This window comes from Triturus cristatus, chromosome 6 (genome assembly GCF_964204655.1).
Source record: "Triturus cristatus chromosome 6, aTriCri1.1, whole genome shotgun sequence".
Taxonomy (NCBI): Eukaryota; Metazoa; Chordata; class Amphibia; order Caudata; family Salamandridae; genus Triturus; species Triturus cristatus.
The window spans coordinates 1,113,762,367-1,113,834,455 of record NC_140589.1 but is presented as its reverse complement, the minus strand read 5'-3'; positions in this window follow the sequence as shown (position 1 = coordinate 1,113,834,455).

Sequence of the window (72,089 nt, the reverse complement as noted above, 5' to 3'; positions counted from 1 at the left end):
GGCGCTGACGCAGCGTTGTCCAGCAGGAAGGGCCACCAACCCGCCAGGGGGCCCAGACTCGTAGGCAGCGAGGGGTCTGACGCACCTCCGGCGGCGAAGCAGCCAAAGCACAGGTACAACTTCGGGGGAGGGGGGGTGATACCATCCAATTCCACCCCAATCAGCGCGGTCAATCCAAGATGGGGGGGCGACTCACCCCCCACGCCACTCAGGGAGACCCCTCCGGCCATCAGCACAGTCAGACCATCAAGCACAGGACCCGTCCTTCGTCGCCTCCTTCTTACAGGCCGCCTCCCAGCTCCAAGCTCCAGAGATCGCCGCGACTGCAAGGGACAGGCCGGGGGCCTACCCACCTCGCGGTCGGCACCGGGATCGCGTAGTGCCGGATCCCGGCCGCCGCCACCACCACGCAGCAGCCTTTGTCCTGGCGAAACTTGCGGTGCCTCTTTCTCAGTCCCCGAGAGTCTCGCGGCTCCCAAACTTCGGTCGGAGCCGCGGGGGGACAGCCGCTACCTGGACCTCTGGTAGCGGTCCGGCAGGCGATCGGTTACAGAGGATAATTGTAGGATATTTAGGCCAGGCAGCAGGAGCCTCACTCGAGTGCGGCCATACTGCGTGCGCGCCCTCTAGCGCCCCCTCCTCACTTATAACTCTGAATCAGATAACATCAAACGGATTCTAGCACACAATTGGAACACACTCAAAAATGATGGGAGTATAGGTCACACCATCAAAGACAGACCCAGTATCACCTATAGAAGGGGGAGAAACCTCAGAGATCTCCTTGTACACAGCGACATTACTCAGACACAGGACACAAGTATTCAGAATCTTAAAGGTTTCTACCCGTGCGGGCACTGCAAAGCTTGCTCGGCTAGCACTTTCCGTAAAGAATATACCAGTGGTCCTAATCGGAGAGAAATCACACAATTTCTTACTTGCAGTACTACATTTGTAATATACGCCATTGAATGTCCGTGTGGGCTATATTACATTGGGAGCACCACTCTGATGGCTAAAAAGAGAATTTTAGAACACAAACGAGCCATTACTAACAAGGACCCGAAATACCCAGTGGCTCGCCATTTTCAAGACAGACACTTTTCCAACTCCTCGCTACTTAAATATTTCATTTTTGAACAGATCCGGATGGATCATAGAGGAGGTAACAGAGCACTTAGACTTAGGCAAAAAGAGTCTAAGTACATTATAGATCTACAGACTAGAGCTCCTGGTGGTATGAATCAGGACGAGGAACTTTCGATACATCTCAAAACTGAATAATCTTCTCTTATATTATGTAACTCTGTTTTCTCCCTAGATTCGTTCTCTTGTTTTTAACATAATAGACTTTCATTTATCATCTAACGACATTTTATCATGTTATGTAGTAGGTACCCTCCTCCATCCATGTTGTGAGTGCATTTGAAACTTGATTCAATAACTTTTCTTTTGAATTATAACTTTATTTATTTTGTTTCTTTTGCAGGAGAGAAGGAAGGCACCTAACCACTACACAGGTTGCCCAACCTTTTCTTCGATTTCACTTTTTTGCATCACTCGCTGGGATATTTGATGACTCTGGTGTACAAGTTGGTATCACGGACAGGTTGTATTGACTATGTGTTTGGAAGGCAGCAAGTATTTCTTTTGTGTATTTCTAAGTGGGAGGTTCCTCTGGATTGCTGATTTGGTACTGTACTGACCTGTCCTACCACCATGGAGCGATTGATCAGTTATAGTCACTGACTAGGGGATGATATGTACCAGGCAAAGTAGATTCTGAATTTACAGTAACTTAAACCAATATCCCCTGTTCGTTTCACAATAACTAATGAATGTACATTTATTCACTGCATACTTATGCTTTTACAATGTGCTGGTTTTGGTCATTCACTGTTACCATCTAGCTGAGAGATGTCACGTTCTAGCTTTTACCTACGCTTTTCTACACTCCCGTTTTAAGAAGGGAGACCATTAAACCGGAAGTGCACTATGCCTGTATGTTCCCTTATCTCCTGGCTTTCATGATGGTTTCTCATATCCTATTGTTTCAGTGGTCACTAGATTTCACTTATTTTGAATTAGTCTCAGTATGAGGATTTTATATAAGTAACAAGATTTATATCTCCGAGAGCCACATGCATCTGATTCATGTTTTACCATTTACCATTTACGTACCGTTTTGGGACTCTCAACATGGCCACCACTGTATTTTGCATGTAATGTCCTTCCTTTATGTCTTTGACGATGACGCGATGTCCGTGATTACTTAGTGTGTGTTTTCGAGTCATTGCACCATTCACGTGAGCAAGGCTGTGGATACAGTTGAAACGCGTCGTGTAAATAAACTTAGTCACATCATATCTAAGAGAGCGTGGTTTTTGGACTGAGAGCGCACGTATTTGGGACTTTTGCACAGAGGATTGCCAGCACGCTCCGCTGGCGTGTACGCCACCTTCCACGGGTGCCAGCTGTCCGAAAGGGGCTTTTTCTTTGAGGATATATATATATATATATATATATATATATATATATTCACTGAAAAAACCATAGGTTTCACACATGTTATAGTTAGCTGTACATTTCACTCGTAAAAAACCAATGAAATTCCCCCGTTATAGTTAGTGCAGGCAACTATAACTCACGCGACCGCAATCCTCTGCTGATGCTAATACTGTATTTAGACACTTATTTGCCCATGTCTTCTTCCATAAAATTTTAGCTATACATATATTACAAATATTTTTTTTTCATAAAGACACATATGTCATCAGCAGAAGATTGCTGCGCGCACCGCGTGCCCACGTTATGCGGGATGGGCCATGTACGCACGATGCGCTTCGCGCACCGTGCGCACATGGGGGACATATTATGCGCATCGTTGTGAAATGTATTCTTTATTATTTTCATAACTGTGATATGCCATGCACCATTGCACACAGGGTGGAAAGAGTGTGGATAATTTTTTTTTTAAAACATTTTTTTACCGTACGCGTACGGTAAGCGTAATTGGCGATTTCTCGAAAAAAAAAAAAAAATTTTTTTGGGATTTGGGGGTTGTTTGGGGACCCGTATATCAATGCTGGGTGGTTATGATCTCAATATACTGCCCCTTTAGACATTTTTTGGCTTCATTTTTGCTGCCCCACTCAGAGTGCGAGAGAGAAAATGGCGGCCGCCGCTTCCTGGTTTCGGCCGATTCGAATGTTTACTAAGATCTAAGAGCCAATCAGAATCGCGCTCGCGCACGTCACCGTACGCGTACGGTAAGCGCACCGTAAGCGCACCGTAAGCTGGCTCAGATATATATATTGATTTAAAGGCTATTTTCTCAGAATCTACTGAACAGATTTACACCAAACCTACAAAAGGCACTTCCTTGACCTGAGGACTACCTCTCTGCCAAATTTCATTTAATTCTGTTCAGCCGTTCGGGCTGTAGCTCTGTCTAAAGGTCCTATGGAAAAATGCATGGGAAAAACGCGTTTTGGGACCCCCCTTTTATCTCAGCCCCCGCTTGACGAATCCCCCCGAGACTTTCAGGGTAGGAGCGGAGCTCAACGCCCCACCTATTTTGAAAATTTCGCGAGGATTCGTTGACCGGCGCCAAAGGTATTCAAAATAGAATGTTGGGGATTTCCTATGGTAAGAGGGTCCTAACTATAACTACCTACTGGCGACCGCCTAGATATATATATATATACATATATATATATATATATATATATATATATATATATATATATATATATATATATATATATATATATATATATATATATATATATATATATATATATATATATATATATATATATCCTACTGGCGGTCGCCAGTAGGTAGTTATAGTTAGGACCACGTTTCCATAGGAAATCCGCAACATTCTATTTTGAATAACTTTGGCGCCGGTCGACGAATCCTCGCGAATTTTACAAAATAGGTGGGGCGCTACGCTCCGCTCCTACCCTGAAAGTCTCGGGGGGATTCGTCAAGTGGGGGCTGAGATAAAAGGGGGGTCCCAAAACGCGTTTTTCCCATGCACTTTTCCATAGGACCTTTAGACAGGGCTACAGCCCGAACGGCTGAACAGAATTTAATGAAATTTGGCAGAGAGGTAGTCCCCAGGTCAAGGAAGTGCCTTTTGTAGGTTTGGTGTAAATCTGTTCAGTAGAATCTGAGAAAATAGCCTTTAAATCAATATATATATCTGTGGCAGCTTACGGTGCGCTTACCGTGCGCTTACCGTGCGCGTACGGTGGCGTGCGTGAGCGCGATTCTGATTGGCTGTTAGATCTTAGTAAACATTCGAATCGGTCGAAACCAGGAAGCGGCGGCCGCCATTTTCTCTCTCGCACTCTGAGGGGGGAGCTAATAAACAAATGCCAAAAACATATAAAGGGGCTGTTTAGACAGCGCCCATGCACATAACCATGTTAGTTGAGTCTTCAAAGATCCCCCAAGGCAAAAAACGGTAATTTTTTATTTTTCGAAAATTTCGCCGATTACACTTACCGTACGCTTACCGTACGCGTACGGTAAAAAAATATATAAAAAAAAAAATCCACACTCTCTCCACCCCGTGTTCAAATGGTGGCCGAAGGCCACCATTTGTGCATGGCATATACGAGCACAGCATTTCCCCAAAAAATTTCAACAGATTACCTATCACAAGGAAGCGCATAATATGTCCTCCATGTGCGCACGGTGCGCGAAGCGCATCGTGCGTACATGGCCCATCTAGCGTAACGTGGGCACGCGGTGCGCGTAGCGCACCGCGTGCCCACCGTGCGTGCACGGCACTAACTGCGTAAAGTGGGCGCGCGGTGCACGAAGCGCACCGCGTGCTCACTGTGCGCGCACGGTGCGCAAAGCGCACCGCGCGCGCACGGAACGAACTGCGTTAAGTGGGCGCGCACGCCACGAATGGCGTAAAGTAACTTAGCATTTAAAAAACCATACAAATTCACAGGAAAAAACCATAGGTTTCACAGACGTTATAGTTAGGAATTAGCATTTAAAAAACCTTGCAAATTCACTGAAAAAACCATAGGTTTCACACATGTTATAGTTAGCTGGAAATTTTACTGATAAAAAACCAATGAAATTCCCCAGTTATAGTTACTGTAGGCAACTATAACTCACGCGACCGTAATCCTGTGCTGATGACATATGTGTTTTTATGAAAAAAAAATATTTGTAATATATGTATAGCTAAAATTTTTTTTTTTTGAAAACCTTTATTGACATTTTAATCAATTACACACATGGGCCTACAACCCTCGGGGCCGGCCGCTAAACAGTCAGAATAACAGAAAGCAGAGCTATCACAGTCAGTACCTCGGGGAGCAAAATCTCGACGCTAGCATACTCTCAGTCTCTGAACAGCCCAAGTAGGAGACCAGGATAATAAAGGTTTACATTTTATAATAGAAAAGGATGGAAGGATCAGGTGCCAAACAGTTTCCCAGCAGCGAAAAATGGCAGGCAGAGCGATGAACGTCAACAATATACAGCAGTCTATCTTAGCAATGGCGCTTGAAACAGGAAGTTCAGGATGTGGAGAAAGGACACGGCCATTTGCGCCTGCAACCCCCTGCCCCAAGACCCAGGAAACTCCACGGAAATTATGGCACTCCGGAAACAGCAGTGATTAACAACAAAGGAGTTCTACCATGCTGATCCCAGAAAAGGACAGGGAAGAATAAGAGAAGAAAAAGAGGCCATAGAAAAAGGAGGTGAAAGACTAAAGAATCCCCCCCCCAACCCCCCACCCTGCACCTCTGCAGATGAGTACGGCCCCCCCCCCAGCAGTGTGCCTGTCGCCCCGGAACCAGACCCGAAATATAGAAGAAACAGAGAAAAGGAGTGGGAAAAGAGCCCCCACCAGACGGGGGGGTAGAGAGAGTATTAATAAACTGGAGGAGGGCCTACAAAACACGCCCCCGGCTTCTCCCTTCCGCACCATACGTTTTCCCATAAAGCATACAATAAAGAACACAAAATCGACCCTGTCAAAAAAGGAGTAAGGAGCATTACGTACTTGGTACACTAACAGTTATGCCGTGAGAGCACACAACTCCCGAGCCCGCCCGCCTAGTAGGTGACCACCTCTGAAGGGTCGTCCTCATCCTTGGCCACTCTTTGCAAACCCACCCATGCATACCCCTCGTCCCAGTGCCATGTCCAATGTTACCAGGGAGAGAAGTGTCCAATAAAACTCAGGAAGCGACACACACAGGTAGGGTCGAGGGCTCTGAAGATCGACACAGTCAGCTCTATGGAGGATCGTCTTTCCCACTGCCGAGCCAGGATTTACACTGCACACCAGGCCCAGGAAGGCGGAATCAGCCAGGGCGGGCGACCGTAGCCTGGATGTTGCCTGGGTCGTCGGAGGCCGCGCACGGGACAAGGCCACCACCCCCCACTCAGGCCCGAAACCTCCGGAACCGACCAGATCCACCGCCAGCGGATCGCACGTTAACATACTGTCCGGAGAGTCCAGGCGTGCACTATTCACCGAGGCGGCCACGACACTGTCCCCCCGTGCGCGGCGTAAGAAGCCCCAGTGTACCTGGGGATAGGCAGGCGGCAACTGTTCCGACGCTAATGTCACTCCATCGAGCTTGCTCCCCAACACCCAGGCGCCGTGAATCAAGGTGGAGTGAAGGGCACCGAGAGCCTCGAGAAGGTCACCGTACCCCAGTACAGCTCCCGGCGCTCGCTCCGCTACGCTCCTCAGAGTCGCACCCTCCCAATCCTGCTGCAACCCAGTGTACAGGATGGTGGACTCTGGCATACCAAAATGGCCGCTGGGTAGGTCCATCCCAGATCGGGACCGGGACTCAGACACAAGCGCCTCGGGTTCCATGGCACTGGTAACAGGGTTCTGAGGGCAGGCAAACAATGCGTCCGGTGTGTGGTCACGGGCCACAGTCGTCCCCACCACGGACCAGCGCCCGTGAAAATCCGGGAGCAGCCCGCAAGAATCGGGGCAAGGTACGGGCGGCGTCCGGGCAGCTCACCGGCGAAGGATGAAGCAATCACCGGAGAGTCTTGGAGTGGCCACCTCGGGCACGCACGCGTTCAGCCACGCTTAGTGGTAGGAGCGACCACGGCGAAGCGCAGTCCGGCATTCGCACCACTCCGGCAGTCCGACCCCACCCAGTCACCAAAGGCCGCTGTTGTTGCACTGCCGCCCGGCCACGGCGTCCACCCGAGGTCCCGGCTCCAGGGCTGCACAGGCCGCAAACTTCAGACGGACATTTCTCCGGCGGTACCGCTGCCAGAAACTTCGGGGTCACACGGCCGGTCACCGCTCGCGTTCACCAACACGGGTAGATAGCACAGGCTAAGGATCTCGTGCAGGATATCTGTGCGGGGTGCGGAGGTTCACGGAGCCGGGAGCCTACGCTGCCGTCCCGGTCGCCATCTTGGCTCCTCCCCTATAGCTAAAATTTAATGGAAGACGACATGGGCAAATAAGTGTCTAAATACAGTATTAGCATCAGCAGAGGATTACGGTCGCGTGAGTTATAGTTGCCTACATCAATGATTTCATTCCCCCAATTTCCAGCTAACTATAACATGTGTGAAACCTATGGTTTTTTCAGTGAATATATATATATATATATATATATATATATATATATATATATATATATATATATATATATATATATATATATATATGTTGGACCCGGCCCTTCTGGCAGGTTCACCCCGAAACTTTTTGCTTTTTATTGATGACTTGGTGTAGTGATTTTTGGGTTTCTGCGCACTTTATCGCTGTGTCCCAGGGTAAAGTGCGTGCGTGTTGTGAGGTTGGCCTGCCCTCCCATAGGAATGCATGGGGGAATGTATGTGTCCTGGTAGTTCCTGATGCGTGGGGTGTGCAGGCCCGAGTTTGGTATGTGCGGACTCGTGTGATTGAATGTTGCGCGATGATGTGTGCGCCGTGCATGTACCTAGTGTGGAAGTGCCACTTCTAGAAGTGGGCACTTTGGTGTGCAGTATGAAATGTGTGGCTTGTCTGGCGATTGGCTGGTGGAGGTCATGTGACGGGCTAGGGATTCCCCAGAGTCAGGAGGAGTCACCCAGTGGTGAATGGGAGTTTAGCATACTGATGGCTGGGGAGGAGTACACCTGGGTCCTGAATAGGACAGGGCTTTCCACACACAATGCTGGCTCCGGCCCCTGTGGTGCGTCTGATGACCCTAGCCCTGCCAGTGAATAGGGAGAGGGGCTGAGCAAAACAAAGTGCTCAGGAACCTGTTGTAACTGGTTCGCCCCTTCCCTGCACCTTCAGACAAAGACTTTTACTGTATAAAAAGGGGCTGTGTCCCCTTACAATTTGTTCTCTTGCAGGATCATCTGGAGGGGGCCTGCTGCTGCTGGGCGCCAGGAGAGACCGCCACTGGGGACTGCCATCTTGCTGGAGGGCCCTGTGAGCTGGCTCTGGGCCCAGCCTTTGCCCCCCCTGCTCTTTAAGGACTCTCTGCTGGACCTTTTGACTTGCAGCGCCTGGGAGCGCTTTATGGGCTTTAGAGCGCTGGGAGCGCTGTGTTGCTGTATAGCGCTGTGAGCGCTTTGATCCTGATAGCGGGTGCCCACCCCGCATTGTGGTGTGCTTGCGGGTGCCCACCCCGCTTATTTGATTATACTTACGGCGGGTGCCCACCCCGCTGTATATCACCTCTACCGAGGGAGCCTTCCCCTCTGTGGACCGAGTTTGGAGATCACCGCCGCGGCCGGGCTTGCAGGAAGTCAGGCAGGCCGAGGGCGGGACTCTGGGACAACCGGAAATGAAATTAGGAGGGCGGGAGCCTACCACGCCTCCTTCCCGAGACTCGCGGCTGCATTTGGGCCCCGGAGCAGGCAGGAGCCGACCCTGCGTGCCGGTGCCCTCGTATGAGGAGAGGAGTAACGCCGAGAGAGAAGTGACCCCCATCGAGAGGAGGACCGGGAGTCCACCCCGCCCCCGTGTGTTGTCTGCCCGCAAGCCGGTGAGTGCGGCTCAGCTGCTGGGTGGCTGGGGGTGTGGGGAGGTGCGTTGGCCGGTGCCGTCCCCGTGATAAAGTCGAGCACTGCGGGTGCAGTGCTCATACCTCCCTCCCGCTGCCCCGCCTGACAGTGGGCAGCGGCAGCGCTTTGGTGACAGAGATGTGGAAAGCGCCTCCGGTGCTCCGGTGGGGGCATTCGTCGTCTTGAGTCCAGAGGGACTCCACCGTTGGGGGCATTATTGATTCAGAGCCCAGTGAGGCTCCAACACCCCGCACTAGTTGCTCAGAGCGCCCTGAGCGCTCCAACGAAGGGGAGCATTATTGTTTAGAGCCTGCGAGTCTCGAGGGGACATTTTGGGTGGACAGAGCCCAGAGAGGGCTCCAGAGGCACGCCGGTGCCTGAGTTCGTTCCACAGCTGCCCAGCACTTAGTGGGCAGCTGCCACGTTTAGGTTTGTGGCACTCTGAGTTTTGGACTGTGCCTCCTGCGCAGTCTTGCCCCTGACTTTGCTGAACACAGGGCGTCCTAGCCCCTATCAGGCCAGTTGGCCCAGGGACTGCCACAGGTGGTGGCTCATGGGGAGTTTTGCGCTGTTGTTCCTTCCTTGCACCTCTGAATGTGTTTTTATGCGTCATGTGCCATTGCTTTACACCTCTGAATGTGTTTTTATGCATCATGTGTTTTCCTTCCCTACACCTCTGAATGTGATGCATCATGTGTAACGTTCTATTACCCCTACAGGTATAGTGATACTTAGGTGGTTGTTTGCTTTCTCCTAGTACAGGTGGTGCTAGTGAGGTTCTAGTTCCCTGCGTGACATTCTCCTAAGGTGGTTAGGGTTGCGTAGGTGGTACTTACCTGATACCAGCAAGTACTGGTTGTGTGCTATACATGTTATTTTTGTGCTACAGTAATTTTATATTTTTGTGCTAAGTTCTAAAAGTGCTAATTCCTGACAGGGGTCCAGGTGGCCCTGTCTTGTACAGATCCCTTGTAAATTCTGCCCGTGCCTGTTGGCACATTGTAAAGTGTGTGTTTTTATCTAATGTGTTGTGTATAATACAAAGGCTATTTTTATAGAATACCTTGTGTGGAGTTTCCTTTGTGGTGGGCCTTGGGTGTTGTTGCTGGGTGCGCGCGCAAACGCTTTACACATCGCCTCAGGGATAAGCCTAACTGCTCGTGCCAAGCTACCAAGGGGGTGAGCAGGGGTTATCTTTGGCGTGTAACTTCCTTGCCCTGACTAGAGTGGTGGTTTCTGCCTGGCTTTGGCGCAAGCCTTAGCCAACCAGAAATCCCAGTTCTAACATTGGTGGCAGCGGTGGGATTTGGACTTGCGTTTGCGCTGTACCGCAGCAGCGACTGGCTACACCACAAAACTCTGCATTAGATAACCACATTTTAGGGATTATTGTTTTTGAGTTCCATTATTTCCTCTCCTAAAGGTGTCCTTTGCGAATTATGTACTCCTGTGTTAGCTCAGACACTCAGGTTCCTTGTGTTAAACTCTTCTCTAGAACGTCCGCCAAAATGGAGCCTGCTTTTAATTTCTGTGGTCTGTTTAGATACAGTAGGTTGGAGTTGGTGAGGTTCTGTGAAGAGAGGGACATGGAGGTGGGGGAGTCAGATACCCAGTCCAGACTGAGGGACAACCTGATCCTATGGCAAAAGGATGAGTGGGAGCGAGAGCGCAGTGAGGAAGATAGGGCCCGGGCCGCACGCCGAGAGGGTGGTGGGTCTGAGGGGAGCCCTGAGGAGTCTGAGGAGGAGGAAGGTTACCTGACAGGGACGCCAGTAGAAAGTGAAGACCCCATAGATAGGGAGTCCCTTGCTGGGTCCAGTGTCAGGAGCAGCACCCCATCCCTTTTCCTGTCCCCAGAGGAGTGGAGAGATAGGAGGGAAGAGAGGGAGCATCAGCTGGCCATGGAGAAGCTCAGGTTGGAGCATGCCCGGGGGATGGCGCAGCTGAATATAGAGGAGAAAAAGCTGGAGACCGAGAGGTTCTTAGCGCAGGAGAGGATAGAGGAGGCTGAGAGGGCCTTCACCAGGGAGAAATCAGCGCTGGAGAGTAGACTATCCCCTGCGCGCAGTCTTAGTTTTCTGGGCTCACCAGGGAGGGTTGAGTCCGGTGGTGGCAGCGAGATAGATTTCAGTGTAGGAAGTCCCAGTTCCCCCAGTCTGGTACCTGTTGTCCAGGAGGAGGAGTTAAGGTTGAAGTTTAGGGGCAGTAGGAAGCTGTCTCACCAGGCTTGGGACGAGTTTTTGGGTGAATGTGAGGATGCACTGGACGAGTGGGCGAGTCTTAGCCTGGAGCGCAGTTATTCCGCCATGTATGGCCTGGTGGTCAAAGAGCAGATGCTCAGTAGTTGTTCTCCAGGGTTGCGCCAACACCTGTTGGGGTGTGGATTGTCTGCCCCCCTTGACCTTGCAGAGGAAGCAGACCGTTGGGAAAGGGCCCAAGGTTCTCTAGAGTCATTAGGGAGTGAATCCAAAAGTAGTGGTTCAGGTATCTTCCAGCCCAGCGTGGTGGAAGAGGCTCGGTGTAGCCCAGCTAGGTCCCAGGATAGCGAGGAGGGTGTAGGGGCTTACGGCCTGGCTCAGTGGAGCAGGAGTAAGTGGGTGACCGAGGGTCCCCAGACGTACGAAACCCTGCCTCAGGACTTGGATGGTTTCATGAGGGAACACCAAGTTGGGGACCTAGGCTGTCCTGTTAGCCCATTTGAGGAGGATCTCCTAGTGAGTAGAGGACCTGGAGCGCCTGTAAGCAGGGCTCCTGTGGTTCTAGAGTCTGGCAGTACAGCTCCGGTAGGGAGGGTACAGGAGTCCAGCGTGAGGAGTGGTTGGGGGATGAGTTTCCCAGTGGATGCACCAGTGGACCAGGGACTAGCCAGTTGGGCTAGATCTTCTTGGGGGGACCAGGGTGGCGCCACTTCTGTTCTGGGGGATCTTCGCGCACTGTCAGGTGGACAGGGGACGGGAGATCTGCGCCAGACAGACAGTCACACGACACATGGGTCATGTGTCAGCCTCAGGGGGATGGTGTTTAAGTCCCCAGAAGTCCTGGAGTGCCAGGCAATTATTCCACCGAAGGTTTTAGACCAGAGGTTGGGAGGCCAGGTTCAGGAGCAGCCTGACCTGAAGGGTAGGACTACTGTAACAAGTGTCCTGACCGGTTCTTCTTCCAGAGGTACCGCCCCAGTTGGTAGGGAGCAGGACTCTGGAAGGGGGTGCAGAGGGTGGGAGAGCCCACCTCTGACCGCGGTGCAACCTGAGGGGTTAAACCCTAGGTTGGGAGACCAGTTCTCAGGGAGGGGTCCTGAGCTGGTAGGTGAGTTGCGTTACGGGGTCGCCTCTCAGAGGAAGAGAGGGCGGAACCCTAGAAGAAGAGGTAGGGGGAGGAGAGCCTCTCCCGTGACTTTTAGTCAGCTTGAGGGTACAGACCCTAGGCTGGAGGATCAGTGGCAGTTTAGAACTGCCCTGATGAGGGGTAGAGTGGAAAATGGTCACTATGTGCCAGGGGTTACTACCCCCACTCTGTGGTTAGGCAAGGACCAGTGGCGCCTAGATGGTCTAGGGCCTGGTCCTGGCCACGGACCGCTGAGGAGTACCAGGGGGGGTAGCCCAGTTGGTCCGCCAAGTTTTTTCAGAGGAAGCCATGTGAGTTCAGAGTGGCGTAAAACCGGAGAGTGTCCCTGCCGTTGCGGGCCTGCGTCCGTGTTTTATCGCCCCAAGCAGGGAAGACCATCACGGTGGTGATTGGTCTACCCTTCGTTTTGGCTGGAAGGGGGTTGTGTTGGACCCGGCCCTTCTGGCAGGTTCACCCCGAAACTTTTTGCTTTTTATTGATGACTTGGTGTAGTGATTTTTGGGTTTCTGCGCACTTTACCGCTGTGTCCCAGGGTAAAGTGCGTGCGTGTTGTGAGGTTGGCCTGCCCTCCCATAGGAATGCATGGGGGAATGTATGTGTCCTGGTAGTTCCTGATACGTGGGATGTGCAGGCCCGAGTTTGGTATGTGCGGACTCGTGTGATTGAATGCTGCGCGATGATGTGTGCGCCGTGCATGTACCTAGTGTGGAAGTGCCACTTCTAGAAGTGGGCACTTTGGTGTGCAGTATGAAATGTGTGGCTTGTCTGGCGATTGGCTGGTGGAGGTCATGTGACGGGCTAGGGATTCCCCAGAGTCAGGAGGAGTCACCCAGTGGTGAATGGGAGTTTAGCATACTGATGGCTGGGGAGGAGTACACCTGGGTCCTGAATAGGACAGGGCTTTCCACACACAATGCTGGCTCCGGCCCCTGTGGTGCGTCTGATGACCCTAGCCCTGCCAGTGAATAGGGAGAGGGGCTGAGCAAAACAAAGTGCTCAGGAACCTGTTGTAACTGGTTCGCCCCTTCCCTGCACCTTCAGACAAAGACTTTTACTGTATAAAAAGGGGCTGTGTCCCCTTACAATTTGTTCTCTTGCAGGATCATCTGGAGGGGGCCTGCTGCTGCTGGGCGCCAGGAGAGACCGCCACTGGGGACTGTGTGGTATCCTTGATGTTGTCATATGTTTACATAGCTTACAGGTATTCAATGACAGGTCATGGAATGTTACGTAGGAATAGAATGTAATGACATCTGCTTGTGGATGTCTCTGTTGGTGACAGTTGAAGACTGCTGTTCTGTGGATGGGACCTTGGATGATGTATGTCCTGAATAAAGAAGACTGCCTCCTTGCTGGAGGGCCCTGTGAGCTGGCTCTGGGCCCAGCCTTTGCCCCCCCTGCTCTTTAAGGACTCTCTGCTGGACCTTTTTGACTTGCAGCGCCTGGGAGCGCTATATGGGCTTTAGAGCGCTGGGAGCGCTGTGTTGCTGTATAGCGCTGTGAGCGCTTTGATCCTGATAGCGGGTGCCCACCCCGCATTGTGGTGTGCTTGCGGGTGCCCACCCCGCTTATTTGATTATACTTACGGCGGGTGCCCTCAACATTGGCCTGAGGAAATGGGATCTCTCCCCCAGCCATCTTCTGAGGTCCGTAATCTGGGCTTTATCATTGACGACCAACTTTCCATGCGACAGCAGGCCACTAAGGTGGCCGCCATCTGCTTTGCCATCTTGCGATGGCTCCAGAAGATTCTCTGGATGCTGCCTTCCTCCACCAGACGAACCGTTGTCCAGGCGTTAGTTACATCTCGCCTGGATTACGGAAATGTCCTTTATCTTGGTGCTGACGTGGCCGCGGTTAACAGACTTCAGGTGGTCCAAAATTCAGCGGCCAGACTTCTTTGTAACATTCCGAGAAGACAGTCGGCCACTCAGGCGCTGCGTGACCTACACTGGCTTCGGATCCCTAGTCGCATCAATTTTAAAGCCTTATGCTATCTTTTTAAAATCAAGCAAGGCTCTGCACCAAGATATCTACAAAGTTTGGTCCACTCTTATAGGCCCAGTCGCACTCTCAGATCCTCTGCCAATTGTGATTTTGTTATTCCTCGTTTTAAGCTTACAAGAATGGGGGGACGGGCTTTTTCACATCTTGCCCCCAAATACTGGAATACCCTACCCATTTCTTTAAAAACGGAAACAAATTATTTTGCTTTCAGAAAAAAGTTGAAAACTATACTTTTTCAATGATCTGTGCTGCTTTGAGGATTTAAGGTGTTGTTTCTTATATGGTCTGTTTTCTTCTTGAGTCTATCCCTTGCGCCGGGAAACCCATTGAGGGTAGCTGTTGCGCGTTATAAATTTCAATAAATAAATAAATAAATAAAATAAATATCACCTCTACCGAGGGAGCCTACCCCTCTGTGGACCGAGTTTGGAGATCACCGCCGCGGCCGGGCTTGCAGGAAGTCAGGCAGGCCGAGGGCGGGACTCTGGGACAACCGGAAACAAAATTAGGAGGGCGGGAGCCTACCCCGCCTCCTTCCCGAGACTCGCGGCTGCATTTGGGCCCCGGAGCAGGCAGGAGCCGACCCTGCGCGCCGGTGCCCTCGTATGAGGAGAGGAGTAACGCCGAGAGAGAAGTGACCCCCATCGAGAGGAGGACCGGGAGCCCACCCCGCCCCCGTGTGTTGTCTGCCCGCAAGCCGGTGAGTGCGGCTCAGCTGCTGGGTGGCTGGGGGTGTGGGGAGGTGCGTTGGCCGGTGCCGTCCCCGTGATAAAGTCGAGCACTGCAGGCGCAGTGCTCATACCTCCCTCCCACTGCCCCGCCTGACAGTGGGCAGCGGCAGCGCTTTGGTGACAGAGATGTGGAAAGCGCCTCCGGTGCTCCGGTGGGGGCATTCGTCGTCTTGAGTCCAGAGGGACTCCACCGTTGGGGGCATTATTGATTCAGAGCCCAGTGAGGCTCCAACCCCCCGCACTAGTTGCTCAGAGCGCCCTGAGCGCTCCAACGAAGGGGAGCATTATTGTTTAGAGCCTGCGAGGCTCGAGGGGACATTTTGGGTGGACAGAGCCCAGAGAGGGCTCCAGAGGCACGCCGGTGCCTGAGTTCGTTCCACAGCTGCCCAGCACTTAGTGGGCAGCTGCCACGTTTAGGTTGTGGCACTCTGAGTTTTGGACTGTGCCTCCTGCGCAGTCTTGCCCCTGACTTTGCTGAACACAGGGCGTCCTAGCCCCTACCAGGCCAGTTGGCCCAGGGACTGCCACAGGTGGTGGCTCATGGGGAGTTTTGCGCTGTTGTTCCTTCCTTGCACCTCTGAATGTGTTTTTATGCGTCATGTGCCATTGCTTTACACCTCTGAATGTGTTTTTATGCATCATGTGTTTTCCTTCCCTACACCTCTGAATGTGATACATTATGTGTAACGTTCTATTACCCCTACAGGTATTGTGATACTTAGGTGGTTGTTTGCTTTCTCCTAGTACAGGTGGTGCTAGTGAGGTTCTAGTTCCCTGCGTGACATTCTCCTAAGGTGGTTAGGGTTGCGTAGGTGGTACTTACCTGATACCAGTAAGTACTGGTTGTGTGCTATACATGTTATTTTTGTGCTACAGTAATTTTATATTTTTGTGCTAAGTTCTAAAAGTGCTAATTCCTGACAGGGGTCCAGGTGGCCCTGTCTTGTACAGATCCCTTGTAAATTCTGCCCGTGCCTGTTGGCACATTGTAAAGTGTGTGTTTTTATCTAATGTGTTGTGTATAATACAAAGGCTATTTTTATAGAATACCTTGTGTGGAGTTTCCTTTGTGGTGGGCCTTGGGTGTTGTTGCTGGGTGCGCGCGCAAACGCTTTACACATCGCCTCAGGGATAAGCCTGACTGCTCGTGCCAAGCTACCAAGGGGGTGAGCAGGGGTTATCTTTGGCGTGTAACTTCCTTGCCCTGACTAGAGTGGTGGTTTCTTCCTGGCTTGGGCGCAAGCCTTAGCCAACCAGAAATCCCAGTTCTAACAATATATATATATATATCGAGCACGATCCAGCATTAACCCGTTGAACGTAAAGAGCAGTAACGGACCACCACACAGCCAAGTCTTTTTTCAAATTCAAGTGCTTTATTCCATATTTTCAGCCAGCATGACGCGTTTCGACCGGAGAACCCGGTCTTGATCACATGACATGCCCCGATCACCCACGTGTTAAAATACAGGTATAGTTGAACATTCGCCCCTCCCACGAGTGAATAGAGACAACAGACTAAAAACTCTCGAAATTTCTAGTTTCATAGTCGCTGTTGTGTGTACACATCTAATCCAATATATATTTTTTACAATTACAGGAATAGATGTGTAAATATAAACAATTATAAATATAATTATAGATATAATAGTTTTTAAGTCTTTAAGTCATAGTGGGCAAGTGCCCATAGTTCAACATTTGTATATTTGTTTGTATCAGAAATGAAGCACAAATATGCATATTTATAAACCAAAACAAATACAAATGTAATAACAATTGTGTTATAATGGGCAAGTGCCCAATATTTAACATTTGTATCTTTGTCTGTACACAGGAAGGGGAGCATGTATATTTATATACCTGCATTCACTTTTTGATTATTTTATGTACATATATACACGTGATATTCCAAAATTATATCTTTGTAAAAGTGCAAGTAGAATAAATTCTAAGAACTAATGTTCTGTGAAAATAAACTTTCTTTTGGTACTTAAGAGGTATGCTGCATAGATCCGCAAATGAATATTAATTCATTGTGAATTCTAATTTTTTACTTCTGTCTCTCTTAATTGCTTTTCTGATTTAAAGTGCTAAGTGCAGAAACAATAATTATCTAAGTGCAACACATTAAGAGTTTCTTCATTGGGGTTTAGCATTAATACTGTGATACCAGTGATTAAATTTATAGCTGATTATTTCAGCGAAAATCATGTCTCATGTTCAGTTTCGCTAATTCTTTTAAAGCTCCTTAACAGTACAGTGCATGAAAATGGTAATTAAATAAGGATAAAAAACCGTGTGCAAACAGCAATTAACAAAGCCACCCACCTCATAAATATCAGATAAAAACCAGTAAAAACAAGTAAAACTAGTTAAAATCCAATAAAATGAAGATCGTAGCTCATATAAAAATCATTCTTACACGATTAAAATATCAATCCTAAAAACCATTGTCATAAATAATTGTTAATAGACTTCTAATTATTTGATCAGGTGATTTGCAGCAGGTTTGAAATACAATGTTCAAAGACCAAATTTTTGCCCTCTCGCCAAGTCCTTAAATAAAATTGTACAAGAGATACTCCATAAAATATCTACAAGAAGTTATGCAGGTCTTCCCCAGTGTTTAAACCGTTTGGCATTTTAGAATCTAATTGAACTATATACTGGCTTTCTAATCTGCGTAATTGTTTCTCTCTATTACCACCCCTGATGGATTTCGGTACGGCATCTATGACAAAATATTTAAGGTCATTTAAATTATTCTGATGCACTAATTTAAAATGTCGGGCCACAGGGTAGTTGGAATCGGAGTTGACAATAGCCCGTAAATGCTGATGAATGCGGTTAAAAACTTGGAGTTTTGTACTGCCCACATATTTTAATTGACAAGTGCATTCCAGGACATAGACCGCATAATCAGTTTTACATGTAAACTGCCCTTTAATTTTACATGTGTTTGTGGAGAAAGCGTCTAAAAACTCCGTTTTATTAATGCCAAATTTGCAAGCCCTGCATGAGCTGCATTTGTAAAAACCTGTCTTGTTAGTTAACCAGTTTGTTTTTTCTTTTTGTACTTCTGGGCTAGTCTTTACAAGTGCATCCCTCATAGAGGGTGCTCTTCTAAATGTAATAGATGGTGAATCCTGTATTTCTGATGATAATGAAATGTCAGATTTCAAAATAGGCCAATTTCTTGTAATAATACCTCTGAACCGTTTATGATGACAGCTATACATGGTTATTAATCTGACCAATGATTTTTCTTTATTGGATTCATCATTGGTGCTCAAAGGAATCACATCTTTTTCAATGTTTGTTGTTGTGTCTGGAGGGCTTTGTATTTTGGCTAAAGCAGTTTTAAGATCATGCATTTTATAACCTCTTGCTAAGAATCTCTCTACTGATTCATTTAGGCAAATAGTTAAGTCTTGTTCATTACTGCAAATTCTTTTAATTCTAAGAAATTCCCCATAGGGAATACTTTTGATCAAATGTCCAGGGTGGGTGCTGCTAGCATGGAGAATCGAGTTCCCCGCAGTTGTTTTTCTATGTAATGTTGTGCAAATAATATTGTTAGTAATATATATCTCAACATCCAGGAACTCTACTCTCTCTTTGCTAATATTTGCTGTAAATTCCAGGTTAAGATTGTTGATATTGATAGTATCAACAAATTTTTGTGCAGATTCAGTGGTGCCATGCCATATTATGCAGACATCGTCAATGAAACGCCACCATCTTACTATGTTTGATATGTCTGAATTTACCAAGGTGTGTTTTAGGACATGCTCCTCCCACCAGCCTACATGGAGACATGCATAGCTGGGGGAGAAGCATGCTCCCATCGCCACGCCTCGTAGTTGTTGATAAACTTCTTTGTCGAACAAAAAATAATTGTTATTTAGGCATATATGTATCATAGTCAATAACATTTTGTTATGTTCATTGAATTTTACATCCCTGCTTTCGAGATATTGTTTTGTAGCCTTAAGGCCATCTTCATGATTGATGCTGGTATAAAGGGAGCATATATCCATCACAATAAAACAATATTCACTGTTCCATGTAATCTCCCTAAGTTTGTTTAAAAAGTGGCCAGTATCCTTTATATATGAAGGAATCATTTCTACAAAATCTCTAAGAAAAAAATCAACATACTTGGACATAGTTTCTAATAATCCACGTTGAGCAGATATTATAGGTCGCCCAGGTACTGGGTTTGTTTGTTTATGTACCTTAGGTATGAAGTACAACGTCGGAGTGTATGGGTGATCAGTTTTCAGGAAATTGTATTCTTCTTTGCTAATAAGACCCATTCTCTTCCACTGTGCTAGTTCCCTAAAGACCAGATCTTTTACTTCTATTAATTCAGAAAAGGTTGCCTTCCTATAACATAATGGATCCCCAAGATGTCTATAGGCTTCTTTAATATAGGCATCGCGTGGCCAGAGAACAATATTGCCCCCTTTATCTGCATGTTTCACAATTATGTTGTTATGCTCATTGATTTTCTTAATTAATCTCGAATATTGTTGTTCATTATAACTTCTGTGTTTATTTTCACATAATATATTTCTGTTCAACGTTTTCAATTCATCAACAACACAGTCACTGAAAATGTCTATAGCACCCCGTGGCATAATTGGAATGAAAGTTGATGGGGGACGGAAAGGGCTGGTGGCGGGGCTGGTACTGATAATCCCCATTTCATGAAGCTCCTCCTGTGTATTCCCCATTATTTCATCTGCATGGCCTGCTAATGAATAGACATTTCTCAACATAGGCACATCTGATACCTGGAATTGATTACTCGGTTGATTTTCTATGTTGATCGCTCTAGCTGTATTGGTTGCTTTCTTAAGTTTGTGAAATTTTATAAGTTTCAGTTTTCGTATGAATTTAAAAACATCAATTCGCGATTGTATATATTTAAATCCTGATTTGGGACAAAATGAAAGACCTAAGGCTAAGAGTTGAGTTTCTGCCTTGTCCAGGTTCAAGTCAGTCAGGTTAATTACAGTGTTGTTATTTTCTTGATTTTCTTTACTTTTTACTTCTGGAGAGGTTTCCCCCTTCCTCTTTTGCCTCTCCAATTGCCTCTTCTGCTTGCGCCTCTCATTGCGGCGCTTGTGTCGTTTAATCCTTTTGGTTTCTGTTGTAACCTGGGCCTTAGGGTATTTTTCCGGTCCTCTATGATAAACCCCAATTCTTCAGATGGAGTAAAACTGGCAGAATTGGTCATTCCTTCATTTGAAAGACTGCCTTCATCCGATTCACCACTGCTTACCAGAGAACTTGCATCTGTATCAGACAAAACGATAACATTGTCTTCATTTAATATTTGGGTTGCTGGTGCTTTTTGACCCAAAGCTTGTTTTTTCACAGATTCAAATTTTTGGGAGAAAGTGAAAATTTTTCCCATCTCATAATCTTTTTTGTCCCTGGCGAATGTGAAAATTTTTCGCTCCTTGATGACAGTCTCATGTTTATCTAAACGTTTCTTAATGTCCTCTTTTACTTTTCTGATTAAATCTTGTTGATCCATGGTTTCGAGTTCCTGATTTAGTTTATCTATTTGTTTAACTATTTCCGCCCTATCAATTTCCGCGTATTTTATCAGTATGCACACCATGTTCATTGATGCATCAAGATTGTTGGTGGCCCATTCCTGTAGCATTAGGGGGTTGTGGTTCTCAAACGATGGTGCAATTAAGACCCGCAGCCCCCTTGGAACTCTTCCTGCCTCCTTATATTTTTGCAGGGATTTTCCTTCCCACCATTTTGTTAGTTCCGTACGTTGTAGTTTCTCTAATTTCCTCAAAAGTACTTGGACATTTTGTTTCTCCCCATTATTAGTATTCAGATTGCTCTTAGTGTTGCTACTGCTACTTTCCGGTACATTTAAATACAATGCGTCCGCAGCTGCCTCGCGGTCACGGAGCACGTCCGCTGCTGTAGCCATTACGGCGTTCTTCGTATGGAACTTAAATTGTGCACTGTTCGCCGAAGAGTATATTTACTTTTACTCCGCTCGGCTCGTGTTGCTTGTTTTGGATTGTGTTAAATCTCTTCACCCTCTCAAATGTCAATATTTACAGACACTGTTCAATGCATATGCATATGCACGGCTCACCTCAGAACATCCCGGTTTTACTTCGGTCAGTCCTCCGACTCCAAAATAATTCCCGCGTTGCTCCTACGAGGTTTCGCCGCAGCAAACAGCAATCAGCAATCAGTTGTCGTATCTCTCATGTGACTTCAGGGGGGCTGGCTCTCAATACTCCTTCCGAGTTCCTCCACAAATCGCGAACGCGATGTTTGTTACAATGAGCCTGCCACTTTCCGAAGAGGGGTCCGTATATGGCGGTTGTAACAAAAAACCGCCAAAATGATAAATCGAGCACGATCCAGCATTAATCCGTTGAACGAAAAGAGCAGGAACGGACCACCACACAGCCAAGTCTTTTTTCAAATTCAAGTGCTTTATTCCATATTTTCAGCCAGCATGACGCGTTTCGACCGGAGAACCCGGTCTTGATCACATGACATGCCCCGATCACCCACGTGTTAAAATACAGGTATAGTTGAACATTCGCCCCTCCCACGAGTGAATAGAGACAACAGACTAAAAACTCTTGAAATTTCTAGTTTCATAGTCGCTGTTGTGTGTACACATCTAATCCAATATATATTTTTTACAATTACAGGAATAGATGTGTAAATATAAACAATTATAAATATAATTATAGATATAATAGTTTTTAAGTCTTTAAGTCATAGTGGGCAAGTGCCCATAGTTCAACATTTGTATATTTGTTTGCATCAGAAATGAAGCACATATATATATATATTCAGTGAAAAAACCATAGGTTTCACACATGTTATAGTTAGCTGGACATTTTACTGATAAAAAACCAATGAAATTCCCCCGTTATAGTTAGTGCAGGCAACTATAACTCACGCGACCGCAATCCTCTGCTGATGCTAATACTGTATTTAGACACTTATTTGCCCAAGTCTTCTTCCATTAAATTTTAGCTATACATATATTACAAATATTTTTTTTTCATAAAGACACATATGTCATCAGCAGAGGATTGCGGTCGCGTGAGTTATAGTTGCCTGCACTAACTATAACGGGGGAATTTCATTGGTTTTTAATCAGTAAAATGTCCAGCTAACTATAACATGTGTGAAACCTGTGGTTTTTTTACTGAATTTGCAAGGTTTTTTAAATGCTAATTCCTAACTATAACGTGTGTGAAACCTATGGTTTTTTCAGTGAATTTGTACGGTTTTTTAAATGCTAAGTTACTTTACGCCATTCGTGGCGTGCGCGCCCACTTAACGCACTTCGTTCCGTGCGCGCATGGTGCGCTTCGCGCACCGCGCGCCCACTTTACGCAGTTAGTGCCGTGCACGCACGGTGGGCACGCGGTGCGCTACGCGCACCGCGTGCCCACATTACGCTGGATGGGCCATGTACGCACGATGCGCTTCGCGCACCATGCGCACATGGAGGACATATTATGCGCTTCCTTGTGAAAGGTAATGTTTGAATTTTTAAATGTTAAAATATGCCATGCACAAATGGTGCCCTTCAGGCACAATTTGCACACGGGGTGTGGAGTGTGTGGATAATTTTTTTTTTTTTTAAATTTTTTATCGTACACGTACGGTAAGCGTAATTGCCGATTTTTCAAAAATATTTAAATTAGAATTTTTTGCCTTGGGGGTTCTTAGGGGATACCTTCATCAAGGTTAGGTGGTTGGTAGCAGTCTAAACATCCCCTTTACACGTTTTTTGTCTTTGTTTTTACTCCTCCCCCTCAGAGTGCGAGATAGAAAATGGCGGCCGCCGCTTCCTGGTTTCGACCGATTCGAATGTTTACTAAGATCAAACAGCCAATCAGAATCACGCTCACGCACGGCACCGTACGCGTACGGTAAGCTCAGGATCTACTGAACAGATTTACACCAAACCTACAAAAGGCACTTCCTTGACCTGTAGACTACCTCTCTGCCAAATTTCAAGGAACTCTGTTCAGCCGTTCGGGCTGTAGCTGTGTCTAAAGGTCCTATGGAAAAATGCATGGGAAAAACGCGTTTTGGGACCCCCCTTTTTTCTCAGCCCCCGCTTGACGAATCCCCCCGAGACTTTCAGGTTAGGAGCGGAGCATAGCGCCCCATTAGTTTTGAAAATTTCGCGAGGATTCGTCGACCGGTGCCAAAGTTATTCCAAATAGAATGTTGCGGATTTCCTATGGAAACGTGGTCCTAACTATAACTATCTACTGGCGACCGCCAGTAGATAATATATATATATATATATATATATATATATATATATCACTGAAAAAACCATAGGTTTCACACATGTTATAGTTAGCGGAAATTTTACTGATTAAAAACCAGTGAAATTCCCCCGTTATAGTTAGTGCAGGCAACTATAACTCACGCGACCGCAATCCTCTGCTGATGCTAATACTGTATTTAGACACTTATATGCCCATGTCTTCTTCCATACATTTTTAGCTATACATATATTACAAATATTTTTTTTTCATAAAGACACATATGTCATCAGCAGAAGATTGCGGTCGCGTGAGTTATAGTTGCCTGCACTAACTATAACGGGGGAATTTTCACTGGTTTTTTATCAGTAAAATTTCCGCTAACTATAACATGTGTGAAACCTATGGTTTTTTCAGTGAATTTGCAAGGTTTTTTAAATGCTAATTCCTAACTATAACGTGTGTGAAACCTATGGTTTTTTCAGTGAATTTGTACGGTTTTTTAAATGCTAAGTTACTTTACGCCATTCGAGGCGTGCGCGCCCACTTAACGCAGTTCGTTCCGTGCACGGTTTTTATCAACTTTAATAAGCCCTGTACATTTGGTGGCCTTCGGCCACCAAAAGCACAGGGGGTGGGGTCAATGTGGATAGTGTTTTTTTTATTTCAATTTTATAATTTCATGTTGCCAAAATTTTGTTTTTTTTACCTATTAATAAGCCCTGTACATTTGGTGGCCTTCGGCCACCAAAAGCACAGGGGGTGGGGTAAGTGTGGATAGTGTTTTTTTTATTTTTATTTTTTTACCGTACGCTTACGGTAAGCGTACGGTAAGCGTACCCCGCGAAATTGCCGAAAAAAAATAAAACCGTTTTTGCTCTTGGGGGATGTTTGTGGACTCCCTCAACATGACTATGTGGGAGGGAGTTGTCAAAACAGCCCCGTAACATGTTTTTGGCCATCATGTTTGATAAACAACACTCAGTGCGAGAGACAAAATGGCGGCCGCCGCTTCCTGGTTTCGGCCGATTCGAATGTTTACTAAGATCTAACAGCCAATCAGAATCGCGCTCGCGCACGCCACCGTACGCTTACCGTAAGCGTACGGTAAGCGTACCGTAAGCGGGCTCAGATATATATATTGATTTAAAGGCTATTTTCTCAGAATCTACTGAACAGATTTACACCAAACCTACAAAAGGCACTTCCTTGACCTAGGGACTACCTCTCTGCCAAATTTTGAGTAATTCTGTTCAGCCGTTCGGGCTGTAGCTCGTTCTAAAGGTCCTATGGAAAAATGCATGGGAAAAACGCGTTTTGGGACCCCCCTTTTATCTCAGCCCCCGCTTGACGGATCCCCCCGAGACTTTCAGGGTAGGAGCGGAGCGTAGCGCCCCACCTATTTTGAGAAATTTGCGAGGATTCGTCGACCGGCGCCAAAGTTATTCAAAATAGAATGTTGAGGTTTTCCTATGGAAACGTGGTCCTAACTATAACTACATACTGGCGACCGCCAGTAGGTAATATATATATATATAGTAGTGTGGTTATATATATTTTTTGCACTTAGAAATCATGCACCAATCAGGGGAAATGTTGGTATGACAATTAATACTCGCATTTGCACAAAAACAAATGTCCTATTTGACATCAATATTATCCATGTTGTCAAAAGGTGTACATATGGTTTCATACTGTGTACCCCCACAGGCATTATGCACTTTTTCACATTGGTTTTTGAGGTTTATATTCATAGTTAAGCACAAGGCAACAAATTAACATGCATTAGTTCCTGTCAGATTAGCAACTTGTTCCAACGAAACCCAAACCTTGGTATTTAAACCAGAAATCTATTTTATGCATTTTAAATGGTTTTAAGGTTTTTAAAAAAAAAAACTTTCCTGTCAAATTACATGTATTTTTACTCGTTGTATTTTACACGTAGTTTTAACCTGGAACGAGTATGGAACTTCCAACTACTTGCTAGCAGTCTGTCATTCATGTCAGTTGTTGTTTTTAGTAAATGCCAATCAGCTTGCTTGTTATTCATACCATATAAACCAATGTAATGTAACGTTACCGTGTCATGTGATCAAGGCCCATGCTCGGGCTGAAACGCGTCATGGCGGCAAGGTGATTTTTGAATAAACTTAATTTCTGCACGAAACTGTGGTCCGTATCCGTTGTCAGAAGCGACATTAGCGGAGTTCCTGGATACTTTACGAGCCGGCGGAGTCTCTTTCCGGCCAACATACGGACCCCCTCTCGTTTTCGGACCGAAATACTAGGAGAGACCGGATTTCCACGTTGTGGGAGATCAGTAGCGGTGACCCGGAAGGAGTCGTATTTCGGACCCCCCTGGAAGCGCCAAGAAGGAACACGAGCCTGTGGTAACCTTGTGCGGGACTGTCTCGGAGGAAACGTTCATCCCAAGGATACATCCAGGTATGTGTAAACGGGCGTGTTAGGGGTGAGAGGTGTGCAGACCGACTAATTGAAACAGACACTTTAAGTTTCTTATCTCGGTCATATATTACTTCAAACACATCACCATGTCGGCTGACACGGTAAAAGAAAGAGAAGCAGCAGCACTAGCCATATTTAATGACTGCAAGGCGGGGACGACTAAAGAAACAAATACTACCAGCAACCCCCCGGAAAAGAACGCTACAATGAAAGAAAAATTTAAAATCCTAGAAAAAAAGAGCCGCTCCGAACAAAGTAAATGGTGGGAGGCACGCTCATTACGGATGTATTTGGATGTGGACAGAGTCCCACGAGGGCTACGAATTTTACTGGCTCCTAGTTATGAGGCACCTAACCCGCTCATGATGAGAGAGTGGGCGGAATGTAATTTAGATTCTTCTAAACGTCTCATGCAGATATTGATCAAATATGCGGATATAGATCGCGCAGTACTACTGGAGGAAATATCTAAATTAAATGATGAAATTGAGACAATGGAACCGAAAGAAGAAAAAACCAAATTACGCCAAGAAATGATATCAAGGCTAAAAAAAGAAGAGGACAAAATAAAAGAACGAAAAGCCTTTAAATTCGGACGAGATAAAACAGACTATGAAGTGGGTCAAATTTTCACCTTTTCTAAAAAATATGAAGCACTAAGAGCAAGCAAAGGACAGAAGTCACGATTAATTACACCTAGAGTGCACAAAGCAGGCGAAATGACCTCCAGGACATCGTCGGATTTAAGCTCGATTCCGGACAGTGACTCAGACAGAGGCTCAACATCTAACCTCAGCGGGCAAAGACACACACTTGACGAAGAACTCAGTTTTTTATGTGTGGACAGGCGACAAACCCTTCGCCCACGCCTAGAGAAAAACAACTCGGACCTACAAAAAACCACAAACGCAAGCAACGACGAAAGGCAAGTAAGACAAGGAACAAATCAGAAAAGACGCGGCACATGGAGAAGAGGCAAATAGATGAAACTGATAATGAAGGAGACATCAACAAAACCATTGTGAACCTATCTGAAATAACATTAAGTGACAATGAGAGGAAAATACTTAATCTTGGCCTCACATACTGTCCACCCAACAACTTCAACTACACCAAGACGAGCCTAGACATATTCAAGAGCACTCGCAAATTAAAACTTAAAAAATATTTCAGATTAAATAACAACAAAAAATACGTTCCACCAAGCGGTGAATGCCAAATAACTCCTATGCCAAGTCAATCAGAGATATCCTTCCTTAACGCAATGCAAGAACTATGGGACCCTTCGCAAAGCACAAACTATGCGGAAAATCAAATAGTGATCTCTACTTCCAGTCAACAGCATGAGGGCAGTGAACCAAATGTGAACACCCACAACCCTGGAACTAAAACAAGCTTCAAACCCAAGTCCAAGTTTATCCCAGTGATGCTACGGGATTCAATTGACCTATTTCATGACCAAGTAACCAAGGAATTAAAAGCCCTCAACAGCAAAATTTACAGTAGCACAAGGAAGTACAATAAAAAAGATGAGGACTACAGAAACTTAATTATGAAACTTAAAGAAAATAAAAATGTGATTGTCCGTGCCTCAGACAAAGGTGGCAATATTGTACTTATGTCCAAAGAAAACTACTGTAAGGAAGCCTACAGTCAGCTTAACGACAGAACATGTTATGCTAAATTCAGCGGTGTGGAATTAAAGAACATGTATGCAACATACAATAAAAGCCTGGCAATGTGGAAAACAAATGGCACACTCACAGGAAACGAATATAAATTTTTGAAAAATAACCATCGTATTGTACCGACTATCTACTTCATTCCCAAATTACACAAGGACCCTGTAAACCCTCCTGGGAGACCTATAATATCAGCCAAGAACTGTCATCTTGAACACACCTCACAATACATAGATTTTTTCCTGCAGGACCTAGTGAAAGCTTTACCGTCATATGTGAGTGACACCAGTGACTTTCTAAGAAAAATACTAAACCTTGAATGGAAAAATGGCTTTCACTTCATAGCACTCAATGTCGTCTCTTTATACACGAGTATACAACATAAAGATGGACTACGAGCCATAGACTTTTTCTTAGACAAAGCTCTAGACACAAGTAAAGAACATAAGTCTATGCTAATTAAGATGATCACGTTCTGCCTGGAAAATAATGTATTTATGTTTAACAATATGCTATATAGACAAACAAGAGGCGTAGCGATGGGGGCCAGCTTCTCCCCCAGCTACGCGTGTCTACACATGGGATGGTGGGAGGAGCTGGTCCTCAGAACCCAGCATCATGACAAAGTCAGTTCTCATGTAAAACTATGGCTGCGTTTCATTGATGATTTGTTCGTAGTATGGGATGGTAGTAAGGAAGAAGCACAAAAATTTGTACAAGATATCAATGTCAATGACTTAAATTTAAGCTTCACAGCGGACATTAGTGATTCTACAGTAACATTCTTAGATACCCAGGTGTACATCAAGGAGAACCAAATAGTCACAAAATTGTTCCGCAAGAAAACAGCAGGCAACTCCACACTACACGCGAGTAGCTCACATGTTAGGCATTTAATAACCAGTATCCCTTATGGGGAAATGCTTCGCCTTAGACGTATACACAGCCTTGAAAGTGATCTCATATTAGCCCAGAATGAGAGTAAAAAAAGATTTCAAGAAAGGGGCTATTCAGAAAAGGTTATACAAAATGCGATCAACAAATCTATGCTAAAAAACAGGGAAACACTTCTCTTGGAAAGGCAAGTAATCATTCTGAGCACACAAGAAACTGCATTAGATGACAATACTAGGGGTGACTTTAGAATCATACTACAACATAGCCAACAACGGGTAAAGATTGAATCAATCATAAACCGTAATTGGTCCATGGTTCTTAGTGACCCCGTGATAGGTTCTGAACTCCCGAAAAGACCCCCAATAACTTACAGTAGAAGCCGCTCTATGAGAGATGACTTAGTTAAAACAAGTCCAGAAGTCATAGAATCCACGAGCTGGCTCCAAACTCATACGGGTTTTTTCAAATGCAAAACGTGTAAAGCTTGCTCACAGGGCGAAAACAAATCATGTTACACTAACCCCTTCAGTGAGAAAAAACACAAAATACCTAAGCTCCTAACATGCAAAACAGATTTTGCTATATATGTACTCTCATGCCCATGCAACCTACAATATGTGGGTAGTACAAAACTTCAAGTACATAAACGCATACTACAGCACCTAAGGGCAATTACCAATCAAGATGAGACATATCCTGTAGCCCGACATTTCAAATCCGAACACGGCTCCCGGAGCAGTGATTTAAGATATTTTGTGATTGACTCAATCCCAGCCAGCAGAAGAGGGGGCGACAGGGAGCATAGATTACGCCAACTTGAAACCAAATATATCCTGGAACTGAATACCAAACACCCAACAGGCCTAAATGCTACAGAAGATCTTTATACATGCCTATGATTTCTCTATATAAGATAAGAACCCACAGACAACTGGGGTCATTAATTAACCATCCACGCAATATATCAAAAGGTGATTTTTTTAGTTTACAAGATCCTTTTAATTAACAAAAACTTGTTTTAAAAATAGAATTTTTACAAGGATTTTATAAGTATTTATTGGACTAGTACTGTATTAGGTTTAGGGGGTTTTACATTCATTCACTCTTTTAAATATTTATTTATTGATTTATTTATTCATCATAAGAACATATTGTACAAACATAATAATATCTATCACAGACTATATTATGACATTTACTCATTTGTCCTTTATGAAATATGATATTTATTTATAGATTTATATATTTATTTATTTATTTAACCATCGAGTGCCCCATAAGTAAGATGACTAAATTTAATTCTACACACCTCTCAATAAAACCTTAAATGGTTTTCCTTTCCAATGGGAACATTACTATTTACAGTTACGAAATAGTCCAAAATACTTATGGTCACCCACATATAAATATTAATATTTGACTAATTGAGATATTCACTTTTATTCACATAGTATTACAACTTTTATCTTACAGAGAGTATAATTATAATCATTTGTAGTGTTTTGAGACCTTTTGAAACTCAATCAGAATAACTAATAAGCATCACTAGATCGTCTTTACAGATATTATCTTTATCTTGCATTTTTGCACATCTGTGACCTATCTAGTCCATAATACCTCCTCTATTTCTACCTGCAACCCAATACCCCAATATGAGCTGACCACATCAATTTTTTTATCAACTATAACACTTATGTAATGAAGTTTTTGTTTATATTAGACAGGCCGGAATGTCATGTATAAACAGTATCACTGGGGCTCCAGTGACAATAAGGAAAAAATTCTTTTCACGGATATCTATATCCATGCAATCACCTATTTATGTTCTTTTCATGGTGTTATTTCGCAAGGAATTTTACCTATTTGCATTTATGCAGAGTAGTGTGGTTATATATATTTTTTGCACTTAGAAATCATGCACCAATCAGGGGAAATGTTGGAATGACAATTAATACTCACATTTGCACAAAAACAAATGTCCTATTTGACATCAATATTATCCATGTTGTCAAAAGGTGTACATATGGTTTCATACTGTGTACCCCCACAGGCATTATGCACTTTTTCACATTGGTTTCTGAGGTTTATATTCATAGTTAAGCACAAGGCAACAAATTAACATGCATTAGTTCCTGTCAGATTAGCAACTTGTTCCAACGAAACCCAAACCTTGGTATTTAAACCAGAAATCTATTTTATGCATTTTAAATGGTTTTAAGGTTTTTAAAAAAAAAACTTTCCTGTCAAATTACTTGTATTTTTACTCGTTGTATTTTACACGTAGTTTTAACCTGGAACGAGTATGGAACTACCAACTACTTGCTAGCAGTCTGTCATTCATGTCAGTTGTTGTTTTTAGTAAATGCCAATCAGCTTGCTTGTTATTCATACCATATAAACCAATGTAATGTAACGTTACCGTGTCATGTGATCAAGGCCCATGCTCGGGCTGAAACGCGTCATTGCGGCAAGGTGATTTTTGAATAAACTTAATTTCTGCACGAAACTGTGGTCCGTATCCGTTGTCAGAAGCGACATTAGCGGAGTTCCTGGATACATATATATATATATATATATATCCATACAAGAACCTCCGGCATGGAGTCCCTGACCCTTCAGGGCGGCTTCTTAGGCGGGCACGGAGAGGTCCCGTAAAATCATCACTCCAATGAAACAAGAAGAAGCCCAATACTGAGGAGAGAGGCTTTATTCAGGGTCATGCGGCATACGAAAGCTTCCTGAATTCCAACATGTTTCGGCGGATGAGCCTTGGTCACGGAAGGAAGTTGACCGCCAAGTGCGTTGATGCACGCATTTAAATGTAAAGTCACGTGACTATCTGTGAGCCTGCATGTTCCATAATGCACTCGGGACAATGTTATAATGCTGGATGTATCCCGACAGTTCTTAATTCTTGTGGCACAGCTGATGTCGTGCTCACTGCGTCTTGCCAGTGCACTTCATCTTAAAATAAATGCAGTCACGTGAATGTTTGTTATCGCAAATGCTTACTGTTCTTGGACTCCGTCCAAAGCATCGCGTCCCCAGCACGATCAGTGTGGAAGTTCTCCACAACGAATCCCTTCCAGCGCAGCACTGAGATTTGCTGGATCTCTGACATATTATCGACAGACACATTATCGAACTACACAAATATCGCATCAAATATATCGACATCAAAAATATCGACATTGTATACTTATTTAAAAAACTACACTAATATCGACACTACAATATCGTAATACAATTATATCGATCACACAAAAATCGCACACATAAATATCGCAATACTAAATATCGACATGAGTAAATAAATATGACACATGTCCCAAATATCGATAACAAAAATATAGACATCAATAATATCGTTTTTTTAAAATATATCAACAATTCTAATACTAATAAAACCAATACTTTAAACAACATAAAGACAATATTTTCCGAAAACATACATTTTCAAATGAGATTCTACTTAAACATAAACCTAACATTTATAACGATCTCAATATTTAACAACATAATAAAAAAACACAGAAATAATTATCACATTGGCATTTCGAACACATTTAAACAAAATTACAACACATTATAAACAATCTGTTTATATATAATTATTTAAAACTCTCCTCCTTTAAAACTAAATATACTCTTACTTAGCATTTTCCATAAAAGGAAACCAATTAACTAAAAAAAATTCAAACCATCCAATAGAAAGGCCACATACAGAAAACAACCAATAACATTCAAGAAACAATTTAAAACCACTATATAAACCAATTAAAACAAGTCTTCTACTGTTCCTTAAACCAAAGCATTGAACGAAGAAGAAACTCTGCTAAACAGAAGAAACCTACATCCTACTACTATTCTAAAAACGTAAGTAAATATTCTTTTCTAACTAAACTGCCAAATTAAACTACAACACTAATTTATCTTTACTCAAATAAATAACTAACTTATATATTCCATCTCTTTATGTTTCCACTACAGATATTACTCCAAACAGCTAAAGAAAATATTGAAGATTGCCAGAAAAGACTCACTAAAAAGTAAGTATACTATCAAAATACTTTATAAAATATTAATTAAATCCTACTCAAACCCCAAAACATCCTAAACCCCTAAACAAATCCATGTTCTCTTTTTTAAGTTTAAAAAAACCTGTATAAATTAACACCTATAGTCTATACCACTGGGCATGAGGGAAGGCTCTGTTTGCTTAGGGAGAGGTTGGGCTACTGCATCTTATTTATTAGGGAGGAGGGGCACATATTAAGAGGGGTAGGGGACGGGGGTACATTGACATGTGGTGGGGGAGGGGGGGGGTAGAGAACTGGGTGGGAAGGTTGTTCCTTCTCCTGAATAATTGGTCTTGATGATAAATGTGTGGTACTTCCGGGACAGGTGAAGGCGGGGGAATGTTTGTAGAGTTGTTGATTTGTAAAACAATAAAATACGTTTCAACAAAAAAAATATAGTCTATACCAAACAACAATACCACCCCACTTAAAAAACTAAACCAACCAAAACAATATATGTTCTTTAACTTTCAGAGACTACATCAACTAAACAGCATTTTGTCTACAAACAACATCTTCATTGAAATAGAACCAAAAACACTTGGTAAGTATATATAAAAAAGTATTTTGTTTCCTATTTTTATAGAAATATATAAAGTACTATTGCATATATTTTCATATACATTTTTTCCAGATTTCTAACACATCACGATGACAGAAGAAGCCCAATTTATAACTTCGCAGAAAGGAAAATTCCTATTGTGTTACATGGGTTACACATACACCCAAGAAAAGCAGACGGACCGAAAAGTGAACTGGAAGTGTTCTAAATATTATTCGAACAAATGCTACGGACGAGCAACAACAAGAGAAACAACTGTACTATATACAAGAGAGCATAACCATCCACCCAATCTCTCTGAAATAGAAGTCAGATCAACCCTCGAAAATATCAAAGAATTAAGCACTGGTTCACAAACTGCTACAAGTGTAATCCTAAAAGAACTATTACCTAGAGTGCCCAAAGAAGCAAGAGGCCAATTACCATCAATTGCTTCTATAAAAAGAACTATTGCTAGGACCAAAAAAGCAACCACGACAACTATACCATCCCCTACAACTTTTCAAGATATCATCATTCCACCAGAATTAACTATCACCCACAATAATGAACCTTTTATTTTTTTTGATAACAAAAGCACAGAAAAAAGAATCATAATGTTTGCTACTGCAAACAATATAACTAAACTCCAACAATGCCAAACATGGATGATGGATGGCACCTTTACAATATGCCCAAAACCATTCTACCAGCTTTACACAATACACGGTCAATATCACAACACTTCCATACCTTTAATTTATGCACTATTACCTAACAAACAAAACACAACATATAATGAAATGCTAGGAAAACTAAAACAAGAATCAAATGATTTTTACCCTCAAAGAATTATCATAGACTTTGAGCAAGCCATGATAAATTGCATTCTAAAACTGTACCCCCATACAGCTATCCAAGGATGTTACTTCCATCTAAACCAATGTATATGGAGACATTTACAAAAATCTTCACTAAGGTGCCGATCACGATCCGGTAAAAACCGGGTACGAACCGTCGGACGGAGCATATTCTCCGTCCGACGCGTACCCGGTCGTCAAAATATACAAACATGGAATTACGATTCGCACGGGTACACCATTACCGTACGAATTGTAAAAAAGACCGACCGAACAAAAAACACCTACCAATGCGATCCGGGAAAGCGCCGACCTGACGTCGGGACGCACGCAGCCAGCCATTCACGACCCAGGAATCACGATTCGCACCGACGTCACCCCGCACGGTGAATATTTTGCGGCAGCCAAAAACTGCCGGGAAATCAGGACGACGCGAACAAGGACCACCAGTACGCGACGGACAGACGGCGACGCGAACAAGGAGGACCAGTACGTGACGGACACACAGGACGACGCCACCAAGGAGGACCCGTACGCGACAGGACGACGCGATCAAGGAGGACCCGTACGCGACAGGACGACGCGAGCAAGGAGTACCAGTACGCGACGGACAGACATGGACCCGAACCTACGAGTCATCCCTGCCCTCATAGCAGTCCACCTCCTCTACAGGTTACGACGCAGACGCCGCAGAAGGTCAGAATAACTAAGGGAGGGGGGAAAGAGGGGTGGGGTGGGGGTGGCACGACCAGGGCAGGCCACAAAACAACCACATGAGTGACACACTACACATGGCCTGGACATACCTGACTCCCATGCCCTGGTCACCACGAGGGGGTGGGGGCGTGTCCTGATAATCCAGCGACCGCCACAACGGAAGTCCGTCACCACGCGAACCGGCAACACAACCAGACAGGTACGTCCCGTACCCACGCCTCAAGAGCGTGGGTACGAGTCGTACCACGCCCACACACACGTCACCCCAACAATGGCAGGACGGATCGTACCCACGTGGCAAAGGCCTGGGTACGGCCCGCACAAGCATCACATAGCGTGGGGACGGATATGTACGGACCCTACCCCCACCCGCGTATGCATGGAGCGTACCCCCCATGCCAACAGTGTAAGTACGACCCGTACCCCCACCCGCGTATGCATGGAGCGTCCCCCCCATGCCAACAGTGTAAGTACGACCCGTACCCCCACCCGCGAATGCATGGAGCGTACCCCCCACCCCAACAGTGTAAGTACGACTCGAACCCTCACCCGCGGACGTACGGACCGTACCCCCACCCCCACCAGTGTAAGTACGACCCGTACCCCCACCCGCGTATGCATGGAGCGTACCCCCCACCCCAACAGTGTAAGTACGACTCGAACCCTCACCCGCGGACGTACGGACCGTACCCCCACCCCCACCAGTGTAAGTACAACCCGTACCCCCACCCGCGTATGCATGGAGCGTAACCCCCACCCCAACAGTGTAAGTACGACCCGTACCCCCACCCGCGGACGTACGGAGCGTACCCCCAGCCCAACAGTGTAAGTACGACCCGTACCCCCACCCGCGGATGCACGGAGCGTACCCCCAGCCCAACAGTGTAAGTACGACTCGAACCCTCACCCGCGGACGTACGGACCGTACCCCCACCCCCACCAGTGTAAGTACGACCCGTACCCCCACCCGCGTATGCATGGAGCGTAACCCCCACCCCAACAGTGTAAGTACGACCCGTACCCCCACCCGCGGACGTACGGAGCGTACCCCCAGCCCAACAGTGTAAGTACGACCCGTACCCCCACCCGCGGACGCACGGAGCGTACCCCCAGCCCAACAGTGTAAGTACGACTCGAACCCTCACCCGCGGACGTACGGACCGTACCCCCACCCCCACCAGTGTAAGTACGACCCGTACCCCCACCCGCGTATGCATGGAGCGTAACCCCCACCCCAACAGTGTAAGTACGACCCGTACCCCCACCCGCGGACGTACGGAGCGTACCCCCAGCCCAACAGTGTAAGTACGACCCGTACCCCCACCCGCGGACGCACGGAGCGTACCCCCAGCCCAACAGTGTAAGTACGACCCGTACCCCCACCCGCGGACGTACGGAGCGTACCCCCAGCCAAACAGTGTAAGTACGACCCGTACCCCCACCCGCGAATGCAAGGAGCGTACCCCCCTGCCCAACAGTGTAAGTACGACCCGTACCCCCACCCGCGTATGCATGGAGCGTACCCCCCATGCCAACAGTGTAAGTACGACCCGTACCCCCACCCGCGGACGTACGGAGCGTACCCCCAGCCCAACAGTGTAAGTACGACCCGTACCCCCACCCGCGAATGCAAGGAGCGTACCCCCCTGCCCAACAGTGTAAGTACGACCCGTACCCCCACCCGCGTATGCATGGAGCGTACCCCCCATGCCAACAGTGTAAGTACGACCCGTACCCCCACCCGCGTATGCATGGAGCGTACCCCCCATGCCAACAGTGTAAGTACGACTCGAACCCCCACCCACGAATGCAAGGAGCGTACCCCCCTGCCCAACAGTGTAAGTACGACCCGTACCCACACCCGCGGACGTACGGAGCGTACCCCCACCACACCAGTGTCAGTAGACTCGTACCCTCACCTCTAATGCAGTGTGCGTAACCCCACCGTGTATGTGCCAAGCGCACATATCCAGAAATCGGAGGTGTGTGTGCAGAGTCCACCCAGCAGTGCCCTGAGACAGGAGTGGTGGGTGTGGAGTCCTCCCAGCAGTGCCCTGAGACAGGAGGGGTGGGTGCCCATCACTCCCAGCAGTGCCCTGACACAGGAGGGGTGGGTGCAGAGTCCTCCCAGCAGTGCCCAGACACAGGAGGGGTGGGTGTGGAGTCCTCCCAGCAGTGCCCTGAGACAGGAGGGGTGGGTGCAGAGACCTCCCAGCAGTGCCCTGAGACAGGAGGGGTGGGTGTGGAGTCCTCCCAGCAGTGCCCTGACACAGGAGGGGTGGGTGCAGAGTCCTCCCAGCAGTGCCCTGACACAGGAGGGGTGGGTGCAGAGTCCTCCCAGCAGTGCCCTGACACAGGAGGGGTGGGTGCAGAGTCCTCCCAGCAGTGCCCTGACACAGGAGGGGTGGGTGCAGAGTCCTCCCAGCAGTGCCCAGACACAGGAGGGGTGTGTGCCTATCACTCCCAGCAGTGCCCAGACACAGGAGGGGTGGGTGCAGAGACCTCCCAGCAGTGCCCTGAGACAGGAGGGGTGGGTGTGGAGTCCTCCCAGCAGTGCCCTGACACAGGAGGGGTGGGTGCAGAGTCCTCCCAGCAGTGCCCTGACACAGGAGGGGTGGGTGCAGAGTCCTCCCAGCAGTGCCCTGACACAGGAGGGGTGGGTGCAGAGTCCTCCCAGCAGTGCCCAGACACAGGAGGGGTGGGTGCAGAGTCCTCCCAGCAGTGCCCTGACACAGGAGGGGTGTGTGCAGAGTCCTCCCAGCAGTGTCCAGACCCAGGAGGGGTGGGTGCAGAGTCCTCCCAGCAGTGTCCAGACCCAGGAGGGGTGGGTGGTGAGTCCTCCCAGCAGTGCCCAGAGACAGGAGGGGTGTGTGCAGAGTCCTCCCAGCAGTGTCCAGACCCAGGAGGGGTGGGTGCAGAGTCCTCCCAGCAGTGTCCAGACCCAGGAGGGGTGTGTGCAGAGTCCTCCCAGCAGTGTCCACACCCAGGAGGGGTGTAACACATGTGTGTGATGCCACAATTACCCACATCCATACTGCCTACAAGGGAACATGTCCCCATGAACTCATGTCAACTGACTCCACACACAAGTACAGTGATCACCAAGGATGCCACGATTGTTGCAGGTGGAGACATGGCCATGCATGCATGGCCAAAGTAGAAGGGCTCCGTCACACACACAGGTCATGTACACACAGCTCTGCGCTAAACATTGGGAACACCCTGCAGGGAAGAAACTGGGTACACAGAGGAAGGAATACACCCTGGGACAATTGAACCATGCAGTAACTGCTGACATGACCTAAGGAAGTTAGCCAACACCTTGTGATGGCACACAGATCCTAGGGTGGCCCCAAAGAGCAGAACACTACTACAAATCCCACACACCCAAAGCCTTAAACACCACCCAAAACAATGTAGCAGCCCCACCAACACCAATACCACCATAGCAGGAGTGTGATAATGAAAAAAAAAATAAGCTTTATTCAGCATGAGCACAATGTCCGTGGATCAAAGGCAGTTCAAAGTCAACAAAGGCCATAGGGCAGTCAATTATTCCCAGCTGCATGGGGGACACAGTGGGATGTGTGTCCCCTACCTTGCCTGCACAGTCAAATGCCATCGTCTTCCATACTGGTGAGGGCATCAGGGGGGAGGGAAGCAACAGGCACCGCAGGGACATCAGGGCAAAGGGGCGGCGTTGTGGGTGCAGGGATGGAGGACTCAACCACAGGGGGTGTGTCATGGCCAAAGGCGGAGGCCAGGATGGCACTACACACCTTAGCAAGGTCCTCCAGGGAGTCCCCTGCACCCGAAGTGACCTCAGGCCCCAAGGAGGGGGGGGGTTCAGAGGGATGGGTTGCAGCGCCACCGGGGGAGGGTGGAGACAGGGGGGGAGACTCAACCACCCTGACCGAGGACTTCCTTGACCGCTTGCGTGGTGGCGTAACTGTGGGGCTCAGGGACAGAGCGGCCATGAAGGAGTCCTTGGGGGAGATGTGGCCAGGAGAGCTGAGGGGAGGGGATTTGGAGGGAGTGGATTGTGTGGAATGCGGACTCCCACTCTGGCTGCGTGTCACACGTTTGCCCCCCGACCCAGTGGGTGTGCCTATCTCACCCTGTGTGTGCGTGTCAGGAGGAGTGCGGTGGACCTTCCCTGCTGGTGTGGTGCCTGTGTCTGTTGTGGTGGCTGCATGCCGACGTCTGGGTGTACGTGGGACAGGCATGGAAGTGGGAAGTGTGGATGGGGCAGGGGTAGGTGGGGGGAGGTCGCGCTGCAGGAGACCCACTGCTGCAGTCAGTGTGGAGTCTAGGGACCTCAGCAAGTTGCGTTGGTCAGCCTGCAAAGAATGAATGCCCTCCAAGAATGCCTCGATGTTGGTGAGGGTTTTCCCGTGGGAATGGAGGACATTCAGGATCGCAGCCTGACCAACCTGCATTTGCCGCTGGATGTCCATAGACTCAGCATTGGCGGCAGCAGTGGAGACAGGGGCAGGGGGTGCGGTGCCTGGCAGGAAGGAGACATGCGGTGACCGGGCACGCTGGGAAGGGACACGAGCAAGTGGGAGGCGGTTGGTGGGAACTGAGGGGGCGGTGACAGGTGTTGTTCCACTGTCAGCTGCTGGTGCAGCCTCCGCCAACCCTGAGACATCCTCCTCGGACCTGTCAGCTTCGTAGTCTGATGTGCCAGTCGACAGGTCCTCGGCCACACTATCCTCCGCCTCTGTCCCACTCGATGTGCCAGCCCCGATGTCACGGCTGCCACTGGTGCTCGGTCCCTCCGCCTGGTCCGTGTCCATGTCTCCCTCTGTGTCCCCCGACGATGCTGTGGGCAGGGTGGAGAGACAGAAATTAATCAGACACCTGTACACATCTGTCACATGAGTCCAATCTACATAGTCAACATTGCATAGCCTGAAGAGGCAGATCCCTAACATCTGCAAAACAAGGTACCGATGTAGGGCATGAAACACAGTTGGTTGAGCCACCATGCCACTGAAATACCATGGAGAGCATGAGACAATAGCTGATGACAGGAAACGGAGTCTGACATAGCACCCAGGCCCTGGGGACAATCCTGCACTGCCTCTGCACCACACAGCGTTTGTGAAAATACCTATGACCAGGGACAATATCCATGAACTTGAGACACATGCTGCATAGGTAATGCTGCAAACATGCCCAACATAACTCGGTCACTGCACCTTGCGTGTGTGTCCAGTAACATCACACACTGTCCAGACCCAGCAATTAGGAATCAGGATTTGACACATAGGCATTGCCCGCCCCAAGCAACCCCCACACGATGCTAATTGCTGAGACACAGGTGGCACCAACATCTCATAGTCTGGGTGATAAACACAGTGGCAGGCAAAAGGCAAGATTGGACGCAAAACAGCAAAGGTGCGCCTGTACAAATAATGAGGTACCAGTGCCCATCCTCAGATGAGTATAACAAGACACACAGGCACTGGCAACTGTGAGTATGAAGAGGGACAATCAGGTCAGGCTGCACAGTGGACACCTGTACATAATAGCACGTCTATATACATGGTGACAGGGGACAATGGCACAGAGCACAACCTACGCTGTAGACAGTGAGAGTGTCCACGTTGATGATGACACAAACAACACTGAGGATAAGGTGCCCCAGGGGACAGTATTGGGCACGCAACTACATGCTACTGAATGGGAATGACTGCTACACACGTCACCATCCCTGCACTATGCGTAGCGCACACTCATGCACATCATGTCACAGGCCACTACATAGGACATGCGCGCTGTAAGGCATGACACATGAGAGACCAACTCCCATGTCTGGAGCCAGCATCAGTGCCAACTGACATGGAACCCACATGCAGTGAACTTGACAGTTCACAGGCAAGGTCCCACAACCTGTTACCCACCACCACCACCCATGATGCTACAGTCATTGTTCTCGTGGACAAAGCGCCAGCCTACATTACCTTGTGAAGGAGTGACTACACACAGACCAGGGAACACATTGCAAGGAGGGGAAGGGTGGCAGGGGCGCAGCGCTACACTTGGGCAAACTGGATGGGCACAGCACCTTTAAACCCTGCCAGTGAATTAATGCCACTGTGCCCTTACAAATGCCGGTGACACACAACAAACGCACATGTACCTACCCCCTTCCGCCTGCTGCATCGCCTGTAAGCGCCTCTCCAGGTCTGGAAAGACCACCGGCAGCACACGCCTGTGGAGGTGGGTCAGACGGCGGCGGCCGCGGTTCTTGTGGCTCTCAGGTGAGTCCCCCAGCAGGAGCCGTGCAATCCTCCGCGTCCAGCACCGGATATCCTGCCAGCGTTTCCTCACCTGGGACAGGCTCCGCCTCCGACCATCCACACGCCTCACGGCACTGACGGCGGTCAGCCAGATCTGCTCCTTGGCAGTGGCGCCTACCTGTGAGGAAGTACAAGTGACACCACATCAATACACCAGCCACATGTCACAGAGAGACATATGTGAACATAATAGCTGGTTACTACATGGCATGTAATGCAGCCAACGTATTGCACCTCTGTCATAGGGACATCATCCTCTGGTGAGGGAAAAGGCAGTACGTGCCATAGTGGGTACTCAGGTGGAATGATGGCAATGTCACAATCAATGATCAAGGCTCACACTGTGCATCACACCCACACCTCCTGTCACAGGGCACTGCTGGGAGGACTCTGCACACACACCTCCTGTCTCAGGGCACTGCTGGGAGGACTCTGCACACACCCCTCCTGTCTCAGGGCACTGCTGGGAGACATCAGGCAGCCCCCCCCTGGTACCCCCCCGACAGTACATGGCATGTGTGTCACACCGGGTCACAATGCCTGAAGACACAGTCACAACATAGGGACAGTCTGTGGCAGTGGCCTATGCACTCACCTGATACCCTGGTCGCCCATACAGCATGGGGTACTGTGGGAGGATCACATCCAGCAGAGCCATGTTCTCCTCCAGGGTGAATGGCTGTGTCCTCTCCACAGCCCTTGACATGGTTCCAGGGAATCAGTAGCAGCAGCTTGGTCGACAAATGCAAAGATGTGCAGGCAAGTAATCCCTCATGGGACCTGGCTGCCTTATATGTGGCCTTCTGCCCAGTCTCATGCACAGGAGTACAGAGTGATTGGTCACTCACATTTGCATCCTATGTTTCCACCAATCCCTTCAAACCTAGCAGTCTGTGGGTTCTCTATCGGTTTCATTCTCCTGCATGATGTCAGCCCCACAAACACATTGCAACAAAGTAGAAGAATTCCAACTGACTTCTGCTGTGCACCTTCCAGAACAAAATCGAAATTTGAACCTGGTCGCCATGACAACCAGCATGCATGTAGGCCTTAATACTTGTCCCCTATGTAATTAGGAGAATCACACACAGGTACGGTGCGTTTCCGGGCCCTAGGGCACCCCAAATGCATGGCAACGGCCCGTACATGCATGCCTACGTTCAAAATCACTATGGTTCTGCACGCGTATGCGTACTCGTTGTGGTACGGACCGTACAAATGCCTGTACGCTCACTATCACTATGGGTCTGTGTACCCGTAGTGATAGTGAGCGTACATGCGAGTGTACGGTCCGTACCACTACGTGTACGCATACGCGTGCAGAACCATAGTGATAGTGAGCGTACAGGCATTTGTACAGTCCGTACCACAACGAGTACGCATACGCGTGCAGAACCATAGTGATAGTGAGCGTACAGGCATTTGTACGGTCCGTACCACAACGAGTACGCATACGCGTGCAGACCCATAGTGAGAGGGCCGTACACTCGCATGTACGCTCACTATCACTATGGGTCTGCACGCGTATGCGTACACGTAGTGGTACGGACCGTACAAATGCCTGTACGCTCACTATCACTATGGTTCTGCACGCGTATGCGTACTCGTTGTGGTACGGACCGTACAAATGCCTGTACGCTCACTATCACTATGGGTCTGCACGCGTATGCGTACTCGTTGTGGTACGGACCGTACAAATGCCTGTACGCTCACTATCACTATGGTTCTGCACGCGTATGCGTACTCGTTGTGGTACGGACCGTACAAATGCCTGTACGCTCACTATCACTATGGGTCTGCACGCGTATGCGTACTCGTTGTGGTACGGACCGTACAAATGCCTGTACGCTCACTATCACTATGGTTCTGCACGCGTATGCGTACTCGTTGTGGTACGGACCGTACAAATGCCTGTACGCTCACTATCACTATGGTTCTGCACGCGTATGCGTACTCGTTGTGGTACGGACCGTACAAATGCCTGTACGCTCACTATCACTATGGTTCTGCACGCGTATGCGTACACGTAGTGGTACGGACCGTACACTCGCATGTACGCTCACTATCACTACGGGTACACAGACCCATAGTGATAGTGAGCGTACAGGCATTTGTACGGTCCGTACCACAACGAGTACGCATACGCGTGCAGAACCATAGTGATAGTGAGCGTACAGGCATTTGTACGGTCCGTACCACTACGTGTACGCATACGCGTGCAGACCCATAGTGATAGTGAGCGTACATGCGTGTGGACGGTCCGTACCACTACGTGTACGCATACGCGTGCAGACCCATAGTGAGAGGGCCGTACACTCGCATGTACGCTCACTATCACTATGGGTCTGCACGCGTATGCGTACTCGTTGTGGTACGGACCGTACAAATGCCTGTACGCTCGCCATCACGATGGGTACACATACGGCAGCACTCCCACAGTGATTGGGGAACATACACAGGCCCTCTTAGCAGCAGTACGCCGGTTTGTACACATCACTGTGGTGATAGTCGACACACAGGTAGGAATAGTGCGGACATACTTGTCCATGGATGGACATACTTGTCCAGGAATGGACATCAAGGCATCGTCTGTGCATTACTACATGTGTGGGGCACAGGTGTGACAGGCTGTGATGTGGAACATGCCTCCTGAGTGGAGGAGGCACCAGATGTATGATGAGATGTGTACAGGTGTACTGTGTGAGGGTGCAATGTGTGCCAGGCATGCCCTTGACTCCTTTGACATGTGTGCATGTCGTACTGCGCACTTGGGGTGAGCGTCACTGGCATGGCACGGACACCAACACACGGAAGTGTCCCTTGATGCCCGGTACAGGGGTCATGACACCTGACTTGTCACTACCCACAGTGCACAATGTGACTATGTCATTTATGTGTCCGGGATTTACATCAGGTTGATGTTGTAGCACCCTCAAAAGCTGCAGCCGTTGCAGCAACCAACATGTGGCTGTGTGTAGATTGTCATTGCACACTGTTCCGCACACCATGCCACATGTGGTATCTGATGTGAGGTGCACATGTATGCATGGGACACGGAGTAGCGTGACAAGGCCATGTCAGCATCCTCACAAGGAATGTGTGGTGAGTCATGACATGTGCACCTTCATGGCAAGGTGTGTGGGCAGGCCTAGTGTAATGTCATGTGACCTGTGGCTCCGGTGTTCCGCTACCAGTCTCTACAATCGGCATCCTACTTCTGCTGATGTGTGGGTGTATGTCACTTCTGTCTTGCGTCGGGCTGTTCACTTGCACTGGGACACAGCTATTCCCATGGCGTGGCATGGGGAGGTTCTCAATCACCGTGTGTAGCTGGGTCTTGGAAGGAGTGTCACCTTGCATCCATACGTGTCCTGGGCATGTAGCACATGCCTGACTCACTATGTGGCATGTGTGTATTGGCAGATTTACATGTGCTCAGTAGACATGAGTTGTTCTCGTAGTGCACTCACTCTTCCTTGTCACTTCCAAATTACTGCAGAGCGCCTCCTGTTGCCCGAAGAATTCCAGACTTGGCCACCATGCAGGAGAATGACAGGATCCGGCTCTACCGCTTCACCCAACCGTTGATTCTGGAGCTGACGGCGAGACTGGCACCACACCTGCAACCGCAGCACAGGTATCCTACGGCACTGACACCCCAGCTGAAGGTAATGGCTGCCCTACATTTCCTTGCCACGGGTACCTTCCAATATACCATAGCTCATGTTGGTGGCATGTCCCAGAGCATGTTCAGCGGTGTGCTGCATGATTTCTTGGAGGCCATGTTGATTCACCTGGATGACTTCATCAAGTTCCCAACCCCTGAACAGATGACTGAGGTCAAACGTGGTTTCTATGCCCTGGGAGGGATGCCCCATGTCATTGGGTCCATAGATGGGACACATGTAGGTTTGGTACCACCACACGCACGGGAGGTGGCGTACCGCAATCGGAAGCACTACCACTCCATCAATGCCCTTGTGGTGTGTCTGTCCAACATGGTGATTTCACATGTCTGTGCTCGTTTTCCAGGATCAGCACACGATGCCTACATCATGAGGCGTAGCGGGATGCCTGATATGATGATGCAGCTGCGCAACGAACGTGCATGTGTTGTTGGTGGGTACAGTCTGTCTGTCCTGTATTCTGTTTGGCCGAGCAGCACTACCGCTTCGCCTGTTCTAACGATATCCATGTGCTTTCCATTTAGGGGACGCTGGATATCCCAACATGCCTTGGCTGCTGACACCTCTCCGCAACCCCATCACGCCGGCCCAGCTCCGCTACAACACCGCCCATGGCCGGACAAGGCGAGTGATAGAGAGGACGTTTGGCATGCTGAAGAGCCGATTCCGGTGCCTCCACAAGACCGGCGGCGCACTCCCATATGCCCCGGCGAAGGTCTGCAAGATCTTCATGGTCTGCTGCATGCTGCACAACATGGCAGTTGAAAGAGCTGTGCCCCTCATCCTGGATCAAGATGACGAGGACCATCCACCCGTGGAGGACGAAGGGCTTGGCAATGGGGCTAGTGATGTGGAGGATGTGGAGCCGCAAGAGGACATCCGGACTCGGCTCATACGCGACTTCTTTGCTTAGTGGTGAGTACCAGGGTCTGAGTGTGCACGCATTGGTCCCCGTGTGGCATGCGTTGTGATGTGTGTCTCCACCTGCATGTATGGCACGTGGGTCAGAGGTGTGTGTGGGTGTGTCACTGGAGTGATGGTGGCAGTGATGGTAGTATTTCCCCAGACATAATTGTGACCTAGCATGTTGTCATACATACATGTGTCGAGTACATGCACATGCAAGTGGCTGTGCTTCTTGTGGCTGACTTCTTGTGTGTCTCTCTTCCCCAGGTACCTGCGCATGCCGTTTGCTGGTTGCATTGTTGTGGCACTGCTATTCCTCATGGACATGGCATCGTGGGCTGACTCAGCGTTACAGGCACGGACACGTTTGGAAGTCTCCATGGGGTAAGGGATGCATCTGGGGTGTATTGGGTGTGGCAGTTGTTCACGATGTGTGCACACTGCCCCGGTCGGGGTTTGGGTCCTCTGCAGACATGTGGCATCCCCATGGGACACGACATGCAGCTGGGTACACCTGAATAGATGGGCTGCCTGGTTGTCAGTCATCAGTGATGGGATGGTGGATTGTGATGAAGGCATCAATGTGTGTGACACTGCCCTCGGACACATACGGTTAACATTGTCTTGACATGGCGTGGGACTTCCACATCAGCGGATGTATGGTGTATGGCAGGCTCTCCGTGAGCAGCTGTGGGTATTTAGCTATTATCCGACACTTGTGTGCCAGTTCCATGGCTATCACGCATTTGTGCTGCAGAAGGGGGGTGCCAGTGTTGGAGCCACATGTTACTCCACATGATGTGTTCATGTGTACTTCAAGTTGCCTCTGCAATCCCAAACACATGACTATTAAAGGTGTCCCTATGCCTCCAAGGTGCCTCTTCTCAGTCAATGCTGGTGTGTTGGCACGGTGCATCCTGCATGTCTGGCATGGTATTCCCTGATTGTGGCCATGTGTCAATGTGTCGAGTGGCAAGATGCAAGCTGTGTGTGTGTGCTGAGACTGTGTAATGGGCATGATGTCCATGACTGTGTGGGTATTGTGACATGTGCCATCCCCATGCATCCAACGTTGTCCATGACCCCATTCTCTGCATCCACCGGACTCAAGCTTGCAGGACATGGTTCTGCCACCTGTCTACACGTACCTGGGTGCCCCCCAGGACACGGGCCAGGATCCCTGACCTCTGCGCATGACTGTTGCTGTACTCAATGTGTCTGTCAGCACGGTTGTTCGGCCACCCCCTCAGCTGGTTCTGACCATCACGGGTGTGTATGGTGCTCCATGTCTGTCTTGCCTAGAAAACTGTGACCCATGTGTCCTGTGCCAGACTCAGGCCCCAGGGTGTGGATGGTTGAAGTGAACAGATGACTCAGGCATGTTTAGACTGTACAAGACACATGTTAGGTAATAATGCTACCAGCAGGCATCTACTCTTAATAGTGTGATTTATTATTGGGGGGGGGGGGCCAAGTGAGGGCCTTTCCGGGATTAGGGAATCCAAAGTTCAGTAGGGGAGTTGGTGTCCTTGCCATTGGAAATCCTCAGAGTCCATGCCACAGTCTTTGTCAACATTGGTCAGCCAGTGACCAGCAGGGCCATGTGGCAGAGAATGTCTCTTGATGCTGTGATGCTGTTGCTCCAGTGGGCCAGGTGCCAGGCCAGGTGTCCTGGGAGATGGTGATGTAGCAGCCACCCTCACGGTCCTTTCCGTGGACGACCCGGCTTCCTGCGGGGAACCTCAGCAGCAGGCCGTGACGACGTCTGGGATGCTCCGTCGGATGTTTCCTCCTCCTCCTCATGATCCCTCCCTGTGGGTGGTGATGTTCTCCGCCTTCTGGCACAGGGAGGGTCGGCCATGGTGTCGGCCATCCGACGGAGTTCAGCGTGAATCCCCTGGGACGCCGTCACTTGCTCAGCCTGTCTGTCCTCCATCCTCCGTTGGTGTAGCTGTAGACAGGCTATTAGCTCCGCATGTTGCTGGGCCTGCTGGACCTTGATCCCCTCGAGGACGGACACAACCTGGGCCATGCCCGTGGTGTCCTGCCGGTATGAGTCCAGGATGTTACGGACATGGGAAAATACCGGATCCCCAGCCAACTGGTCAGGCTCGCGCCTCCGCCGCTCTCCACTCCCACCACCCCTGCCCACTTGCGTCTGGCCTGCACTTGTGGGCACATGGGGTCTCCGGGACCCCTGAGGGGTGGCATTGGCGTTGTCGCCTGCCTCCTCCTGGGTGCCCGGGACACCGTGTCCCTCCTGGCGAGCCTGGCTGCATTGTGGTGTTGGGGCAGGGATCCTGGGTGTCTCCTGGGATGTGGCAGGAGTGGGGGTGGTGGTTGGCACGGTTGTACCTGACGCAGGTGCTGCAGGTGGTTGGACACCAGAGGGGCCAGGTCGGTCGGGGTCGTCCGCAGAGTGGTGAGAGTGGTCGCTGCCGGTGGGATCGGTCTCCTGCAGATCCGGGTCCTGTGAGTGTTCCCCCCCAGTGTTGGGGGGTGCAGCACGACGTTGACCTGTGTGTGAGAGAGACAATGTTACTTTTGATCCATGCAACATCCATGTTTCATCCGTTACAAAGTTGGCACATTTCCTCTTGGAATTAGGATCTGTCTTGCATTCCACTCACAGTGCACTTGTGCATGTGTGTGTCCCTTGGGCACCAATTTGGCCCCTTTAACTATGTGTGGCACAGTCTTACTTGCTGCGTCAAGTGTGACTGCAGTCAGCAGTGGAGTGTGCATGTGTGCCGAGCTATGCGTTTGCGCCTTCCTTGTAGCACTGTACATGTGCACATGGAGTGGATCCACACACTCATATGATGCAGGTGGCTGTCCTTGTGCTCGTGTACAGGTTGTAACATGGCCCTGCGTTTTGCCATTATGAAGAGGGGGGGTTCTGGCACTGGGCACCCTTGTCTACATGCACGCAGTCCACCTGCTGACGAGCAGACATTCCCACACACCAAAGGACTGATTTGCTCTCCCTGTGTCTCCCTCCTTCTCTGTCCCCCTCTCCCTCCCTCTCTGTCCCCCTCTCCCTCCCTCTCTGTCCCCCTCTCCCTCCCTCTGTGTCCCCCTCTCCCTCCCTCTGTGTCCCCCTCTCCCTCCCTCTGTGTGTCAGCCTCCTCCCTCTGTCCATCTTCCTGTGTCTCCCTCCCTCTGTGTCCCCCTCTCCCTCCCTCTGTGTGTCAGCCTCCTCCCTCTGTCCATCTTCCTGTGTCTCCCTCCCTCTGTGTCCCCCTCTCCCTCCCTCTGTGTGTCAGCCTCCTCCCTCTGTCCATCTTCCTGTGTCTCCCTCCCTCTCTGTCCCCCTCTCCCTCCCTCTCTGTCCCCCTCTCCCTCCCTCTCTGTCCCCCTCTCCCTCCCTCTGTGTGTCAGCCTCCTCCCTCTGTCCATCTTCCTGTGTCCCCCTCCCTCTCTGTCCCCCTCTCCCTCCCTCTCTGTCCCCCTCTCCCTCCCTCTGTGTGTCAGCCTCCTCCCTCTGTCCATCTTCCTGTGTCTCCCTCCCTCTCAGTCCCCCTCTCCCTCCCTCTGTGTCCCCCTCTCCCTCCCTCCGTGTGTCACCCTCTGTCACCTTGGCCCAGCTTCCTGGGCACACACTGTTATCAGATCTTTGAGTGGCCCTTGGCCTGTTGATGTGAGTTTGTTTCTGATCTCCAGGCACCCATTTTGTCTGCTGTGTGTCTGTGCGCTGCTGCTGTGGTGGTGTGTGCTGCCACTCTTTCACACTGTTGGCTGTTCATTAGCTGCTGGCATGTGCAAAACAGTGCCTTCACCCCCATGTGTTGATGCAAGGCATCCGCCATTTGCTGGCAAGTCATTCCTGTGTTGGGACACAGTGTTTGTCTGGCTGTGACCTAGGCCATATGGGCAGAGGGCATTGTTGTCTGCTTTGGAGTCGCACTATGTGATTCTTGGTGCCCACACTCCCGCCATCCGGGTTACCGTGTCATGTGTTGTTGTCTTCTGTGGCCTGTGACTTGACATTGTCCAGCTGGGTGCATGGGGCATGGTGGCAGCAGTGGCATGTGCCTGCTCATGGAGTGTGGTTGAGTAATGCGATGGCTTGTGGTGTTTGCGTGCCTGTTATTAATTTTGGTTGTGGTTGCAGTTCCCCCCATGTGAGGTGCGTTGTTTGTGTACTCACCCGGGTCTCGGAGTCCTTCTACTCCTTCAACTGCCTCCACCGGCAGTATGGCCATCACCCTCTCCTCCCAGGGATGGTACTGTACGGGTCTGCGGGAGGGCCCTCCTCCGGTGGCGTTGGCCTGGTCGTGTTCCTCCTGTCTCTTGGCTCTGACCCTCCTCCGCAGATCGTACCACCTGTTCTGGCAATCCTGCTTGGTCCTCCTGGTGTCCGCAACAGCATTCACAGCATCGACGATGGTCTGCCACATGGCTGTTTTGGCTGCCTGGCTGGTGCTTCTGACCAATGTTCCAAAGATCTGTGGCTCGACTCTGAGGATTTGATCAACAAGGACCTCCAACTCTCGGTGACTGAACTTTGGATTCTTGGTAGTGGGCATGGTGAGGGGTGTGGGTGGGGATGGTGTGGGTGTGGGGGGTGTGTGGATGTTGGGGGGGGGGGTGTGGATGGTTGTGTGTGTGTGTGAATGTGATGAGAGGGTGTTTGTGAGGGTGGTCGTGTGAAGGTGTGCAAGTGTAAGATGTGGTGTCGCTTGTAGTCTGGTTCTGTGGTGTCTGGCAGCAGTGGGTCTGTTGCAAAGGCTCATGGTTTGTGTGTGTGGGCCCTTTTTATTGGTCCATGGGTGGGTGTGGCAGTGTTTGAATTTTGGGTGGGTGTGTTATAAGGAGTGGTGGTGTATTGGGCCTCTGTTTGTTTTTGACAGTTGCAGGTCAGTGATTGTGTTATTTTAGTGGTTGTTGGCCATGTTTAGTGGCTGTGTGCCTTTCTAATGGTGTATTGTTGAGTTGTTTTGTTTTGTCCTTGTTGTGTACGTGCGTTTTGAGCGTGTGTACGGTGTGTACATGGGCCATTTGGTTGTACGATTTGGTCCTTGTGTGTGGCTTTGTACGACTCGTACATGCGGTTGTGATGTTGGGGCATGGGGTGCGCTCCGTACTTAGGAGGTTGTGTTGGGGGTGCGCCAGGAACGTACTGGGGTGGGGGTACGACTGGAACGTACTGGGGTGTACATAGACGGTGGTACGACACGTACAGGGGTGGGGGGTGTACATTGACGGTGGTACGACACGTACTGGGGTGGGGGTACGACTGGAACGTACTGGGGTGTACATAGACGGTGGTACGACACGTACAGGGGTGGGGGGGTGTACATTGACGGTGGTATGACACGTACTGGGGTGGGGGTACGACTGGAACGTACTGGGGTGTACATAGACGGTGGTACGACACGTACAGGGGTGGGGGGTGTACATTGACGGTGGTACGACACGTACAGGGGTGGGGGGGTGTACATTGACGGTGGTACGACACGTACTGGGGTGGGGGTACGACTGGAACGTACTGGGGTGTACATAGACGGTGGTACGACACGTACAGGGGTGGGGGGTGTACATTGACGGTGGTACGACACGTACTGGGGTGGGGGTACGACTGGAACGTACTGGGGTGTACATAGACGGTGGTACGACACGTACAGGGGTGGGGGGGTGTACATTGACGGTGGTACGACACGTACTGGGGTGGGGGTACGACTGGAACGTACTGGGGTGTACATAGACGGTGGTACGACACGTACAGGGGTGGGGGGTGTACATTGACGGTGGTACGACACGTACAGGGGTGGGGGGGTGTACATTGACGGTGGTACGACACGTACTGGGGTGGGGGTACGACTGGAACGTACTGGGGTGTACATAGACGGTGGTACGACACGTACAGGGGTGGGGGGTGTACATTGACGGTGGTACGACACGTACAGGGGTGGGGGGTGTACATTGACGGTGGTACGACACGTACTGGGGTGGGGGTACGACTGGAACGTACTGGGGTGTACATAGACGGTGGTACGACACGTACAGGGGTGGGGGGGTGTACATTGACGGTGGTACGACACGTACTGGGGTGGGGGTACGACTGGAACGTACTGGGGTGTACATAGACGGTGGTACGACACGTACAGGGGTGGGGGGTGTACATTGACGGTGGTACGACACGTACAGGGGTGGGGGGGTGTACATTGACGGTGGTACGACACGTACTGGGGTGGGGGTACGACTGGAACGTACTGGGGTGTACATAGACGGTGGTACGACACGTACAGGGGTGGGGGGTGTACATTGACGGTGGTACGACACGTACAGGGGTGGGGGGGTGTACATTGACGGTGGTACGACACGTACTGGGGTGGGGGTACGACTGGAACGTACTGGGGTGTACATAGACGGTGGTACGACACGTACAGGGGTGGGGGGTGTACATTGACGGTGGTACGACACGTACAGGGGTGGGGGGGTGTACATTGACGGTGGTACGACACGTACTGGGGTGGGGGTACGACTGGAACGTACTGGGGTGTAGGTAGACGGGGCTGTGACACGTACTGGGGTGGGGGTGTGGCTCGAACGTACTGGGGTGTAGGTACACGGGGGGTACGACACGTACTGGGGTGGGGGTGCGACTGGAACGTACTGGGGTGTACATAGACGGTGGTACGACACGTACAGGGGTGGGGGGTTTACATTGACGGTGGTACGACACGTACAGGGGTGGGGGGGTGTACATTGACGGTGGTACGACACGTACTGGGGTGGGGGTACGACTGGAACGTACTGGGGTGTACATAGACGGGTGGGGGTATACATATACGGGGGGTACGTGTCGGACGTACGGGGGCTGGGGGGAGTGTTGGGCGCGTATGCGGGCACATGTCTCCATGGTTGCTATTGGTGTTCGGTGCGGACGGTGTTTTTTCCATACGGTTGTAGGCTCGGACGCACGGGATGGATCGTGATTCCTCGGTCGGACTTGGATTTTTACGTTTGTAAGGTAAATCGTCCGAGGACGTGTCGGACACATTTTCCGACCCGAGGACGTGTGGGGAATGATTCCCGGTGCGGGTCGTATGGACTTTTTACCATGCGAATCGTGATTGCCAGTTCGTACGGCACTTGTACGATTCGTACGGTAAAAAGACCCGATACGAGTCGCACGGGGGAATTTTTTACCGGATCGTGATCGGCACCTAAGTGTAGAATATGCCACTAACATAAGTTTTGCACATCAAATAAAACTTCTAACAGCCCTAGCGTATGTACCAACCACAGATGTTGCAGAACATTACAATCTTTTATTAGAAAGTCCATTCTACAAACAAAATGAAGTAAAGTTATCTCCCCTATGAGATTATTTTGAAGATACCTGGGTGGGGAGACTACACAGATCAGGCCATAGACGTCAGCCCAAGTTCCAAATACCTTGGTGGAATGTATATGTAAGTACACTCAACCAACAAGCCAAAACTAACAATGCCGTCGAGGGCTGGCATAATGCATTCCTAACTTCTACTGGGAGAACAACTTCAACACTACAAAAACTACTAATTGCCATACAAAAGGAACAAAGTTTCCAAGAATTGAGAATGCAACAATCTGTCCTACAATTAAAACCAAAACAATCTAGACAAACTACTCAAATGTATAATTACCTACAACAAGAGGTACAGCTATACCCATCCACAAGAGGACTTGAGTACTTAAATATAATAGCTCAAACTCTCTTCTAAACCCTTTCCTAAATATTAACCCACAATTCTACTAAAACAACTATCCCAACATAAATAAACCACTTTATTATATCACATATTTAATTATGTGGTCTAAAATATATAAATCAATTATATCGACATATATTTAGACAACATAATTAAACAAACCAAGTACACAACAACAATATTAAATATATAAGGTTTGGCCACCAACAATTAAAATATTTAAATGAACTTACCTGTGTAGTTGCTCCAATGGGATAATAACATTCCTTCCAAATAAATCCAGGTAGTTCAAAATCCATAGGTATCAAAAACAAAATTCAATAAAAATGTAAAAATACAACTGTTTATCGAAAACAACGTCTACGCAAAAAAACGACCATCCATTAACCATAAAAATCCCGAAAAATATTAAAAAGGTAAATAACCGCTCCTGGAAACCCGAACAATAAAGGAAGTGTAAAATAAAGATTAGTAAACACAACTAATACACACTTCCTTTAAAAACAAATAAGGTGTTTGAAACCGACGAAAATATCTTCGCCGTAAAACCTACAAAAGAGAAACAAACATTCCCACCCACCCACAAACACACATAAGGCACCTAAAAAAATCACTACAAACATTATTCAAACACTATAAAACTTTAACACACCGAAATAACAGAACACTAACAAAGCCACAAACACGGAACACAACGTAAATTATAAAACCGTATACAAACTATTACTAACACCCTAACTTCTAAAACATCAATCCATACACACTTATTACAACATTACTACTTCCACAAAACACTTAAAACTATTTAATAATAAAGAAAATAACGCTTACCTTCTCAAACGCGAAACAGCTCCCGACCGCGACCTGGATCCAAAATAACCCAAAACAACAGCGAGCGGTTACAAAATAAAAGACCCAAACAAACATAACAACTTAAAAAATACCAATAAATGCCCTAACTATTTATTTAACATTACACATTACTTTTAAAATTAGTAAAACATTAGAATACAATACTCAAAAAGAATACCAATTTTGTTTATCTATGTGAAAATTATTTAACGTATAAAAATAAATATAATAAATAAAATATATTTATTAATATAATAATAAAACTGTATATATTACCAAAATAAATTGATGAACATGATATAATTAATATATTGTATCTACAACATACCAAAAATAAAAATAAAAATACATATTCTAAAATGTAAACAATTTCAATATTAATTATCTAATATAAATATTAATAATTTAAATATATTTATCATATATTTCAAAACATACAATTTCTTATAAATTCAAATACAGTCTAAAAATATTGAGAGTACACAATATAAATTTAAAAATATTAAACAGCTATAAAAATCAGATGTTTTTTTTTTATAATTATTTTGTGTGTTCATATATTCATGTCCAAAATATGCATTAAACAAATATATATCCATTATAAAAGAATTATGACAATAATACAAATGTTAAATATTAATTATTTTATTACATGTTTATTTCAATGATTTAATTATTAGAATATGCGTAATAATAAACAATATTTTCTCTCTAATGAATATACATTCCAACAACTATAAAACAAATCTTATTTTCCTTTCTACTATTTTATAAAAAAAATTGGAATTTGCATTCTGATATAACTTCTATCTTTTATCCAACCAAAACTAAAATCTACAGATTTTTTGTAAATTAAAACAAATTAATTTAACTGTTCCTATTCAACTCTATATTTAATTCTAATATTTGCTATTTACCAAACTTAATTAACATGCTACTCCCACTACAGACAAAGGTGCCAATTACGATCCGGTAAAAAAAATTCCCGTACGACTCGTATCCGGTCTTTTTACCGTACGAATCGTACAAGTGCCGTACAAACTGGCAATCACGATTCGCATGGTAAAAAGCCCATACGAGTCGCATTGGGAATAATTCCCCACACGTCCTCGGGTCGGAAAAAGTGTCCGACACGTCCTCGGACGATTTACCGTACAAACGTGAAAAGCGAAGTCCGACCGGGGAATCACGATCCGTCCCGGGCGTCCGAATGTACAACCGTATGGTTAAAAGACCGTCCGCACCGAACTCCAATAGCAACCATGGAGACGTCCAAACAGATGCCCGGTACGCGCCGTACCCCCCCCCCCAGCCCCCGCATGTACGCGCCGTACCCCCCCAGCCCCCGCATGTACGCGCCATGCCCCCCCAGCCCCCACATGTACGCGCCGTACCCCCCCCAGCCCCCGCATGTATGCGCCGTACCCCCCCCCAGCCCCCGCATGTACGCGCCGTACCCCCCGTGTATGTACACCCGAGTATGAGTCGAACCCCCCGTGTATGTACACCCGTGTACGTTCGAGTCGTACCCCCCGTGTATGTACACCCGAGTACGAGTCGAACCCCCCGTGTATGTACACCCGAGTACGAGTCGAACCCCCCGTGTATGTACGAGTCGAACCCCCCCGTGTATGTACACCCGAGTACGAGTCGAACCCCCCTGTGTATGTACACCCGTGTACGTTCGAGTCGTACCCCCAGCCGTGTATGTACGGTGCGTACCCCCAGCGCGTACTCGGGTGTACATACACGGGGGGGTATGACTCGAACGTACATGGGTGTACATACACCGGGGGTTCGACACGTACAGTTCGACACGTACTCGGGTGTACATACACGGGGGGGTTCGACTCGTACTCGGGTGTACATACACGGGGGGGTACGGCGCGTACATGCGGGGGCTGGGGGGGTACGGCGCGTACATGCAGGGGCTGGGGGAGGGATGGCGCGTACATGCGGGGGCAGGGGGGGGTACGGCGCGTACATGCGGGGGCTGGGGGGGGTACGGCGCGTACATGGGGGGGCTGGGGGGGGGTACGGCGCATACATGCGGGGGCTGGGGGGGGTACAGCACGTACATGCGGGGGCTGGGGGGGGTACAGCGCTTACCGGGCCACCTACTCTGGTCGTTTCGCGGCGTACTTCGATTTTCCGGCACTTTTTGGGTGCCGTAAAAATATTGCCGTCCGGACTGCTGTCGGTTCGAATCGTACTTCCTGGGTCGTGAAACGCGGCCTGAGAGCGTCCCGACGTCACGTCGGCTCTTTCCCCGGATCCCATTTGTATGCATCTTTTCGTCGGTCGGTGTTTTGTACGACTCGTACGGAAATGGTGTTTCCGTGCGAATCGTACTTGCATGTTTGTAAAGTTTTACGACCGGGTACGAGTCGGACGGAAAAAAGCCTCCGTCCGACGGTTCGTACCCGGTTTTTGCCGGATCGTAATTGGCACCTTAACGTAATTATTTACCATTCTCACTCCAACCTATATTAAATTAGAGTAGGTGCTGGACACTGAACTAAATTAATTTACTATTCCCACTCCAGTCTATATTTAATTAAGATAAGTGCTGGACACTGAACTTAATTAATTTACTATTCTCACTCCAACCTATATTAAATGAGAGTAGCTGCTGGACACTGAACTTAATTAATTAACTATTCCCACTCCAGTCTATATTTAATTAAGATAAGTGCTGGACACTGAACTTAATTAATTTACTATTCTCACCCCAACCTATATTTAATTAGAGTATGTGCTGGACACTGAACTTAATTAATTTACTATTCCCACTCCAATCTATATTTAATTAAGATAAGTGCTGGACACTGAACTTAATTAATTTACTATTCTCACTCCAACCTATATTACATTAGAGTAGGTGCTGGACACTGAACTTAATTAATTAACTATTCCCACTCCAGTCTATATTTAATTAAGATAAGTGCTGGACACTGAACTTAATTAATTTACTATTCTCACTCCAACCTATATTTAATTAGAGTATGTGCTGGACACTGAACTGAATTAATTTACTATTCCCACTCCAGTCTATATTAAATTAAGATAAGTGCTGGACACTGAACTTAATAAATTTACTATTCTCCCTCCAACCTATATTACATTAGAGTAGGTGCTGGACACTGAACTTAATTAATTAACTATTCCCACTCCAGTCTATATTTAATTAAGATAAGTGCTGGACACTGAACTTAATAAATTTACTATTCTCACTCCAACCTATATTTAATTAGAGTATGTGCTGGACACTGAACTGAATTAATTTACTATTCCCACTCCAGTCTATATTTAATTAAGATAAGTGCTGGACACTGAACTTAATTAATTAACTATTCTCACTCCAACCTATATTACATTAGAGTAGGTGCTGGACACTGAACTTAATTAATTAACTATTCCCACTCCAGTATATATTTAATTAAGATAAGTGCTGGACACTGAACTTAATTAATTTACTATTCTCATTCCAACCTATATTTAATTAGAGTATGTGCTGGACACTGAACTTAATTATTTTACTATTCCCACTCCAATCTATATTTAATTAAGATAAGTGCTGGACACTGAACTTAATTAATTTACTATTCTCACTCCAATTTATATTTAATTAGGGTAGTTGCTGGACACAGAACTTAATTAATTTACTATTCCCACTCCAATCTATATTTAATTAAGATAAGTGCTGGACACTGAACTTAATTAATGTACTATTCTCACTCCAACCTATATTAAATTAGAGTAGGTGCTGGACACTGAACTAAATTAATTGACTATTCCCACTACAGTCTATATTTAATTAAGATAAGTGCTGGACACTGAACTTAATTAATTTTCTATTCTCACTCCAACCTATATTAAATTAGAGTAGCTGCTGGACACTGAACTTAATTAATTTACTATTCCCACTCCAGTCTATATTAAATTAAGATAAGTGCTGGACACTGAACTTAATAAATTTACTATTCTCACTCCAACCTATATTTAATTAGAGTATGTGCTGGACACTGAACTAAATTAATTTACTATTCCCACTCCAGTCTATATTTAATTAAGATAAGTGCTGGACACTGAACTTAATTAATTTACTATTCTCACTCCAACCTATATTACATTAGAGTAGGTGCTGGACACTGAACTTAATTAATTAACTATTCCCACTCCAGTCTATATTTAATTAAGATAAGTGCTGGACACTGAACTTAATTAATTTACTATTCTCACTCCAACCTATATTTAATTAGAGTATGTGCTGGACACTGAACGTAATTAATTTTCTATTCCCACTCCAATCTATATTTAATTAATATAAGTGCTGGACACTGAACTTAATTAATTTACTAGTCTCACTCCAATTTATATTTAATTAGGGTAGTTGCTGGACACAGAACTTAATTAATTTACTATTCCCACTACAATCTATATTTAATTAAGATAAGTGCTGGACACTGAACTTAATAAATTTACTATTCTCACTCCAATCTATATTTAATTAGGGTAGATGCTGGACACTGAACTTAATTAATTTACTATTCCCACTCTAGTCTATATTTAATTAAGATAAGTGCTGGACACTGAACATAATTAATTTACTATTCTCACTCCAACCTATATTAAATTAGAGTAGGTGCTGGACACTGAACTTAATTAATTTACTATTCCCACTCCAGTCTATATTTAATTAAGATAACTGCTGGACACTGAACTTAATTAATTTACTATTCTCACTCCAACCTATATTAAATTAGGGTAGGTGCTGGACACTGAACTAAATTAATTTACTATTCCCACTCCAGTCTATATTAAATTAAGATAAGTGCTGGACACTGAACTTAATTAATTTCCTATTCTCACTCCAACCTATATTTAATTATAGTATGTGCCGGACACTGAACTGAATTAATTTACTATTCCCACTCCAGTCTATATTTAATTAAGATAAGTGCTGGACACTGAACTTAATTAATTTACTATTCTCACTCCAACCTATATTAAATTACAGTAGGTGCTGGACAATGAACTTAATTAATTTACTATTCCCACTCCAGTCTATATTTAATTAAGATAAGTGCTGGACACTGAAATTAATTAATTTACTATTCTGACTCAAATCTATATTTAATTATGGGATGTGTAAAATTCTAAATTATATTTAATTTTTCTAAATAATTATTTTTTTAAATTTAAAAATATATAAACATTTTTAAATAACTACCCACCCTTATCCCCTATAACCCAACATCCCGCTCCTAAAATTATTTGTAAAATTCTAAATTTAATTTTCAATTTCTAAATATTTTTTTTTTTAAATTAACAAATATCTAAAATTTTTTAGAACACTTCCCACCCTTATCCCCTATAAACCAACATCCCGCTCCTAAAATTATTTTTAAAATTCTAAATTTAATTTACAATTTCTAAATAAATTTTTAAAAAAATTAAACAATATATAAACATTTTTAAAACACTTCCCACCCTTATCTCCTATAAACCAACATCCCGCTCCTAAAAATATTTTTAAAATTCGAAATTTAATTTACAATTTCTAAATAATTGTAATAAAAAATTAACAAATATATAAACATTTTTAAAACACTTCCCACCCTTATCCCTTATAAACCAACATCCCGCTCCTAAAATTATTTGTAAAATTCGAAATTTAATTTACAATTTCTAAATAAATTTAAAAAAAAAATAAACAATATATAAACATTTTTAAAACACTTCCCACCCTTATCCCCTATAAACAAACATCCCGCTCCTAAAAATATTTGTTAAATTCTAAATTTAATTTACAATTTCTAAATAATTTTTTTTTAAATTAACAAATATATAAACATTTTTAAAACACTTCCCACCCTTATCCCCTATAAACCAACATCCCGCTCCTAAAATTATTTGTAAAATTCTAAATTTAATTTACAATTTCTAAATAAATGTTTAAAAAAATTAAGCAATATATAAACATTTTTAAAACACTTCCCACCCTTATCCCCTATAAACCAACATCCCGCTCCTAAAAATATTTGTAAAATTCAAAATTTAATTTACAATTTCTAAATAATTTTAATAAAAAATTAACAAATATATAAACATTTTTAAAACACTTCCCACCCTTATCCCCTATAAACCAACATCCCGCTCCTAAAAATATTTGTAAAATTCGAAATTTAATTTACAATTTCTAAATAATTTTAATAAAAAATTAACAAATATATAAACATTTTAAAACACTTCCCGCCCTTATCCCCTATAAACCAACATCCCGCTCCTAAAATTAAATATACATTTCAAATTTTAAATAAAATTTACTAATTAAATTTTACAATATATTAAAAAAATAAATTAACTTTTTTAAAACACTCCCCACCCTTATCCCCTATAACCCAACATCCCGCCCCTAAAACAATATAAATATTTCTCATAATATATAAATTTTAACTATTTATAAAAACAACTTCAAAATATTTACTAAACACACAATAACGATATTTTCACATGTCGATATTATTACTGATGATATTACTTACATCGACATATTAGTAAAAACAAAAAAACGATATTTTTCACATCGATATTATCTATTTCGATATTTTGTACATTCGATATTTTTGACTCGATATTTATGTCCCTCGATATTAAAAAGTCGATATATAGACTGCTCACCAGATTTGCTATATTAACTTGCCTTCGTAGGTTCCAGCGCGGCGAGTGGGTCATACTCCTTAATTCATATCCATACAAGAACCTCCGGCATGGAGTCCCTGACCCTTCAGGGCGGCTTCTTAGGCGGGCACGGAGAGGTCCCGTCAAATCATCACTCCAATGAAACAAGAAGAAGCCCAATACTGAGGAGAGAGGCTTTATTCAGGGTCATGCGGCATACGAAAGCTTCCTGAATTCCAACATGTTTCGGCGGATGAGCCTTGGTCACGGAAGGAAGTTGACCGCCAAGTGCGTTGATGCACGCATTTAAATGTAAAGTCACGTGACTATCTGTGAGCCTGCATGTTCCATAATGCACTCGGGACAATGTTTTAATGCTGGATGTATCCCGACAGTTCTTAATTCTTGTGGCACAGCTGATGTCGTGCTCACTGCGTCTTGCCGGTGCACTTCATCTTAAAATAAATGCAGTCACGTGAATGTTTGTTATCGCAAATGCTTACTGTTCTTTGACTCCGTCCAAAGCATCGCGTCCCCAGCACGATCAGTGTGGAAGTTCTCCATAACGAATCCCTTCCAGCGCAGCACTGAGATTTGCTATATTAGCTTGCCTTCGTAGGTTCCAGCGCGGCGAGTGGGTCATACTCCTTAATTCATATCCATACAAGAACCTCCGGCATGGAGTCCCTGACCCTTCATGGCGGCTTCTTAGGCGGGCACGGAGAGGTCCCGTCAAATCATCACTCCAATGAAACAAGAAGAAGCCCAATACTGAGGAGAGAGGCTTTATTCAGGGTCATGCGGCATACGAAAGCTTCCTGAATTCCAACATGTTTCGGCGGATGAGCCTTGGTCACGGAAGGAAGTTGACCGCCAAGTGCGTTGATGCACGCATTTAAATGTAAAGTCACGTGACTATCTGTGAGCCTGCATGTTCCATAATGCACTCGGGACAATGTTTTAATGCTGGATGTATCCCGACAGTTCTTAATTCTTGTGGCATATATATATGTGTGTTTGTGAATATAAGTGTTTCTAAAGAAGAAATGCTATGTTTACAGTATTTTTTTGTTTTAAATTTGGGACGTGGATAGCTGCTTTGGGTTCGCATACCTAAACTATTTTAAATTGATTAAAATGCATCATAATAGAACTGTAATGTACTGTTTAATGGAGCTTGTTTAGTAGTAAGGTACTTAAAGTAATTTTAGTATATATGTAAAATAGTTTTAAAGTGTTTCTACAACTTTTTTAGAGCCGCGAACCTGTTGCGCACCTTGTAGTAACTTCCTTACGGAGTCGAGATGTGGACGCGGCTTTGCGCAGTTTTAATATTGTGAAGTACATATTTAAATGTTTTTAATAATGAATTTTAGGGAACAGGTTTACTAAGAAAGCACTACAGATTCGATAGTTATTAGTATAATTATTTAAAAACAGTTTTTAATAGTTTTTCAGAGCTGTGACATTGTCACGTACCTGGCCGGCCCCTATTTCCGGGTGCGCGGTGTGTACGCGATTCCACTGTGATTTTTACAAGCATTATATGTGCAAATATACAAGTTAAATGTGTTTTATAGATTTATAGATTTGTAGAGAAAGTGTCAAAAATAGCAGTTTTATAGAAGAAATAACTATATTCAGTCGTGACGACATGTGACATAACAATTAAGATTTGTTTTGTTCAGAAAACTGTCTACCCTTAAAGAGGTAGAATCCAACCGCTTTTTTCTGCATTTGTGTATGTCACTACAGCTTCACACTCTCACTATTTCGAGTTTTTTTGGTGTTTTGCATTCCTTTTGAAAGAGAACATGGCATCTGAAAGATAAGAGGGGGCAGAGGAGTTTGAAAACATGGAAGAGCAAGACAAACCTTTAAAAAACCAAAGTGATACTATAGTCTGGACTTTTTTTAAATTTATCTGAAGGGGTAAAAGAGATAGGTGCCGATTACGATCCGGTAAAAACCGGGTACGAACCGTCGGTCGGAGCGTTTTCCCCGTCCGACTCGTACCCGGTCGTAAAACTTTACAAACATGGAATTACGATTCGCACGGAAACACCATTTCCCTACGATTCGTAAAAAACACCGACCGACGAAAATATACATACGAATGTGATCCGGGAATGCTGCGACGTGACGTCGGGACGCTTTCAGGCAGCGTTTCACGAACCAGGAATTACGATTCGAACCGACAGCAGTCCGGACGGCAATATTTTCACGGCACCCAAAAAGTGCCGCAAAAGCGAAGTACGGCGCGAATCGACCAGAGTAGGTGGCCCGGTACGCACCGTACCCCCCCCCCAGCCCCCGTAGGTACGCGCCGACCCCCCCCCAGCCCCCGTAGGTATGCGCCGACCCCCCCCCAGCCCCCGTAGGTACGCGCCGACCCCCCCCCAGCCCCCGTAGGTACGCGCCGTAGGTACGGTGCGTAGCGCTGGGGGTACGCACCGTACATACACGGGTGGGGGTACGACTCGAACGTACACGGGGGGGTTCGACTCGAACGTACACGGGGGGGGTACGCACCGTACATACACGGGTGGGGGTTCGACTCGAACGTACACGGGGGGGTTCGACTCGAACGTACACGGGGGGGTTCGACTCGAACGTACACGGGTGGGGGTTCGACTCGAACGTACACGGGTGGGGGTACGACTCAAACGTACACGGGGGGTTTGACTCGAACGTACACGGGTGGGGGTTGGACTCGAACGTACATGGGTGGGGGTACGACTCGAACGTACACGGGGGGGTTCGACTCGAACGTACACGGGGGGGTTCGACGCGTACAAGGGTGTACACACAGGGGGGGTCGGCGCGTACCTACGGGGGCTGGGGGGGGTCGGCGCGTACCTACGGGGGCTGGGGGGGGGGTCGGCGCGTACCTACGGGGGCTGGGGGGGGGTACGGCACGTACCGGGCACCTGTTTGGACGTCTCCATGGTTGTTATGGGAGTTCGGTGCGGACGGTCTTTTCACCATACGGTTGTACATTCGGACGCCCGGGATGGATCGTGATTCCCCGGTCGGACTTCACCTTTCACGTTTGTACGGTGAATCGTACGAGGACGTGTCGGACACATTTTCCGACCCGAGGACGTGTGGGGAAATATTCCCAATGCGGTTCGTATGGACTTTTTACCATGCGAATCGTGATTGCCAGTTCGTACGGCACTTGTACGATTCGTATGGTAAAAAGACCGGATACGAGTCGCACGGGGATATTTTTTACCGGATCGTGATCGGCACCATAATATCTTAATGTCCTCCCAGGTAATGTGTGTTTCCTACAATGGTGGGAAAAGAACACACAGTGTTGTTAAAATGCCCCTTACACACCAAGAGGGCCCTTGGTGTCATGCTTCATCATAGGGGTCTTCCTGCCCCTCTACGGGACGGGGCGTGCTACAACCTACGATTACGTGGGAGCACCTTTTGGTTGTGAAAACGACTATGGTGCCGATCACGATCCGGTAAAAACCGGGTACGAACCGTCGGACGGAGCAAATTCTCCGTCCGACGCGTACCCGGTCGTCAATTTTTACAAACAAGGAATTACGATTCGCACGGGTACACCATTCCCGTACGAATCGTAAAAAAACCCGACCGAACAAAAAAAACATACCAATGCGATCCGGGAAAGCGCCGACCTGACGTCGGGACGCTCGCAGCCAGCCATTCACGACCCAGGAATCACGATTCGCACCGACGTCATCCCGCACGGTGAATATTTTCCGGCTGCCAAAAACTGCCGGGAAATCAGGACGACGCGAACAAGGACCACCAGTACGCGACGGACACACAGGACGACGCGAACAAGGAGGACCAGTACGCGACAGGACGACGCGAACAAGGAGGACCAGTACGCGACGGACAGACAGGACGACGCGACCAAGGAGGACCCGTACGCGACAGGACGACGCGATCAAGGAGTACCAGTACGCGACGGACAGACATGGACGCGAACCTACGAGTCATCCCTGCCCTCATAGCAGTCCACCTCCTCTACAGGTTCCGACGCAGACGCCGCAGAAGGTCAGAATAACTAAGGGAGGGGGGAAAGTGGGGTGGGGTGGGGGTGGGGTGGGGGTGGCAGGACGGGGCAGGCCACAAAACCCCCACCAAAGTCACACAGCACACATGGCCTGGACATACCTGACTCCCATGGCCTGGTCACTACGAGGGGGTGGGGGCGTGTCCAGCTAAGCCAGCGACCGCCACAACGGAAGTCCGTCACAACGCGAACCGGCAACACAACCAGACAGGTACGTCCCGTACCCACGCCTGAAGAGCGTGGGTACGAGACGTACCACGCCCACACACACGTCACCCCAACAATGGCGGGACGGATCGCACCCACGTGGCAAAGGCCTGGGTACGGGCCGCACAAGCATCACATAGCGTGGGGACGGACATGTACGGACCCTACCCCCACCCCGTATGCACGGAACGTACCCCCACCCCAACAGTGTAAGTACGACCCGTACCCTCACCCGCGTATGCAAGGAGCGTACCCCCCACACCAACAATGTAAGTACGACCCGTACCCCCACCCGCGGACTCACGGACCGTACCCCCACCCCAACAGTGTAAGTACGACCCATACCCCCACCCGCGTATGCAAGGAGCGTACCCCCCACCCCAACAGTGTAAGTACGACCCGTACCCTCACCCGCGTATGCAAGGAGCGTACCCCCCATGCCAACAGTGTAAGTACGACCCGTACCCCCACCCGCGGACTCACGGACCGTACCCCCACCACACCAGTGTAACTAGACTCGTACCCTCACCTCGAATGCATGGAGCGCACCCCCACCGTGTATGTTCCAAGCGTACATATCCAGAAATAGGAGGTGTGTGTGCAGAGTCCACCCAGCAGTGCCCAGAGGCAGGAGGGGTGTGTGCAGAGTCCTCCCAGCAGTGCCCAGACACAGGAGGGGTGGGTGCAGAGTCCTCCCAGCAGTGCCCAGACACAGGAGGGGTGGGTGCAGAGTCCTCCCAGCAGTGCCCAGACACAGGAGGGGTGGGTGCAGAGTCCTCCCAGCAGTGCCCTGAGACAGGAGGGGTGGGTGCCTATCACTCCCAGCAGTGCCCAGACACAGGAGGTGTGTGTGCAGAGTCCACCCAGCAGTGCCCAGACACAGGAGGGGTGGGTGCAGAGTCCTCACAGCAGTGCCCTGAGACAGGAGGGGTGGGTGCAGAGTCCACCCAGCAGTGCCCTGAGACAGGAGGGGTGTGTGCCTATCACAAACAGCAGTGCCCTGAGACAGGAGGGGTGGATGCAGAGTCCTCACAGCAGTGCCCTGAGACAGGAGGGGTGTGTGCAGAGTCCACCCAGCGGTGCCCAGAGACAGGAGGTGTGTGTGCAGAGTCCTCCCAGCAGTGCCCTGAGACAGGAGGGGTGGGTGCAGAGTCCACCCAGCAGTGCCCTGAGACAGGAGGTGTGTGTGCAGAGTCCTCCCAGCAGTGCCCAGAGGCAGGAGGGGTATGTGCAGAGTCCTCCCAGCAGTGCCCAGACACAGGAGGGGTGGGTGCAGAGTCCTCCCAGCAGTGCCCAGACACAGGAGGGGTGGGTGCAGAGTCCTCCCAGCAGTGCCCAGAGACAGGAGGTGTGTGTGCAGAGTCCTCCCAGCAGTGCCCAGAGACAGGAGGTGTGTGTGCAGAGTCCACCCAGCAGTGCCCTGAGACAGGAGGGGTGTGTGCCTATCACAAACAGCAGTGCCCTGAGACAGGAGGGGTGGATGCAGAGTCCTCACAGCAGTGCCCTGAGACAGGAGGGGTGTGTGCAGAGTTCACCCAGCAGTGCCCAGAGACAGGAGGTGTGTGTGCAGAGTCCTCCCAGCAGTGCCCTGAGACAGGAGGGGTGGGTGCAGAGTCCACCCAGCAGTGCCCTGAGACAGGAGGGGTGTGTGCAGAGTCCACCCAGCAGTGCCCTGAGACAGGAGGGGTGGGTGCCTATCACTCCCAGCAGTGCCCAGAGACAGGAGGGGTGTAACACATGTGTGTGAGGCCGGAATTACCCACATCCATACTGCCTACAAGGGAACATGTCCCCATGAACTCATGTCAACAGACTCCACACACAAGTACAGTGATCACCAAGGATGCCACGATTGTTGCAGGTGGAGACATGGCCATGCATGCATGGCCAAAGTAGAAGGGCTCCGTCACACACACAGCTCATGTAGACACTGCTCTGCGCTAAACATTGGGAACACCCTGCAGGGAAGAAATCTGGGTACACAGAGGAAGGAATACAACCTGGGACATTTGCACCATGCAGTAACTGCTGACATGACCAAAGGAAGTTAGCCAACACCTTGTGATGGCACACATATCCCAGGGTCCCCCCAATGAGCAGAACACTACTACAAATCACACACACACACACCCAAACCCTTAAACACCACCCAAAACCATGTAGCAGCCCCACCAACACCAATACCACCATAGCAGAAGTGTGATAATGAAAACAAAATTAAGCTTTATTCAGCATGAGCACAATGTCTGTGGATCGCAGGCAGTTCAATATTCACAAAGCCCATAGGGCAGTCAATGATTCCCAGCTGGATGGGGGACACAGTGGGATGCGTGTCCCCTACCTCGCCTGCACAGTCAAATGGCATCGTCTTCCATACTGGTGAGGGCATCAGGGGGGGGAAGCAACAGGCACCGCAGGGACATCAGGGCAAAGGGGCGGCGTTGTGGGTGCAGGGATGGAGGACTCAACCACAGGGGGTGTGTCATGGCCAAAGGCGGAGGCCAGGATGGCACTACACACCTTAGCAAGGTCCTCCAGGGACTCCCCTGCATCCGAAGTGACCTGAGGCCCCAAGGAGGGGAGGGGGGGGTCAGAGGGATGGGTCGCAGCGCCACCGGGGGAGGGTGGAGACAGGGGGGGAGACTCAACCACCCTGACCGAGGACTTCCTTGACCACTTGAGTGTTGGTGTAACTGTGGGGCTCAGGGACAGAGCGGCCATGAAGGAGTCCTTGGGGGAGATGTGGCCAGGAGAGCTGAGGGGAGGGGATTTGGAGGGAGTGGACTGGGTGGAATGCGGACTCCCACTATGGCTGCGTGTCACACGTTTGCCCCCCGACCCAGTGGGTGTGCCTACCTCACCCTGTGTGTGCGTGTCAGGAGGAGTGCGGTGGACCTTCCCTGCTGGTGTGGTGCTTGTGTCTGTTGATGTGGGTGCATGCCGACGTCTGGGTGTACGTGGGACAGGCATGGAAGTGGGAAGTGTGGATGGAGCAGGGGTAGGTGGGGGGAGGTCCCGCTGCAGGAGACCCACTGCTGCAGTCAGTGTGGAGTCTATGGACCTCAGCAAGTTGCGTTGGTCAGCCTGCGATGAATGAATGCCCTCCAAGAATGCCCCGATGTTGGTGAGAGTTTTCCCGTGGGCATGGAGGACATTAAGGATCGCAGCCTGACCAACCTGCAGTTGCCGCTGGATGTCCACAGACTCAGCATTGGCGGCAGCAGTGGAGACAGGGGCAGGGGGTGCGGTGCCTGGCAGGAAGGAGACATGTGGGGACCGGGCACGCTGGGAAGGGACACGAGCAAGTGGGAGGCGGATGATGGGAACTGAGGGGGCGGTGCGAGGTGTTGTTCCGCTGTCAGCTGCTGGTGCAGCCACCGCCCACTCGGAGAACTTCTCCTCGGACCTGTCAGCTTCGTATTCTGACGTGCCAGTCGACAGGTCCTCGGCTGCACTATCCTCCACCTCTGTCCCACTCGATGTGCCAGCCCCGATGTCACGGCTGGCACTGGTGCTCGGTCCCTCCGCCTTGCCTGTGTCCATGTCTCCCTCTGTGTCCCCCGACGATGCTGTGGGCAGGGTGGAGAGACAGAAATTAATCAGACAGCTGTACACATCAGTCACATGAGTCCAATCGACATAGGTAACACTGCATAGCCTGAAAAGGAAGATCCATAACATCTTCAAAACAAGGTACCGATGTAGGGCATGAAACACACAGTTGGATGAGCCACCATGCCACTGAAATACCATGGAGAGCATGAGACAATAGCTAAAGACAGGAAACGGAGTCTAACATAGCACCCAGGCCCTGGGGACAATCCAGCACTGCATCTGCACCACACAGCGTTGGCGAAAATACTGATGACCAGGGACCATATCCATGAACTTGAGACACATGCTGCATAGGTAATGCTGAAAACATGCCCAACATGACTCGGTCACTGCACCTTGCGTGTGTGTCCAGAAACATCACACACTGCCCAGACCCAGCAAGTAGAAATCCGGATTTGACACATAGGCATTGCCCGCCCCAACAAACCCCTACACGAGGCAAATTGTTGAGACACAGGTGGCACCAACATCTCATAGTCTGGGTGATAAACACAGGGGCAGGCAAAAAGCAAGATTGGACGCCAAACAGCCAAGGTGCGCCTGTACAAATAATGAGGTACCAGTGCCCATCCTCAGATGAGTATAACAAGACACACAGGCACTGGCAACTGTGAGTATGAAGAAGGACAATCAGGTCAGGCTGCACAGTGGACACCTGTACATAATAGCACGTCTATATACATGGTGACAGGGGACAATGGCACAGAGCACAACCTACGCTGTAGACACTGAGAGTGTCCACGTTTATGATGACACACACAACACTGAGGAAAAGGTGCCCCAGGGGACAGTAGTGGGCACGCAACTACATGCTACTGAATGGTAATAACTGCAACACACGTCACCATCCCTGCACTATGCGCATCGCACACTCATGCACATCATGTCACAGGCCACTACATAGGACATGCGCGCTGTAAGGCATGACACATGAGAGACCAACTCCCATGTCTGGAGTCAGCATCAGTGCCAACTGACATGGAACCCACATGCAGTGAACTTGACAGTGCACAGGCAAGGTCCCACAACCTGTTACACACCACCCCCAGACATGCTGCTACAGTCATTGTTCGCGTGGACAAAGCGCCAGCCTACATTACCTTGTGAAGGAGTGACTACACACAGACCAGGGAACACATTGCAAGGAGGGGAAGGGTGGCAGCGCTATACTAGGGCAAACTGGATCTGCACAGCACCTTTAAACCCTGCCAGTGAATTCATGCTACTGTGCCCTTCCAAATGCCGGTGACACACAACAAACACACATGTACCTACCCCCTTCCGGCTGCTGCATCGCCTGTAGGCGCCTCTCCAGGTCTGGAAAGACCACCGGCAGCACACGCCTGTGGAGGTGGTTCAGACGGCGGCGGCCGCGGTTCTTGTGGCTGTCAGGTGAGTCCCCCAGCAGGAGCCGTGCAATCCTCCGCGTCCAGCACCGGATATCCTGCCAGCGTTTCCTCACCTGGGACAGGCTCCGCCTCCGACCATCCACACCCCTCACGGCACTGACGGCGGTCAGCCAGATCTGCTCCTTGGCAGTGGCGCCTACCTGTGAGGAAGAACAAGTGACACCACATCAATACACCAGCCACATGTCACAGAGAGACATATGAGTACAAATTAGCTGGTTACAACAAGGCATGTCATGCAGTCAACGCATTGCACCTTTGTCATAGGGACATCATGCCCTGGTGAGGGAAAAAGCAGTACGTGCCATAGTGGGTACACAGGTGGAATGATGGCAATGTCACAATCAATGATCAAGGCTCACACTGTGCATCACACCCACCCCTCCTGTCTCAGGGCACTGCTGTGAGTGATAGGCACACACCCCTCCTGTCTCAGGGCACTGCTGTGAGGACTCTGCATCCACCCCTCCTGTCTCAGGGCACTGCTGTTAGTGATAGGCACACACCCCTCCTGTCTCAGGGCACTGCTGTTAGTGATAGGCCCCCACCCCTCCTGGGGGTGGGGGCCTATCACTAACAGCTATGCCCTGAGCATATGCGTACCCGTAGTGGTACGGACCGTACAAATGCCTGTACGCTCACTATCACTATGGGTCTGCACGCGTATGCGTACCCGTAGTGGTACGGACCGTACAAATGCCTGTACGCTCACTATCACTATGGGTCTGCACGCGTATGCGTACCCGTAGTGGTACGGACCGTACAAATGCCTGTACGCTCACTATCACTATGGGTCTGCACGCGTATGCGTACCCGTAGTGGTACGGACCGTACAAATGCCTGTACGCTCGCCATCACGATGGGTACACATACGGCAGCACTCCCACAGTGATTTGGGAACATACACAGGCCCTCTTAGCAGCAGTACGGCGGTTTTTACACATCACAGTGGTGATAGGCGACACACAGGTAGGAATAGGGCGGACATACTTGTTCATGGATGGGCATACTTGTCCATGGATGGACATACTTGTCCAGAAATGGACATCAAGGCATCGTCTGTGCATTACTACATGTGTGGGGCACAGGTGTGACAGGCTGTGATGTGGAACATGACTCCTGAGTGGAGAAGGCACCAGATATATGATGAGATGTGTATAGGTGTACTGTGTGACGGTGCAATGTGTGCCAGGCATGCCCTTGACTCCTTTGACATGTGTGCATGTCGTACTGCGCACTTGGGGTGAGCGTCACTGGCATGGCACGGACACCAACACACGGAAGTGTCCCATGATGCCCGGTACAGGGGTCATGACACATGACTTGTCACTACCCACAGTGCACAATGTGACTATGTCATTTATGTGTCCGGGATTTTCATCAGGTTGATGTTGTAGCACCCTCAAAAGCTGCAGCCGTTGCAGCAACCAACATGTGTCTGTGTGTAGATTGTCATTGCACACTGTTCTGCACACCATGCCACATGTGTTATCGGATGTGAGGTGCACATGTATGCATGGGACACGGAGTAGCGTGACAAGGCCATGTCAGCATCCTCACAAGGAATGTGTGGTGAGTCATGACATGTGCACCTTCATGGCAAGGTGTGTGGGCTGGACTAGTGTAATGTCATGTGACCTGTGGCTCCAGTGTTCCGCTACCAGTCTCTGCAATCGGCATCCTACTTCTGCTGATGTGTGGGTGTATGTCACTCCTGTCTTGCGTCGGGCTGTTCACTTGCACTGGGACACAGCTATTCCCATGGCGTGGCATGGGGAGGTTCTCAATCTCCGTGTGTAGCTGGGTCTTGGAAGGAGTGTCACCTTGCATCCATACGTGTCCTGGGCATGTAGCACATACCTGACTCCCTATGTAGCATGTGTGTTTTGCCAGATTTACATGTGCTCAGTAGACATGAGTTGTTGTCGTAGTGCACTCACTCTTCCTTGTCACTTCCAAATTACTGCAGAGCGCCGCCTCTTGCCCGAATAATTCCAGACTTGGCTGCCATGCAGG